Below are 72,089 nucleotides of genomic sequence, written 5' to 3'. Positions count from 1 at the left end.
TTCCAAAATGCTTATTATTAACTGAACTTCTTTATTTAATACTAGGTATGAAAAGAATAATGTATAGATGGATTAAGCTCCTATATTTTGACAATGAAAGTTCATTACTCCACACTACCCCGAGGAATCCTGACATGGGAGATTCCTTTCTGAACTGGTAATAAACAGCTCTGGTGAAGCCCATGCAAATATCCCAGGCATAGATACCTATTATTCTTACAAACAGGTAAAATTTATGCTAGCTACCAGTGGCAATATTCCAGTCACAGTGCAGGATCCTCTGTGCCGCTGCAGGGTGTAGCACAAAAAATAAAATAAAATAAAATAAAAAAAAAACCCAGAGCAAAAAGGTTCTTGCCATTAGCTCTTACATCATAAAGTGTAGTCTGTAGTGTAACCGCTTCTCAGCTGGGCTTGGAGTCATCCCTCAGCTAGGTCAACTGTGAGCCAGGTCAACCGTGAGGCTGTTTGTCACTGTAATCCCTACTTCATCCCATTCATTCCTTGATGCTGGGATTGATGAGGCCATCCACAACTGGAATACCATCAGAGAAAGAAACAGGACACTACAGGTACAGGGGCTTCTTAGTAGAGCCTACACACTTGGTCTCAAGCCTCACAGGACCATCCCCACAGGGTCACTCCTGTTAAGTTTTCCAGACCAATGGTCTTTCCGTGACTCCTCCAGATCTGTCTTCTGATCTCCCACTGGTAAGGACTGAGGGGTGGATGTCCCAGAGCATGAATATCCACTGCTTCCTTCCATCTTCTTAGCAAATTTGATATTAAAAACGTGATTGTTCTTCCCATCTGGTCTGAGCCAGTGTTCTTGAAGCTGCCTACTGTTGTGAGACTGCATGCCCTAGGAGAGGAGATGTAGCTGTGGAAAAGATCACAACGGCTTATTCATGAAGTCATATACTTGCATATCCTTCAGTCCACCACAGCCCCAGAGGATCAATCTAACCTTTTAGGGAAAGACACAGAATTTGGAAACATTACATCACAGCTGAGAGAACTTAGTTTCATTAAACTGGTTACAAGCAAAGTTAATGCCAAATAGACCTCTGATGTACTCTAAATCAGAACTTTTTTTTTTTTTTTTACTTTGTCATTTTTCCCCAAGTAATAATAGGGATTAAAGCTTCAGTTGATGGTAGAAACTCTTCAGAAACAGTGAGATGCACCCAGGACCCCCAGTAAATAAACTGTAGAGATTAAATGCATCTGCTGATTGAATGAAAAATAAAGGCTCTTATGTTCAGGTCAGCAGAATCACAGAATGACCCGGATTGGAAGGGACCTCCAGGATCATGAATCTCCAACTCCCCTGGCATAGGCAGGGCCACCAACCTCCCCATATAATACTAGACCAGGCTGCCCAGGGCTCCATCCAATCTGGCCTTGAACACCTCTAGGGACGGGGCATCCACAACCTCTTCGGGCAGACCATTCCAGCACCTCAACACTCTCAGCAGTGTACATCCAAGCTATGTAACAGCTTCTGCTGAGAACAGGAGTGCTGTGGCAATTGTAAATTAGAGGAAATTTAAGTAGAAAAAGAAAAGTAATTATTTGTGCTGGAATGTAAGTAAGTGGGAGACCAAGGTTAACATCAGTAATTTCCTCAGGGTGGAAAAAATACCAGAAAGTGCCCCATGTATTTACATGAAGGCCCTCAATGACAGACGAAATAAAAAGATATACTAGTCACCTCCTTGCTCTGTTATCCAGTGCACTAAATTAACACTAAAGTCAATGTCAATTTACATGCAAATGGGTACATAATAAACTGTCTGGTCATGTATGAATAACTATAACAAAACAGCTCTGTCAAGGAAGATGTTATGCAGGCTCGGTCAAGCTGTGAAGAAGAAACTATATTTTCTGAAAAGATAATAAAATAAATAAACTGATACTGGCAAAATTCCTCGTGTTCATTTCAACACAATGAATGAATTTATATTTTATCAAACTACATCAACAGAGGCTCCAGCTCTCCTGCTATGAGCTCTTCTGCAGATGTGCTGAAGCAATTAACAATATGCTAAGGTATTCAAGCTCATTCTGCACAGCATTTTGTTCCATATTTTATTTTAACTTAAGTATGTTGGGAAATTTGCTTAAAAATAACTTTAAAATAACTTCTATTTGAAGCACTTTTCTCCTAGCATCAGGTTAACATGTTTTGACACAATCCCTTTTCATCTTTAGTATTTCAATGATATATTCAATTGATATCTTATCAATACTTCTCTGAAAATCATTCCCCTGAAAATAATTTTGCCATAATAAACCCTGGGAGACATATATAAATAATGAATAAAGAACTCTTCTTTATCAAGCTTCTATGTTAATTACCATTTAAGCAAATCTAATATTCATAAATAACAACTCAATTATAACCCACTTATAAGTGAGATTTTAGACAAAATGATGATAAATTGAGGTTTATGTGAGATTTATTTGATTGTTATGTAATTATTAATAATGGAATTTTTAAACATTGATGAATGACTCCACTGTTATTACTCCATCACGCTCTCTTAAGCATCTTATGACGTTAATTTGACTGGAAATGGGCAGCAGATTGCATGCATGCATTTAAATCATCTCTAACATGTATGTACAATTATTTGAGCAAAAAATGCTTTCAGTGGCATCTTCGTATAGACGTTTGTCCTATCCCTAAATTTTTCCTTTCACATTTCTGTTTCTGTAGCAGTTTCTTCTAAGACAATTTCCTGACATAAGTTATGATGAGAATCTGTTATTTTCTGGGTTACTGGTTCAGAAATGAAAGTGTTGTGTATGGGCTTCTCAGTCATGACTACAAAAAATGATAGACAGAAGAATGTGTTTTTAAAAGGAGCTAAAAACTGTGAGGGATTCTTACCATTAAGGTTTTATGGTTTTGTATTTTTTGTTTGTTTTTCTCCTATGTTATATATTTTAGTTTTATTTGTTAGTATATAATCCTCTAAAAATAACACATCTCCCAGTATGTTTTAGTTCATGTGGGAAAACTTAAATCCTTAAGTACTGCAAGATTGTTGTGAAAGGAGACAAAACTGAATGTAACAAATTCTTTTTCAAGCTGTAATTAGAATAAATGTATAAAATAAATATATATAAAATATATAAAATAAATGCGTATATATATGTATATATATATAAAATACACTGTAAGTACAAGAGGCCTATCAGGAAAAAAAATAATATAAAATATTTTCTAAGTAGCTGTAAAAAAAGTAAGTTACAGCATCATGTATATGATGATGGGACATGAGAGTACAGAAATTTCTCTCATTTATATCCAGCTAAAGAAGGTATGAAGTCGCTCTGTCCTCTTTCATTTAGGGTTCAGTGTATTTCTCCATTGGTTTAGAGCACCTCCTGAGGACAGATAGCTGAGAAACTCATTGCCAAACTGAACCAAATTCTCAAAACTACCGAGTTGTAATTTTTATGTAGTATTAATATTTTAATAAAACTCTACTGACAATTAAGGCTCCAATCTTATTTTGATAGCACTAAGACTACATAACCATTGCACGGTCAGTTAAGCAGGATACTAAGAATACTGTCCATGGGTTTTCCAGTTGTATTCTTCATTTTAGCATTAAATATATCTCAAAATGTTTTGCTGTATAGTTACAAAATGGTCTACTTCTCAAGAAGGCTCAAGCCATATTTCAGTCAAACAAATACTTGGGGCACTGGAATTAAAGAGAATATTACAGTTGATTTAAATATAAATATAATCATTCTATTAGTTCTACTGTACTTAATCTTAGTTTTACCCTAATCTCTTAGTTTTAATAAAAGAACAAAATTTACCTTTTTATACCACCAGAATGTAAAACCCGAATACCTTATTATCTCCAAAACCTAACTCATGAATTTAGCAGGGAATTGTCAATACCTTCTTAAAAGTTTCACAAGAATTAATAAATAAAATAAAATAAAATAAAATAAAATAAAATAAAATAAAATAAAATAAAATAAAATAAAATAAATAAAATGGACAAGAAGAAGAAAAGAAAAAAAGAGAAAGAACAGTGTCTAAAACTGGACACCAAGAGGTAAAACCCACAGTGAGTGATCTTGTAAATGGCATTACCTCCCTGAAATATCAGTAAAAATAGCAGATAGATTTGTGTTGTTTTGGATTCAATATGTTGGATTAGGCATAAATACTATTTTCATCATGATTCTCATATTAAATGTTAATTTCTTGATGTCTCCTATTATTCTGCTTTAATTGCCACATTTCTTCATCTTTGTTACTGAGTTATTCATCATTTGCCTTTCAGAAGTAGGCATGAAAATTAACAGAAAAACCACTCACTATCTATTCCTTGTAAAGTCTGGAAATTAGGGCTGTCATTTTATTATATGTTTAGACCCGTCCTTTAAGATTTTCTGCACCTTCTTTAACTATTTGAATGAAAACTAACTTCCTCTAGTTTCTCAGTGGAACTCAGCTATTCAGGGGACTCGCATAACCTCATTAGACAGAGAGTCCCTCAACATGAAAAGCAAACACACTTGTCTGTCTAGAATAGGTTCTGGTGTTTTATTGTGCTACTCTCCTGAAAATCTATCCTGACAACCTCTAAGCCTAATGGGTATTTATTAAGATGATTTTGTTCTGTTTTCTATGCTGAAGATATTTTAACATTTTTTTTTCTGGAACAAAAACATTTTTCTGAGGTACTTCCTATAAGGCAAGCATTAAGATCTAGCTCTTCAATCATGGATGGATAGTAAAGGCATGTGATTACTGGGGATAAAAAGCAAATGACTATAAAGATGTGCACTTCCTTTGAGGCACCTTTCACTTCATAAAATTCATGTTTTCAAGAAGCATGCATATCTGGTCATGCAACAAAAGGCTTTCGGCACATTCATGTTAATGCAATGAAGCTAGCTATTGTTCAATTCTAGTTTCTTTTTTTTTGTCTAGAAATAATAATATTTAGGAAGTGGATTGGTAGCACTTGTGAGTAATTAATTACACCTTCTACATAATCAGAATTTATTACATAGACTTTTCTTTCTGTGTAGTAAGAGATAGAAGGAATAATTGATGCTTCCCTTAATGATACATTTCAGTAGTGGTGCAAGTATTCAAATGAGAAGCATCTCTTCACTTTTCTTAACGGTCCTTGGCTTTTTCCCACAACAGTAGTGAGAAGAATGTGAGATGGTTTAAAATAGTATGAAGGCCCAATTTACTGTCTATCTCTACAATGAAAATGATTACAGATAATTACGATCTGTCATTTATAAAATACTTCAATAGTACCCTTAAAAATTATAAAAAAAAAAGAAATGTTTTCTGTTATTCAGATTTTCATTCATTCTGAAGAATAATACTTTTCCCAATACAGTTCTCATCTACTTGCTCCTGAATTCCTGTAAGAACACAGTGGAATTCTGTAGGGAGATAGTATGACTACTGCTCATGCCAGCATGTGCATGGGAAACATATTAAAAAAACATTCATGTCTAATCACGCTATGTGTGGCTTTTTGTTATCCTCCTGAAAGTATATGATGAAAAGATGGTACTTTTTTTTTTTTTTTTTTTGGCCTTTCTGCTGGTATTTAGTAAGCAGAAACAAGCCCTTCTGCAAACAAGGAAACATGCTACCTGTGGTAACAACATCCTGCCTACTTATCTTGAAGCAGCTCAAACAGATGAGCTATGTATTTTGATTCATGGTTGCAGATCAGGAAACCTTCAATTCAGAGCAGACCAAGTGTTTGCTGTAATCAGTTCAGTAATCTGAGAAAAGAACACATTTCCTATATTTTTGCTCATTGTGCAAAAATATTTCAGTAATATATTATTTATTGAGGGCTTCAGCTATAGTGGACACAAAGGCTTACACATTATTTTATGTCTTCCTTTCATTATAGTACTGCAGTTTAAAGATTCCAGCACAAAAGAGTTGCTCAGACACAGGCCAAAGCTCATAAACTACACTGATAACTAAGAAATTGAAAATAAAAAACAACTTCTGGGAGCCTTTTTTCTTCACTGTCCCACACATTAAAAGAGTTCCAATTCATATGCATTTGACTTTCTTTATTCAGTATATTGTTCAGAGTTTCTTTATCTACATGAGCATAATAAATAACAGTTCTCTTTTTAGATGAGAATTTCAGTGATTTTTATTAGTTACCAATATTACATATTCCAGTATAACCAAGTATTCATAACAACACTTCTGTTCAGACAAATACTTCAAATAAAGGCATAATAAAATGTCATTATACCAGTGGAAAACATTTAATGAAGTCTGATTTCTTAGATCACTTCATGGCAGGTTAAAACCTGCTGATCTCAAACACTATATTCATACTTCAACTGCAAACAACAAGTATTCCAGCACAATCTTTATATATGAAATGCCATAAATACTCTTGATGCTTCACAGAAAGAAAAATACAACTTCCTGTTTACAGACACTACCGACATATGATTTTCAAATTTTTTTTATCATGCACACATTTTTATCATACTTGGAAAGCTGAGTGTTAAATCCTGTTCGTCTATTCTTTTTTTAAAATGTTAGATCATAAGAAAGCATAAAATGATGCAGTTAAATCAGCACTATTAAGTATTGATGACCACTTGCCAATCATTTGTTAGTATACGTTTCTATCTTCATTCTCACTGCCTTCAGAATCTGTTTAAGGTAAAGGTCAAGACAGTAAGTAATTTATCACCTAGTATTTCAAGCTATATAATTATTGTTATCATAAATAGTAACATATGCCAAAATCCTTTTATTTGATTCCAACATTTACTTAGTCCTGTGTTTTTTGTTTTTATGTTGCTATTAACAAATATATACACAATAACTCTGCTGAACAGGTCCTGATTTTATTCAGTGTTGCGCAGATGCAAACTGAAAAGATCCTATCTGCCATGGAGATCTTCTAGCAGAGTAGAGACAAATATATATATTCATCTGTTATACAGATGAATACTGGGAGTTGCACTGGTCAGCTAGAGATGCAGCAGCCCAGGCACTTCTAAGATTTTTCCTATTGACACAGAAAGGAATTTCACATTGTTGTTCTAGAGTATGAATTAGCTTGTGAATGAAGTAGCTTTACTGATACTTAACAATGAGATCCATTTAGTGCTACAGTATAAGGCATCACAACAAAAATACTAGTTTAGTGTTAAACATCTTAGCAGCTAGATGATGGATGCTGGCACCAGGATCTAGGAGATAAGCTACTAGTACAGCATGGGATCAGGAAAGGACATCACTTCTCATCACCACTTTCTGTGGGAGAGAAAAGGTGGCTTCTGCTTGAAGAAAGGGAGTTGGAAGTACTAACAGTGTCACAAGTTAAACAGCCTGTGTGGCACCATTTCTCTTTAATAATAACTTCACTGTCTCAGTTCAAAAGGAAGACACAGAATCATAGGACTGTAGAGGTTGGAAGGGACCTCTGGAGATCATTGAGTCCTATCCTTCTGCTAAAGTAGTTTCTCTACAGTAGGTTACAAAGGAAAGTGTCCAGGTGGGTTCTGAATATCTCCACAGAAGGAGACTCTCCAATCTCTCTACACAACCTGTTCTAGTGCTCTGGCACCCGCAAGGTAAAGAAGTTCTTCCTCATTTTCAGAGAGAACTTTTAGTGTTCCAGTTTGTGTTCTCTTTGTCACTGGGCATCACCAAAAACAGCCTGGCTATATCCTCATGACAACTGCCCTTTAGATATTTATGTGTTGAGAAGACAAGGACATTAGTTCAAGAAAGCTCTATATGTACATAAGTCCTCCATACAGGGAGATTATAAGTTCATAAGTTCATAAGGTTGGAAAGGACCTATAAGATCATCTAGTCCAACCATCCTCCTAACACTATCTCAACCCAACTACTAAATTAAATCCTTTAGCACCTCATCTAAACGCTTCTTGAACAGCGCCAGGGATGGTGCCTCAACCACCTCCCTAGGCAGGCCATTCCAGTGCCTGACCACTCTTTCAGAAAAGAAATGCTTCCTCAGGTCTAATCTAAATCTTCCCTGGCGCAACTTGTGGCCATTCCCTCTCGTCCTGTCGTTATTTATCAGGGAGAAGAGGCCCACCCCCTCCTCACCACAACCCCCCTTCAGGAAGTGGTAGAGTGCAATAAGGTCTCCTCTGAGCCTCCTCTTCTCCAGACTAAACAATCCCAGCTCCCTCAGCCGCTCCTCATAAGACTTGTGCTCCAGACCCCTCACCAGTTTTGTTGCCCTTCTCTGAACAAGTGACGTTTAAGTGACGTTAAGTGACGTTTCCAGAGACACACAGATCACAAGAGCAGAAGTTGTTGATTGCACTCCCAAGTTCAGTGGTGTCATGACTTTTAACAGCACACTATTGCTAAACATTTTTCCCTTTTAGAAGTTATTGAGCTGTTTAAAAATATTGCATTTTTTATGCTTGCATGTTCAAATATAACATTAAAGTTGGTGAAACAGAAGCTTCATTATTCACTCACCTGAGCAAAAGTAGATGTTACCAAAAACGACTTTGTGTTTTGTGGTTCAAAAACCTGTGGTGGTTTAGGACACTCAATACCTGCAAGAAATGCTGCCTCTTGTTCATGCCAACCACATATGTCACTCAAATCTGAATACTGTAAGTTTGTTTCAAATTCCTGTGCAAGTGAAGATCCAGTGAAAAATGTGTTGAGGTCAATGAAGTCTCTCGAGCATTGGATGTTGGATCAGGGCTCTAGTCCATATGGCAGTACCCCAGGATACAGTATTTACTTTAGATTACAAGTGTGTCAGTTATTGTGATTGCCTGGCCACCTGAGCCGATTGGTAAATATATAAACAAGGACGAGAAGTAGCAAATGATGCAAATGCAACAAGAAAGAATGATCTGGGCAAATACGGGTGCAGGTTTCTATGTACACAACATGATGTACTTCACCTAGGCATATGCAGTATACCACCAAGAATTACTTAAACAGGCATTTGCATCAGTAAACATACTGTATTTTTTCTATTTTATTCAGCAAAAGGATTGATCATATTTAGCAGAAATGACTTTCCATTTTAGCACAAATAAAATATATTTATGTTCCCTGTTTTCAAAAAGAACATGGAATGAAGAGGAACGAGTACAGCTGGGACACAGTAAAACATGCAAAATTGCTTTGAGTGTGTATGTTATGGAAGTATCTACACTGTTAACTGCATTTTCTGCTGGAAAACATAGGGATGATTCAGGTTTTTATGACTGAACTTTGCTTACCAGCTCATATAATCTAATTATAAGTTATAGGCTTGTGATTTGATATTAAGACACTATTCAGGTGTCGCCCACATACAATTTAAAGATCTTAGATCGTGCATTTTTAGAGACTGAAACCAGCTGTTAGCCAGAGATCTAGACATATTTTGCAGTCCCATGATTATTGGTTATGGACTAACATTTATTATCACCATGGAACCCTTGATATCCTATGGAGACTGAATTCATACTGATAACACTGAAAAAAATTGAGTATGAACAAATAATAGACAGTAGATTTCCTCCAAGTCTTAATTAGAAGTAAGGGATAATAGCTTTAGAGGAATATTTTAGTTTAATATTAAGTGGAAAGTAAGCTATTAAGTTGAAAGGAAGCTATGTAAGGTAACTGATTCACAGTATTATTTACACTAATTCTAGGCAAAAACAATGAAGTTTGTTCTCCCTATAGAGGTTCAGATTTTATTACAGCTCTTCACCACTCATCCTTCAATCACATTCACAATCCTAACTCATATATTCACATTTATTGCCCTAAAGCACAAGACAGTTCAGTGACCCAAATTCTAACCAAATTCTAGTAAAGGTGAGCCTGGATCTTTGAGAAAACATGATGTAAATGACTGCCTTCTCCTTCAGCACATTCAATTTACAGATCTGTTCACCATTTAACCCACCCACTGCCTTGTTTATGGCAGCAAATGAATGACTTCATTCGGCAAGCTGAGAGATGCAGATTGGAAGGGAAATGAGAATAATGCTGCTAACATTCCAGTTTTCAAATGAAAGTGTTCCATGCCTTTAAGTGAATTAAAAGGGAGGATCTCACTTGTGAGGTTAATTACCGATTCTTGCTATAATCTCAGAAGCAACCACCATCATAATTAATGCATTAACATGTTTGTTTTACTGGGATGAGCAATATCTGTGTTGACTTTTAAAGCCCAGAATATTGGTTTTGACAGTGGTTGACTCCAGAGATTTGCAGATGACTGAGATCTGAAGAGCCTGCAGCCTTATTCTATTCTTCCTTTTCCACTGCAGATCAGGAGTAAATCCCTTAAATCAGTGGTCTTCAGATCATATCAAACTGCTGTAAGTAGGAAAAGGAATAGGCAAGAATTGAAACAATCCAGATAAGAAGCAAAGCCGTACAAGTCAAATGTCTCCCAGTCACTGGGACGGGCAGATCTTGCTGTACCATCATCCACAGCAAGCTCCCACAAAACATGATACCCACATTCTAAAATCACAACTGTCTTATTTTCATACATACAACCTATGAGTAGTATAAATAAATCAAGACTTTGTGGCTCAGTGGAAACATGGGTTTCATGCATGTACCACACAAGTGTCTAACCCATCTCTGCCTGGCACAGATATGCTCCCCACCTCATAGCACTGCTGATACCTAACCCCCAGCCCATTGCTCTGTCCTCACAACCACGCTGCCTCTGAACTCTTTATTTTTACTTTTTCTGGAGAGGGGCTGTTTGAGAGCGTAAATTATTGTAACACTTCCAAAGGACTGGAGGAGCATCTTAGCATAAGATCAGAGAAGATGTGGTGATGCTGGGGTTTGAAAAAAGAGATCTGACAGAAACAAAGAGAGAGAAAGAACTGTGCAAATCTCTCTCCTTGCAGTCTTTCACAGTGATATTTCCCATAAATTGCAGTGAAAAATATGCATGAATATATGTAGAGTTGCTGACTCTGAAAGGGACCTGATGTGTACAAGCATCTTTTCCCTCACTCTCAGGGGTGTGCAGTGAGGCCAGAGAATCTGAGCACACCTGTCTGCAGGCTGCCCCTTCCCTTGCTGGCAACAAACACAACATGTGCTCTGCGATGGACAAGCCGAAGTACAGGTCTGGTAATAGCTGAGCAAACAGGCAGAAACCTGACACTTGTAAGCTGCTCTTTCCTCTCAGAATCAAAAGATGCCGAAGCTGGAAATGCGATGCTTCCAACTTCTGACGAATGTTTGTCTGCTCTTTGCTAGTCCTGAGCTGGATGTCTCCCTGCTGGGGCTGGGTGACAGCTGGGGCTGTATGTGATGCAGCCATCAGGCAGGGGTGCAGTCATCATACCGTGGGCTCTAACCCACCACTCTCTGCACCTTAAGTGTGAGATCCCTCCCAATACGCGGTGGGCAGGAGCTCCCAGGTCGCTGCCCATTTCAAGCATGAGCTAAAGTTAGATTTGCAGACGCTGAGTTCAACATCTTTCAGTCTAAAAGGAGAATCATTAGATAGAATAACGGTATGAAAAGCAGTGGCAACTCTAAGGTCCAGGCAATTTTTGAAATTCAAATAAAACTAACCCGATTCAAAACAGGTGCAGATTTTTGTTCGCACGAGATATGCCCGACGTACACACTGGGTAAAATCCCGTGAAAGTAGGGGTCTTCCCCTCGCCAAGCCCAGCCTCTGACTGTACCTCACATGGCCATAAGATGCGAGCAGCCGGTAGCCACACCGTCCCGGGCTGGACACCAGGGGTGGACGGACAACCACAAAACCCCAAAATAAGAAGGAAAAAAAAAAAAAAAGAGGGGAATAAAAAGCGAAGAGCTGAATCATAAAACCGTTCTCGCCTCTGAGCTCTGAGGCAAAACCCACCTCGCTGAAACACCCAGCTCCGACCCCGCTCCCACCCGATCACGGCGAACCTCCCGGCCCCAACTTCCGAGCCCCCGCCCCGCGGCTCCTCCCTCGTGGCCGCGGCCCCGCAGCTCGCCGGGGCGGAACCGGACGCCCTACAAAGCCCGCTCCCGGCGGGGCGGATGGCAGAGCGGCGCTGGGAGGAGGGGACGCGGTGCTTTGGGGGGTGGTGGCATCCCTTTTTGAGGGCAGAAGGGAAAGTTCTGCTCCAGTCCCGTTCGTCGTCCCACCGCGTGCTGCCTGCCCCGTTCTTTCCTTCCTCGTCCCGTAAGAAGAGGCGGGAGATGGAGGGGCCGTCCCCGAGGAGTCGGACCCGCAGCCGGCGGCTCTCGGAGTGAAACTTTGCGGCGGGAACCAGCGCGGGGCGGCTGAGCGCATCTCACCGCGGGGCCGGCAAAGTTTCTCGTGGCCGCCGCCCTCCCACGCCCCCTGCCCCCGGCCTCGCTGCTATGGCACCCGCCCGTCGCCGCGGGGCGAGCAGCGGGCGGCCGCCTCCAGCTGTCCGCGCGGCGGCGGCGGCTGGGGGGAGCGCAGCCCCCGGTCGGCGGGCGTCCTTCCCCGGGCGGCAGTGACCGCCCCGCCGCCCGCCTGCCCCCGCCCGAGCCTCGCCGCGGATGGGGACGGGCGAGGGGAGCCGCCGCCTGAGCCCGATCCAGCCGCCGCCTCGCCGGAGCGGCCCCATGTCCTCCTCCCCGCGCCGCGCAGCCCCGCAGCGCTCCCCGCCGTGAGAGCGGCGGACGCCCCGCTCCTCCCCGCAGGTAAGCGCTGGGGGGTGTGAGGGGTGCCCCGCTTCCCCCGGACTTGCAGCGCCTCCACGGGGAGCGGGCGCCCGGCCGAGCTCCGGCGCTGGGGGGGCTGGAGACGGAGCTCTGGGCGGCGGGGGTGGGCAGGCGGACGGGGGAGGAGAGGCACACAGGGGAAAGGCACACGGGGGGGCTTTATTTTTTTTTCCCACCCCCGAAATAGACTTTGATCCTCCCGCGCGGAGCCGGCGGCACGCCGGGGTTGCCGCTCCCGTGCAGCTGCTACACCCTCTTTTGTCTGCTTCGGCTCCGGAATACTTTGCGCACTGCCGCCGCCCGCAGCGCCCCGGCCCCGGCAGCTGTGTCCGGGTTTCGCCCCGCTGCCTTCCCCGCTCGGGGAAGTTCCCCGTTCGCCTTTATTGCCACCCAACTTCGGGTTTTCTTCAGCTTTATTTGAGGAAAAATGGTGGTGCGCTGAGTGCTGGAAGGGCGAAGCGCGAGGGCAGCAAGGGGGGGTTGCACGCTTCCCTCGGTGCGAGCGCACCTCGCTGCTCGAATAAATCGCTCCCCGGGCAGCCAGAAGCAGCTCTGGGGCAGGGTTTGAAGCAGAAGTAGCAGGAACAGTTCGGGGCTGCGGAGCGGGGTCTCCTGATATCCCGTTGCCACAACCATTGTTGTGTAGGCTCTGAATTCAGCGAGTACGGGGCTGCGGTTGTGGGAGCGATGCCCACTGACGCTTGGGACTGGCTGTCATTAACCTCTGCTGTCCGCTTCGTGCAGCGGTTATAAAAAAAATAAAAATTGCATTTCCTCTTTAAAGACGAGAGCATTCAGGCAAGAGTATTCTTCTAGTGTGACGCTTTGTGCTTATGGGACTGAGGGCTGTATTGCTCATGGTAATCCTGCCACCAAAGGTGGTGTATCCTCTGGCTCGCTCTGTTTCAGGATCAGTACACTGGCAACTGCTGTTATTCTTCTTTAACTAGATGGTACTTCCCATCTGTGAGGGGAACCAAGTGGGTGCTCAGGTAGAAGCAGACAATTCATTTCTTCCTTTAATTGTTTTTGTACTCCTTCATAGAAGATAGGGAAGAAAACTGGAAAAATTATTTCTATTGAAAGTAATTTGAATTATTTAGTCATGAAACCAAAGGGTATTTTGAGTTTGGAACATTTTAATGTTTTTCCAGCAAAATACTTGCTGGAAGATAACTTAAAGGCAGTTCTAGTAATTTGAGACATGAGTTACAATTAGATTTTTGCCCTGAGCATGGATAAAAACACCCTCGTGGGAAGAGATATATGGTAGGTAAGTACCAATTTGGAAAATAAAATCATATATAATTTTTATTTTGTTAGTGTAGACTCATGTTTGTTGCTCCTATACTGGGTTGCAACAATGATCTAAGGGAAAGCTGGAAAAGGAATAATGATTCCAGGAGTTGAGCACGCTAGAATTGTTTTATTCCATGTATAGAAACAGTTCTGCCCAATACCGTCTCACTGGAATTGCAACAGAATTCATTTTTATGGAAGCTCTGTAATCAGATTATAAGTGGTGGGCTGTCTGAATTTAATCCTGTAAAGTATGGACTGAGTGAGCTCTGCTCATACGAAGCACTGCAATGTATGCTGACCCTCAAACAGGTGAGTAGTACCAAGCTCCATCTCTAGTGATTACCTGTGGTGTGAGTTCATTGCATAGAGAAACAGGCCAATAACTTTAATGAAACTGTTCAATGGCTGGACCTTTCCTGCCCCAAACTATGTGTAATGTGTTATGCTTCCATTTTTTTGAGTGCTAGGCATATGACACAGAATACCTGTGCCATACGCAAGGATTCACATCAACCATGTCTTGTAGGTTGTATGATCTTAATTGACTCATGCCTCTCTGGGAACCAAAGGGGGAAATAGAAAGTGAAAATTAGTTACGGGCTAGAATGTGTGTATGAAACAGCAGGAGGAGACTGCTGCTTCTCATAGCTTGTTCAGTATATTTCAAGAGCCAAAATCTGAAATGCTGAAGATCAATGAAGACTCCCAGTAGAATAATTGAAACCAGATGAAGGTATGGTATTAAAAAGTATGAAACCTTTGAGCTGCTGTCATGAATAGCTTCCAATTTTTTTTAACAGAACACTGTCAGTCCTGTCTATGATAGTAGTAGAAATGTAGTGGAAATAAGAGCTTGATATCATAGGTAGTGATGATGTCTACACTTGACTAGGTGCCATTATGCGTTATAAACAGATAAAGTTACTTTTGTCTGCAGGTGTTTGATTTCTTGATTCTGGAGCAAATTGCAAATCACTTTCCAGTGGGCAAGATCAGGCACTGAAACTAGGATTCATTTGTGAAAGCATGGGCATCTTGACCCAGTTTAGATACTGGGAGATGTTTCTGATGCTGGTGTGAGGCTGGCAAACAGAGTCTAAGGAGAACCTGACCACTTGTAGAAGGGCAGTTAAAAACCAGATAGAAAATCCCATTAGGTAATGTTTATGCTGTGATTCTACACAGAAGCTTTTAAAAGGGCTTGAATCTGTTCTGCAGAAACCTTGTGGTTAAAATTTGTGATGCTGCAATCTGATGGATGTGGGAAGACATCCCAAATATGCTATTGCTTTAAGGATTTACGGAGGTTCTTCCTGGGATGTGTTTACCAGCAGAATGTTTATACTGCTTCCTGTACTGTGACTGCCTTATGTTGCTCAAATAGTAATGAATAGTAATCAATAATGTAATAATTGGAAATATTAGAAGATTCATCTGCATCTCTTTATTTTAAAATGTGTGCACTTTCCTAGTCCTCTAGAAGTTGAAGACTGAGTTAGTGCTTCTGTTTTAAAACAGTAATAAATTAAGGAAGAAATTCTACTTTTTTTTTGTTCCCCTTACTGACTAACACATCACCCACACATCTATGGGTAATTAAATTCTTAATAAGTGGATTGTACATTGCACGGTGAGGTGAAATGCTGACAGCGCTAGTGAATGAAACTGCTGAACAGATGTTTGGCACAGCTGTTACCCTACCCACTGGTTTTAGAAGTCTTCATCTTGTGGCGTTGGTGAGAATAAGTGTTGTTCTCAATTTCCTTGTTGGAGCTACAGTCTGACTGTACAGCAAGAGTTTGTTCTTTTATTACACCCCCAACCATTTCCATATGACACACAGTTCAGTGCCTGCACAATCATTTATGTCAGTAGTCCCTTCTCATCTCAGTATATCGAGTCAGGAGCAGATCAGGTAGACCTGATGGTTGTACTGAATTACTCAGGCTATACTGGTCTCCTAGTATAGATGTAATTACTTTATCCTATCAGACCTTTATTGCAGGATCAGTGATTTTAAACTTTTTGTTTTTGCTTGGCTACTTTTCCTTAAAAATTGAATGTGTTTTTTCTTCTTTTACTTTTCTTTTTTTTTTCACAGTGAGCCAAATGAGATGGGTATCTCATAACAAAGAGCTGCTTGTAACCTTTTATCTACAGTACTGACAGAGCGTGTTTGTATCACTCAGTATTCTTATTTTGATCTCTTGGTGATAGAAATATTACAAAGAACATTTGGTTCTTTTTGAAAATAATTCAATAAGCAGAAGACATGAAAAGGAAGGATGATTTTTCCTTTAAGTCATCTCTATTTTTCTCTGTTTCATGCTGGGTAGGTTTGTTGTAACTAAAAAAGTGCACCAGAGAAGTGTGGAACCACCTAAACAAAACTGGACATCTGAGGATCGTGTCATCTTCAATGAGATGCAATACTCCAGCAGAGATTTCAGGAAAGGTAATGCCAAAACAGACTTGTGGGAAATGAAGCCATAAACTGCCTTTTTGTGCACAGCCGCTGAGAATTGTTAGGAGGAATGTTAGACAGTTGTCGCCTCACTCTGTGGTGTTCATTTTGATAAACATCTCATTATTTGTATCCCACTGGAGTTGTACTCAATTATTCTTTTTATTTTCCACCAATTAATTTAAGTAGAAACAAAGGGCATATTATTTTCTACATTTGTTTTATTTGGGGGTTGGATTTGATGATCTCTAGAGGTCTCTTTGCAACCCCTATAGTTCTGTAATTCTGTCCCACTGAGCTTCACGATGATACTCTTACTGATTCTGAGGAAGGAGGATTTGTTTCAACTTCAGATGTGATATCTAACCAAGCAGATCTTAAAAATCACAAGAGATGGACAACGTAGTGTAAGTTATTATCATTGCCACTAGCTTAAAGGAGATACAATCTATCTTTCTCTCTTGCTCAGATGTGAAATTCAACATATGTTGATGCTGCAGAGAAATTTAGGTTTCTGAAGAGGGAAGAGTGTAGCCCCGTTTGTTGGGGCAGCATTCTACTACAAGGAAGCTTTCCTAAGGTAGTGTTTTTGGAACAGGCAAGGTGTACACAACTTGGCTGCTATATCTTTTTTTGCATCATCTTGTGCCACGCACACATAGTTTATAAGGTATCGGGCTACTCTCTGGTCTTGGAATAAAATATGCACCAAGGAACCATGCTGTCCTGGAGACATGGATGTGGTGGTAGGATTGTTTGAGGTCAAGTGAGTAAACCTGTGTGAGATTTGGCAGATGTGTACTTTGTGCTGTAAATTATAGAATTATTTAGTTTGGAAAAGACCTGTATGACAGTGTATTTAACAGTTGACTTGTTTCACCTGAGGTATGACTCTAACTCTGTAGGAATAAGGAAGAAAGCGAGGGGTGAGGTAAGGAGGAAAGAAGAGAAGAGACAGAAGAGAAAAAGTGAATGTCAAAAGAGAAATTGAAGGGAAAATGAAGGCAGAAAAATGAGAAAATAAGTAGCATATCTAAAGGTAAATGTTGCTAGATTCTGTCATGTAGATGGAAATAGGCTCAAATAAGAAATATTACAAACAAAATATATGATGGTTATTTTTTAATGTGTTCTTGTCTTTTGACTCTGAAATATGAACTGAAAATGAAGAGATTTTATCTTGAAGATGCATTTAAAATAGTTAATATTTTCTTCACTGTGTATCATAATATATTGATCAACAAAAATGACATTAAACAGTGCTTGCAGAAGATATGCTGTAAGTTAATCTGTTCAGACTATGAAGATGGTGAAGGATCTAGAGGGCAAGATATGTTAGGAGTGGCTGAGGTCCCTTTGTTCGGCCCAAAGTAGAGGAGGCTGAGGGGCCTCATGGTAGATGCAGCTCCTCATGAGGGGAGTGGAGGGGCAGCATTGAGCTCTGCTCTTTGTTGATAGTGACAGACTTGAGGGAATGGCATGGGGCTGTGTTAGGGGAAGGTCAGGGTGGGAAGTAGGGAAAGGTTCTTCACCAGAGGGTGGATGGGTGCTGGAACAGGCTGCCTCAAGGGCCGGAGCCCAAGGAGCATTTGGAAAATGCTTTCAGATGTAAGGTTTAAATTTTGGATGGTTCTGTGTGGAGCCAGGAGCTGAACTCTACATTCCTTGTAGATACCTTCCAACAGATATTCCATAATTAAAAGAAAGGTAGCCAGGGAGTACAGTATGTTTACCAAGATAGAAATGACCAAGTCAGGGCATTTTAATTCTGTTTTTGCAAGTTACATGAGCTGTTGTTTCCTTTTGCAGTCAAACAAATGCCTTGAACTCAAAAGTTGCCACCGTGCAAATCTATGTAGCCTGTTTCTGTCTCACAGAAGACTGAGCACAAAAGAACAATGGGGACTTTCTTCAAGATGATGGAGAATTAAATGATGTTTAATCAAGGGAGTGCTTATCTACTGTACTTGTGCAGCTTTTTATTTCCAGTATGCTTCCTCCAGGTCTGCATTAGAAAAATACTGAGGTGTAGGGCCATTATCTGTCCTTGAGACCAATCAGAGTGATCTACTGATTTGCATTATGTATGGACTTCAAAAATGCTTAGAATTGGTGGAACATCTTGGGGCACCACATTCCCAAATGGGTTATGAGAAATCTGCTAAGCAAACTCAAACTTCCACACGAAATATACTCCTATACTGACAGTTCCTTTATGTTACCATAGTTTGCACTGTAATAGTACCCTAGTAAAATATGACCAACAAACATTAATAATAATGACATTCAGAGGCTAAGCGGACACTTTAGAACAGTAGAATCACTTAAGCTCCAAATTATCATTGTTTTTCCCAGATCCTTCTTAGAACCCCTGCAAAGTGTTTGCTTGTTCTTTGTCAGGAAGAAAAGAATTTATTTCCAAATTATTTTGTAGACTCCTATTCTGAATTTATTTCCATTCTTCTTGTAATTCAGTTTTAGTCTCCTAGGATGCGACCTCATTAGCTAATACCTGTGGAGGAATAACTACCAGGTCCTTCATATGCTGCTGGAACATAGTTCAGTAGGCTATATAATATTAGAAAAACATATGTCACTGTTTTCCAAACCAAGTTTGCAAACAATACAACTACCAATGAAGTTACTGAGAAGCATTTATTTGTTTAGAATGAACAATGTTGTGTTTTGCAGAACTCTAGTTTGTAATGTTTCATCGTCCTCTGTCTGTAGAGTTAAAATATGGTAATGGTGAGTGGGTTATAGCTAAGACTGAGATTTCTTCTCATCTTAGTTCCTAATACAGTGACATTTTTTATTCAGAATTCTTTTTTCTTGTGGAACCTGGAGATTCTGATGAGGTACCATTGTATACATTATGTAATTCTTGTAAAACAAGTCAGGATCACATTATGGGAGGCTGTGCTCAGATAGGGTAGATTTCCATTAATGTTTTTACCAGAGTGTTCTTATGCTGCCCTTAAAGCATGCAAATGTTTTATTATTGTGCTTTGTGACATGACTTTGTGACTTGTGAAGTTCATTACTTTTTTTTGTCTTCTCAAAGAATTTTGAGAATTCTCAATCTTTGATTTTAAGGCCATTTTTGTCAGTATACGTGGTCTTAGGTGTTTATCCTTTCATAGGGAAGGAAGAGACCAAGAGTAGCACCAGGAGCAGTTGATCTGCAGGTCTACAGTCCTTCCTTATAAGAGTTAGACCCAGTACCAGATGATTCTAATTGTTATTGTAACAAGTTTTGGATAATGGTTGTTTTGCGTGGTTTTCAGATTTGAGCCAAGGAGGGTATTTTCAGCTCAGAATACTTAGTGGTTTGAAAATAGCCTACCTAATCCAGTAATTCTTTTACTGTTGATGAAGCATCTACTGGAGAAAATGTGGAAGGTAAAGAAAAAAGAAGGAGAGCTCCAGTAGAGCAAGTTTTGAAATCAGATGGGGAGAGAGATTGATAAAGCCAGAGCTGGGAGGTAGGGGCACTGATATTGTGGAAAGTTTGGTTCAGAGAATTCTTCTGATGAGTCATTTGTTCTGGAATTAGCTGAGGATGTAGCCCTTTAACTGTGACTGTTTGGGAATACCCATATTCCCAAGAGCATGCAGCTGAAATCCTTCTAGTACTTTGTGGCTTTATTTACTTATGTATTTATTTTAGTTTAGGCATGGTTCTTGGAGGTCTTAGTAGTGTTTGTTGTACAGATTCATCCATTGTTTTATATTAATATATTGTTGCCGAGTTGCGCCTAACTACATGGATTAGATCCAGTTGCCCACGTTCAGTAGCTCTGTGCTGTACAGAAAGTCGCAGAAGTTGACACAATCTATTACACTTTGCCTTACTTAAAAAACTTATGTAGTCAGACAGTTCATTTTTTGACTACTTCAGGACTGAATACAATGATGCTATGAGGACAGAATTATAGATGTAGAGTAAGCTAGGTCAGTACTATAGCAGAAGCCACAGACATGAATTATTTTCTAGGGGTAAGCTCACATATTTGCAAATGATGTTGTAGACAAGTAGCAGGGAGAATTCTTGACTTCTTTCTTATTTGTGTAACTGGAATTATGAGAAGTGGGTCTTACCATGTCATGTGTCTAGAAATGTGTGGCATTAATATACAACTGCTTCAGTCCCTTGATGAGACCGAGTGTTGTCACTTGCAATGGTTAGCAGTTCAGAAGAGAAAGATGTGGTGGGGTGACACTCAGGTCATCAGCAGTGACGGCAAAGACTCTGACATATAGCAGTAAAAAAAAAAAGCCCCAGGAAAGAGATCTGGTCTGGTTTTGTGACTATTAGTCATTGTGATCAAAGTGTAAAAACAAAAAATATGAACTGCAGCAGAAATCTGAGAAACAGACAAAGCAACCATCCTGGATTTCGTCTAACCCCCAGATAGCATGACTTCAGATTGTAGCTTTGGGAGAATGATAAAAGTGAAGCTGATAAATGGCTTGTGTTAATCATTCTGTATTTGGCTTTCGTTTTAGTTTTCAGAATACTTTATTATCAGACTTTTTAAATTGCTCCTCACTTTGGGTTTTGTTTGTTTTGGGTAAGGCTAGGTGACATAGTTACAGTGTAGCAAATGTCTATGCTGTCTGAACAGTTCATGAATAGGGAGCGTGAAAGAAAACATGGCTATGCAGCTGAGCTAGCATTGCTTAATTTGAACGTGTCTGAATTTACTATGGCTGTTCTGGCTCATCTGATGGTATTTTGTTTTTCTCAAGAAAAAAGTGGCTTTTCCATGTATATGCTGTCTTGCGAGGAGAAGGGGGTAGGGGTTTAGGGAACTGCTTCTCCTTTTTTTGTGAGAAACAAAAATAAATTAGGTAGTGAACCCAAACCACCCCCTCCCCCACATTCTGTACATGCAGACAAGACATCACTGTATATCACAACATGTAAGAGTCTTGTGAGCGTGATGTTGCATGGAATACTTGATAATAGCTGACTTTGTTCTTCTCCTTTGTTCTTCTCTGAAGTAATTCCTTAAACACTTGAGATTTTCTGTGTCCCTACAATGCACTGTCCTCTGTGTATATAAGAGTCTATCCCTTCCTTGTTAGCAAAAGAGCAAAAATGAAGAAGTGAAGCTAAGAGAAGATAATGCATAGGGAAATGAATGCTGGCCTCCTGTATGTCTCTTGCAAAGTTAATGTGTAAAGCTGCATAACTTATAGGCAGCAAAGACATAAGAAAATGGGTTTTCTGCTATCGTTGCTCACGTTTCCATCAGTCTGAATCTTTAATTTTAATGGAGTGTTAGTGTATCAAATAACAAAGATGTTGGAAGGTTGGATAACACACTGAGAATGAATGATGCGAGTTAATAATTCTTTTCCCATTGCAATCTCTAGAATGCCATAGAAGGACTGGATTCTTGTTTGGTTGCTGTTATTGCGATGGGATGGTGAGATCCTAACAATGTGAAATGACAGGCAGAATTCCCATTTATTTTGACAAGGTTAGGATTTAATTCAGTATGTTAGGTACTCATGGTCCTAGTAAATGCAGTGTACTGGTTCTTATGTGGCCCCAAAATGTCAAAGATGCTTTCTGTGAGTCATGCCTTCATGACACAAGTAAGGCAAAACAGCTTTCTAGAGCTAAAAGGGTTTTAGTTCAAAGCCATGAGAATCAGTTTCCACTAATCATTTGCCATCTTGAAACCCCTAAAGCCTCTGGAATGTATTTTCTGCAAAGACAACTTTCTTTTCTAAGCTGTGTTACAGTGGCATTTTTGTTGTTTTAATGTTCATAAACATATACTATTATTAGCTGGATTCTAAAACACTTGTCTTTTAAATGTCTAAAAGACATATCTAACATGCCTAGCTAGTAAAGATTATTTACATATACCTTCTTTGATTATATTAAGATTTTATGAACAATTAAGTAAATTAATGAAGACATGAAATAGATGTTTGATTTTCTTACTTGTGATACCTAAACCTATAATAGCAATGTAATGGAGAAGATGTCTTATACAGTCCAGGACAAATAATTTTTAGAGAACTTTTAGAAGTGCCTTAACACTGGTGTGAAGGACCGACTGTCTTAGGTCACTAAATCTCAGAATGTCAGATGTTCATTTTACAAAAAAATGCCCATTCATGTAAGCCCATATCCCCCACTTCAAAAATAGTAGAAAAATCTCAATAACTTCTAGATCTCAGTGAGCTTAAGCAATAAGCTTAAAGTTTAAATAAGCTTAGAGTTATAGGAGAGACTGTAGAAATGTGCTAATTCTTCTGGTTCTGCAGTCCCATCTATAGGGATGGAAGCACTGGAATTTTCTGCTCTCCTGCATGACATGACCTGCCACTTTGCATGCTAAAAGGCTGTGAGGGTAAGAGGTCCGTACTAACAAGGCTTCTCTCAGAATGTGCTCTGATAGCTATTAGCTGTGTTATGGAGTAAACCTATTAAGTCATTTTATCTGCTCGGTAGTGTTCAGTGATCCAGAAAAAAGCCCTTCCTCCCCAGTTTGGATGTGAAAAGAGGTGACAGAGTATGCACGTGTCCATTCCCACAGTGTCACTAGGCACTGGCTGAGGTCTTCATTGTCTCTGCCATAGGTAAGAATTTCAGCAGCTGCCAAGGTGAATGTGCTGGCTGTGAGTATTGGTGGTTGGGATTCATTAGGTTTGAAGTGTAGTCTTTTAGGAAACAGGTTTATAATAAAAAAAATTAAGCAGAATAAGAACTGTTGCACTCCTGTGCTAAACAGTTTGTGCTGTTAATGTATTTCAAGCACCAGTATTAAATTCAAAGTGCGTTTCTGAGCTGCTTCAGATATGGAGTTGTATACCTAAACCTCATACAGCAGTATATAGAAGTAGGGTGTTTGAATCATAGTGGTCTCACTGCAGAAACAGAAGTGTAAGAATCAGATGATGAGGGTCTTGTTTTTGCCTTTGGCAGTGATATAGTGTCTTTGGATGGCTTGCTGGATTCTGCCTTCTTAAAAGTGCTCAGCCACTTCATTTGTGTATTATTTTTATTCCTTTGGAAAATAAGGTCTCTAGTGTCTTTTCCCTCATTTTGCCTTTCTGCAAAATGGAGATATTTCTATATGAGGCTTATTAGTCATAATGTTTGGGTTTTTTTTTTGAGACCTTTGAATGAAAAGCGCTACACAAAATCAAATCAGTATTATGTATGCTGACAGAGAAGAGGTCTGTGAATGTTGGTGCTTGAACAGAACCTAACAGTAGCATCAAATTATATTGGAAATCAAAATATTTAGACAAAAATTAACAATTGGTTATGTTCTTAATAGTGAGAAGAGTTAATTCTAGGAGGCAGCTTAAGGAGCTGAGTTGTCTCTTTTTTTTTTTTTTTTAAATCAATACTATCTTTCTGGAAGATCCAACTCTAGGAGAAGTTACAGGCTTGATATAGAAATTAGAGTTAAATCACTTTTGTCTGTGTGCTGCATATATTACTACAGTGATCTTTTCTGGTCATGAGTGTATTTATTTTTTGGTGGAGCAGCAGTCATGTTTGTGTCTAAATAGTACTTTTCCATCAAAACCATTTTAAACTTATGATTTAAATTCATTATTTAGTCAAACATAATGGCTTAATGTTTATTTTAGGCAAAAATTTCCAACTGTATTGGTAAACAGATGTTGGAGGCACTGATACTGAAGGGAGAATGCTGCTCCCCAATATGTAGCTCCTTGGATAAGACTTAGATTGTACAAGCTTGGTGTAGTGAATGGTGCAAATGTGGCTGAGTAGTTTTGAAGTTCCCCAGACGCACCACACCATGCCTTTACCATACATAAATAATGTACTAAAAATTGGGTTGATACTGGTAAGCCTGCCTAACAAAATTCAGTTCTCCATTGTGATGCCTGAGATAATTTGGGCACCAGACATGGGATGATTTTTACAAGTGTACTCTGGGTGAGTTGGTCCAGATGTAAGGCTGGATAATTTCCACATACTCTGTCAGGTCAGAAGCAGCTGTTACACTACAGGTTTGCGTTTAGTGTGCAATACTTCATGCCAGCAATATGGTAATATTTTTGATGACTCAAAGATTTGAATCGTGTCTTGTACAGCACACAACTGGATCATTTCAGCACTCTCTAAACTGTTTCTAAGTTGAAATGGCAATCTTTCTTTTGTCTTCCTCTGCATCCTGTAGGAAAATTAATGGAAATTGGATTTCTGATTGAATGTTGGCATTAGCCCTGCACTGAACAGGATGTTGGACTAGATGACTACTGAAGGTCTCGCCCAGTCTAAATTGTTCTATAATTCAGTGATTTAAGAAGTGCATTTGCTTTCTGTGTAAGAATGAGTCTACACCCTTCAGAGTCTTGTAGTTAGATATTTATATAGTTGGAGCCTTTCTCAAAGGAATCTGTGAGCACTTTTAGAGGCTGTGGAGATCAGGTTCACTGTCTGTATCTCACTTCTGTGAAGGTTATGACTTCTGCCCTGTGAAATGCAGCCCTTGGCTGCATTCCTGGTTGTGTGCTGGCTGAGCAGTTCAGGAGTAACTGAGAAAGCTTCTCCTTAGATTCGAAGGAATGACAGCCCATTGATGTGCTTTCCTTTTGTGTCTTAAAGCTTCTTGTATGTGGAATAAGAATGTTATGCCTATTGTTGCCTATCAGGGCTACTTACTGATTTTGATAGATGGAGGATCATGTGCAGTCTTTGTATTAATACTGAACCCTGTCTTGGTTTCTTGATCTTGATTATCAGGAGGCAATAGGTAATTGTTCACTTTGTTTAGAAAATACTGTGGGTCAGAAAAGCAGTTGGTTACTAGTGCTGGAGCAATTGCTTCACTAACAGCTGGCCTTTCATGAAATAAGTCTGCAGTGAAATATCAATATCATATCTTATCACATTGTCAGGTGCTAGACATTATGGATGACAAGGTTCTGTACTTTTATGAAATTCTGGGGACAAGTATAACTGGGAGACAGACAGGCACCCTTCCTGTGGTGGGGCTAGGTGGAAAGTCTGCCCTGAAGAGGAGGATGGCATGAGCAGGTCAGTTGGTGAGGAGACTCTTTCTTTCCCTTAGGGAAAATGGCCCTCTGAGCTGACTGCAGTACAAGCTGGGAGCAGACTAGTGCCCTTGATTGCTTGGTTCCCAGAAGGGCAAGCAAAGGGAAGAAGTGTCACTGTAAGAGAGTACTTCCCCCTGCCTGTGCTTCTTATACTTCTTATAGGTAGGCTGTTGCCTGTCCTGGTAATCCCTTCTTATCTAGGTAGGTTTATTAACAATGGGAATTTGTGAATTAGTCTGCAAAATCTATGTTATGTGAAGAAACACTTTATGAACTATTTTTTACTTTAAATGGTATTTTACAATTTTGCACAGAACAGATGACTTACAATATTTTTCAACGTGTGTATCCTGTTGTTTTAAATTATCACAGAGTCTAAACAAAATTCTTCATTGAAGAACTGGTATCCCAGCTATATTAGAGCAAGTGTGCATAGAATTTGTGTGTATAAAGAAGTTGCAGATTTGCAAATATCTGGTTTAAAGTATTTGTTGTGTATTTCTCCTGATCTCATTCAGAAGACAGCCAACCAGACTTTTGGTCAAGTTTTCACAGATGCAGGACTACGCTGTTCAATACGAGACTAAGTTATTCAATTCTGGCTAAAATTACAAACAAATTTACAAATAAATTAACCAAGTTATAGGACCTAGCAGCATTTTAGGTGGATTTTGGAAAAGGAATTTACTTCCTTGATGGTGACTGTGGCATGGGTCCCTGTCTTGAGTAGTTGCTGTTTGTTTCAGGTCAAGTCAAGTTGTGACTGTTTCAAGTTGTTCATGGTCAAGTCACATTTCAGGCTGTCCTTGTTTGGGTGCCAGCTGTGGCAGGAAGACCACACAGACACCAGGGTTCAGTCAAGGAGTCCAAGAGAAAGAAGTCTTTTTCTTATTGTGAACATGATCTTTCCTTCTACCTTTGTTCCTACAGACAGTACTTTTCCACTAACAGTTCATTGGTTAACTCTCCTGCTAAACATCAGCAAGTTCTTATGTGAGTTCTTATCAATATACGCATAAGGCAATTCCCCATCATGAAGTGCCTAATAATCAATCACCACAACCCTTGTTTCTTTCATGATTATTTCCCCCAGGGTTTCATGATCAGGAGTCCGATGTTTTCACCAGCCTTTGAACTTGCTGAGTCCCTAGGTAATGTGCCCACAGATGATACTATCACAAATCTCAAGATGATCATTTCAGTCTTCCTTGTGCTCCATGGGAGAATCAGCTCCAAAAATGGCTGAATCAGATACTGTCAAAGCCATTGTAGTTTGTTCTTATACCTAGCCCATAGCTAAAAGATCTGCTTAGTTTTAAGCACTGTGAATTGCAGGTTTGAATATCTTTCGAAGTAAAACATTTGCAATCATTTAGGTCTTCTTAAGTTAGATTGCATCTTTCTTGTGAACTAAAGGCATCAGTGAAGGGTGAAGGTAGAAGAAAAATACTGAAGGATAACATATTTAGTAGATATTCTTGAGAAGTATCTGCAGGGAGAAGATGAGTTGCCAAAGCATGACATAATTTTTCTAACTGTTTTTTCATTATAATATTCAGGGAAAGGAAATCAAGTCTTATTTTTTTCCCCCAGTGATCTATGGGAGATTTCATTATGCTCAGTTTGACTTTAACTGCAAAAACTGTTCATCTGGAGTATGTGTAACTGTAATGATTGTTAACAATGGGTCCATTTTAAATTGGAGTGCTGAGTGCAAAGAAAGTAGGAAGCTTTACAGAGAGAACATCAAGCAGTCTTGATGTGGAAACTAAATTTTTTTCATAATGATTTAAAAATGAACATTCTAAGTTAAGGTAGTTTTCCTGAAAATCTAAGAATTTGTTTAATGCATGTAGTTTAAATATTTTGATAACTGTGTACTCTGATCTTTCACTTATCTGTTAGTGATTTGCTAGGCTTTGCTGACTGGAACTTAATATGCTTGCCTCAAATCTAAGTTAATGTCAAATAATTGGGAAATAGATTCATAGATACATTAGGTTGGAAAGGACCTACAAGATCATGAAGCCCACCCCCTCCTCACCACAACCTCCCTTCAGGAAGTGGTAGAGTGCAATAAGGTCTCCTCTGAGCCTCCTCTTCTCCAGACTAAACAATCCCAGCTCCCTCAGCCGCTCCTCATAAGACTTGTGCTCCAGGCCCCTCACCAGTTTTGTTGCCCTTCTCTGAACACGCTCCAGGGCCTCAATGTCCTTCTTGTAGTGAGGGGCCCAAAACTGAATGCAGTACTTGAGGTGCAGCCATAGCAAGTGGGCAGCAGTGGAGCACAAAGATCTTCCCTGAGAACTGTTCACTTCACGTCCAGCTTAATTGCATGGGTTTATAAGGATTTTGTCAATCACACTGAGCCATGTTGAAAGATAATTCCCACTGGCTGAATGTGGATAAGCACTGGGTTTCAAAATATGAGGACTGACATGAGGAGTGATTTATCTTGCACTTCCTTTAGAGTGCAGCTTCCTCAGACAAATAGCTGGGCTTGATACCAGCATGTGAAAGCTAAGGCTATTAGTTTGTGTAAGAGCCTCTCATCTATTAGCTGGCTGTGCAAAATTTGGTTGGTTCTGTCCACACATTGTGGTGTCAGATATTTTATTTACCTGCTTAACTTGCATCTTGCCATCTGGAGAAAATACCACCTCTGCAAAAAATATATGATGTTTTATCCAAGGTGGTAAGACACTACCTGCTTTGTTGTTGTTGTTTTTGTTAGCTGTAGCTCAGAGTTCAGATTACAGCTCCTCATTGCATGCTGTAATTGTGCCCAGAGGCTGCAATTCCTGTTTGTAGTGAAAGAGGAAAAGACTTATTAAGGCCTACTCAAAAGATGTTGGTTCTCTATTCAAAGGCCTGACAACAAGGACTATCTAATTATTGTTGTAAAGTGTATGCTAATTATGTTATAAACCAAGTGTTTGTTAATAAATGCTAGCTTTATCTGTAAAGCTTCTGGTTTTATCTGAATGTTAGGATTTAGACATTAATTTTTATTTATGGAAATCTCCACATTCACTGATTATTAATATAAAGTACATTTTTATTTATTTCCACTTCTGTATAAACTATACTACCATTCACCTATAGCGGGCATTAGCTCAGTACTGCACTTTTAGAGTTTATATATACTATTTTTTATCAGCCAACCAATTTGTTCAGTATTATGTTGCGTGAAACCTTTAAGGTCTCAGGACAAAAAAACCTGAGTCATGGCAAGTATAAGCAGGGGAAGATAAGGAGAAGAGTGAGAAGCCATACTGAGTTAGTAATATTGTCTTAGTTCTCCCTGTAATAAAAATATGAACAAGTAAAACAAGATTTTAACACATTTTCCTTTATACTGCATACATTTAGTTGACTTTAGTGTTTGCTTTGTCTTAAAGTTGGCTTTGATGAGGACCTTATTATTGCTCTTAAGCAGAGAATTTCTCTGAGGATATTGAGCAATGTGAGGCTTTCACCACGTACCTCAGAATATCATTCTAACAAGTAGCATGTTAGAGCAACTTTGATAAAAACTGGCACAGGAGTTTTCCAGGATCTTCTATGGAAGTGAGGAACTTAATGGCCCTGTTTCCAAGAATCTGAATATGCATGCTAACACGGAAAAATAACCTTCTAAAGAAGAGCTCAGGCTTTGTTTCAAAGGAAGCCTGGAAGCAAGCCAAAGTGTAAGGCTTTTAGATTACAGAAGTGTATGACAAGACTAGGTTAAAAGGATATTCAAAGAAAATATTTTTCTTTGTCATCACACTGTGCTTAACTGCAGTCAGCTTGCTGAGCATGAAAATATATTACTGGTCCCTTCCAACCCAAGCCGTTCTATGATATATCTTTTAACTAATATTAATATGAGGATTAGCTTCTCAGGATAGCTACTGCACTGTAGGAGTAAGTGAAAATGTAGGGAGAGTTCAGGGGAACTACAGATAATATTCCGTTTTTGTGGGGAATGTACACAGGTGCATCTTGAGGAGGAAAAGGGGTTGTTCTCTGCAATCACTGGAGCTTGGTGAACTAAAGGCAAGGTAGAGATCTTTATTTTTTAAAAATTAAACATTTGAGAAAAATCAAAAGTATAAAGTGGTGAGAAAAAAATGATGTACTTAAGCTTTAAGAAACAAATACTTCTCTTTGAGATATGGACTGCTTTTTTTTATTTTTTGTAGCACATTGCTGATGGATGATTAAGCTTGTGTGCCTATTGTGCCTATGGATTACCTGCTGCTAATAACCTAATGGCTGAACCATTTTCATAAGTTAAAAATGGTAGAAACTTTACACAGGACTTCTTATATTTATTCAACTTTTTGTTCAAGTGTCTCCTTTTGACTCACTCTGTCTTGTCAAAGCTATCATTCTTTTAAATAAAATACCAGCTTAGAAAAATCATATAGCTCATATGTTTTGTTGATAAGCAAATCCATATGAAATCTCACATATGATTAGATCTGCTAGTTTTCATGGAATGACAGAATTTTTTCCCACATTTCAAACAGTAGAATAGAAAACTGTAGTATTCTGGGCTCACTTCTGGAAATTCTTGCCAGTTTTAGCAGCCTTTAGTCACATAAAAATATCACTCTTTTTAAAGGAGACAATTCCAGGAATTTAGGTTCACTAAAGGCATTCTTCTTCTGTCAGAATGAACAAATTTCAAAATCCAAATTGTAAGACTGTAACTTTATTTTACATACAGCATACAGTAACTCTGAAGAATTTACTTAATAGTTCTATGACCTTAAAATGAAGAAGGCTACTGCAGGTAAGTAGACATTTACAAATTAGGCTCTCCATAGAAGTTTATGCTAAATTTGTAAACATAAAGCATTTTTTTTGTCACTGTAGAAATAATAATTTAAGTTCCATAATTCCTTTGGGTACATTAAAATGAGTCTTTTACTTTTCAGGGTTATGAAAAGATCAGCATTTCTAAGTTCCACGGCAATTATCATTGTATTCTTTAATAAGCCAATTTAATGCTGAAGCATGAATGTTTAAAAATGAGTAACAAGAATGGATCTCTTAGGGTTTGAAATGGACAGCCTCCAAAGTCTCCTAAGCTTATAAATAATAAACCCTAGTAGCAGTTATTTTGAAAAGGCAGCAAGGCACACATCAGGCATTACTGACAAGAAAAAAAAATGGATTCAATCACTTATGGCATTCTGATCCCATTTGAACTAATGGCAGCTTCCTATTGCTTGAACTTAAGATTTAACCTTTTGTCTTATGTGCTTTCAAAGCACAGATGTGGACATTCAGGTATCTAATTGTTATGACAGATGATTGAAAGTTATGCAGAGCTTGCAAAATGTAGTTGAACAGATAGAAAATCTGGAGAAGAATGTTAACTCTAGCACTTGCTAGCTACCGTACCTCTTCCCAACTAAATTTTTCTTCCAACTTAGGTCAATACATATAGCAATTCAATAACTAGATGATGAAACAAAGTGTGAGCTTCTTAACAGCATACCTTGACTTACCTTTGTGTTTTGTCTGGGATAAATAAGATGGGTTGCTTTAATATTTTTTTCCAAAATCCTCAGCAGTGTTACTAGGAGCAGTGAGCTCCTCTCAGTATGGATTAGGTAATGTTACTTAAGCAGTGTTGATATGACTACAGATTGAAGGCATCTATACATCAGCTTTAAGCAAACTTAAGGAGTGTTAGGAATGACTGTTGCCCCCAGCAGCTCCTGAGCCTGGTGATTTCTTCTACCCAACTGCTTGTGCCCAGCTTGGGCTGTCCTTACACCCACAGGTCTCCATCCCAGACCAATGGGCACAGCTGCTGCTTCCTCTTTTGCAGGTTCCAACAGTAGCAAGTCTGAATGTGTACCCCTGGGACATACACTCAGTTGCATCCAGTCATACAGACTGCTGTAGGCATGGTGCTGCCTTCAGCAGTACTCACATACTGTGCTTCCAGGTGTGACCTAGCAGCCAAGTCCCTTCCTCCTTTTGGCTCGTAGCAACTGACTTACTTGCCCAAATCTGCTCACTAATCCCCCCAGTTGCTGATCGAGTGTGAAGTTGACCCAGTTGCAGATTGAGTGTGAAGCACAGATCAGAAGTGTGGGAAACATTATAGTGGTTACAATGCTGATTGATGCCAACTCCTAGCATTTTTGGCATAACAGATCTCTATCTCAGATCTTACATTTCTTCCAGTAAAATTGATATCTGCAATGGTTCATCTCCTAAATAGGAAAAAAATGAATGTTTCATAGATGCATTAGGTTGGAAAGGACCTACAAGATCATCTAGTCCAACCATCCTCCTATCACCATCCCTACCCACTGAACTACTAAATCAAATCCCTTAGCACCTCATCTAAACGCTTCTTGAACAGTGCTAGGGATGGTGCCTCAACCACCTCCCTAGGCAGGCCATTCCAGTGCCTGACCACTCTTTCAGAGAAAAATTTTTTCCTCAAATCTAATCTAAATCTTCCCTGGTGCAACTTCTGGCCATTCCCTCTCGTCCTGTCATTACTTATCAGGGAGAAGAGACCCACCCCCTCCTCACCACAATCCCCCTTCAGGAAGTGGTAGAATGTTGAATAAAATAAACAGAAAAAGCACAAAGCGCGGATACAATGGAGAGGATTAGAGGTGCACAGACCTAAGTACAGAGAGTTATGGGGAAAGGGAAAGAGTGTAGAGATCAAATTCTCTCCTAAAGGAAGAACAAAGAAACAACAGTATGATTTCAGGGATCCTTGGCAAGAGGCAGTCAGACCCTTCCTGAAGAAGGTGGGAGATATTAGCAGATGTTAATGAGAACATGACACCTAGGGAAGTTGCGGGCTGGGAGTGGTGTAAGGGGACCTTCTTCTACAGAAGCATCAAAAGATGTTCAGAAGAAACATCTGAAATGTATATTTTATTTTTGAGCCTCCTCGAAGATTTTTTAATCTGTATTAATTGGCATTATGTATACTATATGCTGCAAGATGTTTTTTTCTTAAGTTTAAAAGGCATCCATACTAACAGGAAGCACTCAATTAAGTGGCACCACTCAACTTTACTTAACCATTCGTAATAGAAATAGTAAGGGCTCCAGAGTGATTTCCTATGAGCTACTGTAATATTCCAGCATTGAATGGAATGTAAATTACAGCAGAATTTCTTTTGTGATAATAGTTATATCCCGTAGTGGTCACAGCAATAGAATCTAGTCCCAACCCAGAAAGCACTGATTCTGTTAGACAGTGTCTGCAACTGTAGGTGAAACATCTGTACTCCTTGTTCAAGAATATAACAAAATTTCAGCCATGTCTTTGTTAATATCTTTGTTACAGGGGAATTTTGTTCAAGATCTCTCTTCGTTGGGTTGGATTTTTTCCTCATCTCAGTAGATAAGAGAGAACATGTATGGCTTGAAATACAGCTGTGGATCTTAACGATAGCAGGATGTGAATGTTCTGTATTTGAATTCATTTTCAAATGTAACCATTTTGATAAGCAGTATTCAGAGGCTTTACATTGACGCTGAAGTTTGTTTTTCCACAAATGTGGAATGAAAACTTGAATTCCAAGACATTGTGGAAAATAATAAATAAGATATGATGGTCTATCCAGACATACATGAGTTGAATAATAAGCAACCAATGTGAACATTTGTGGCTGCTCTGTATTTATATAAAAATCCTGTAAACAACAGTAAAAGCAGTCTTTTTAGAGAGATATTACGGAGATGATGTCCTTTATTTTTCCACTAGTTTTCAGGGTTAGTCTAAGGTATGGCTGCTTTATTCTAGCAAGTAAAGGCTTCATACTAGGCTTTTCATTACCTCTGATTTCATCTAATTTCTTCTTTTCATTTCTTCTGATTAGGTATGCTCTGATATTGTAGAGATCTTAATTTGTCATGGTACTTGCCACATTTTCATGCACATGAAACATCATCTTGGCTGAAGGAAATTGTCTGTCTCAGACACTGCCAAGGGTTTCCTAGCAGGGAGTGTAGGGAGCACATGATTCAGTCATACGCAGCACGGAGGACTTGGACTCATCTGTGCTTCTTAGCACAAGTGGGACTGTTTAAGACATCTGGCTGTTGGAATAACAGATTGCTAGGAAGATTTAAAGAGTTACTTGGTGGAGACATGGAGAGAGATTTGACTAGCTTGAGCCGTGACTTTCAGTAGCAGTCCATCAAAGCCCTAAAAGTTTTGAAGGTCTGATCAGATTATGAGATGAGAACAGTGGGATTTGCCCTTGAGAACTTAATCTGTCCTCTAAAATTGTAATTAGTTTTATTTTTAAAAGTCAGTCCATTTTGTCTCCTGAATTTATAACTGTGGCCTTCAGCATGTGATCATTGGACTGCAAGGGGAGTAGAAAGGAACGGAGGCTATGAACAAGTTCTAAGGCATCCGTGAATGACAAACAGAAGAACAAATTCTACTGGATGTTACACTGGAAAAAATTTAAGTATCTAAAAATATTAGAAGTTCAAAAATCACTGATCTAGAATATGAACTTCTGCTAGCTGAATTACAAGTACTCAGGCTTTCCTCCTTTGCCATTAGTCTTTCCTAAACAGTTTGGCTTTTGAAAATTAGTTGTGTTATTTGCCTTTTGTCTGGCAGTTTAATAGACTAATACTACAGTGTGCAGTTATCCCGAAGTCTTTTCCTGGAATACTTACTGGTTTTTTTCATTGTCAGTTTTATAGCACAAATGATTATGGTGTACTTCTAATATGTATTATCCGTGTATTCACAAATATATAGAGGAGAAAAAAAAATAACTAGAAATCGGTGTCTAATGTTATGTTTCAAATGTTGGAACTTGAATGTTCCTGAAAACATTAACAACTTTTATTTTGCATTTTCTATATTACTATGTAAAAAAAGTCTTAAAAATTGTAATCCGAACTGATCACATAGGAAACAGGAACTTATTGTACAAAAAGATGGCAAATACACAGAAGCCATGAAATTAAGAAAAAAATAAAATGTGACCATTTCCAAGTTCTTGTCGGTTGTTAATTTAACAAATAATACGAGTAGCAGAAAATATTGTTCTTTTCTTTTTCTTTTTTTTTTTAATTAGCTATGGTTAAGTTTTAAGAGGCTTCATCAAGACTTTGTCCTTGCCCTGATCCCTGTGTGGTTTAAGAACACAGTGTAACCACCTTCTTCTCCCTGTTATGTGCTGCAGGCTAAAAATTAATTTCAGATCACCTAGAGCCAGAGTGCACAACACCTTTCAGTGTTGATCCCTGGCAGTTTATAGGCCAATCCTGTACCAATTATAGTAGTTTGCTACTGCTTTCAGGAAGTCATCTAGGATTGTTATCATTTGATACTGACCTTGGTTCTTAGTGATATTTTTCTGTGTTAATATTTATCCCACGTCAAGTATTTGCAGTTATACATGTGGTATTTTATGCAAGTTGAGTAGAAGTAACTTTCATAATCAGAAAGCTGGATATTGTTAGCCAGTACCAAAGGTGGGAAATGGAAGTGCACAACAGTTATCAGTTCCGATTAGGCTAGGTACAGGGGACATCTGCCAGTGCCAGGGATACAGGGATATTTGTGACGATATATGGTCATCAGGAGAAAGTTAGCAGTTGTGGGATCAAGAATTTAACCATAGCCTTTCACCTGTGTCTGGAGATGGCATCTGTTTCCTCCATCTGTTCTATTCCTCTGCTTATCATCCCACATATGATGCCAGGCTTGAAAGCTCAAAACAAGGAATAAAAAGGACTTTAATGGAATTTTGATTAATACTGCTCTGAAGTCCCCATGCAGCAGAAGGAGCTTCAGTGGGTACATATGGCCTTCTCTGAAGGGGAGGAAGATACAGCAGGCTTCCATAAACTTTTATATCATATGAGAAAGCTTTCCTGAACAAGCTTCTGTCTGTGGTGGTATGTATATTGTGTGACATAAAATTGTAGTGAAAATAAAGTTTCAAAAGTCAGATCTCTTAGAGAATATCCATTTGATGGAGCTTCCTAGTTTGAAGTAGCATTGCAGTTTCTGCTTAAAATTCCATACTTCATAAAACCCAGCAAACAGGAATGTGCAAAAATTTTGGTATCCAGGAGTAGCTTGCAGTGAGAGAACAATGGGATATGTTAAGGGAAAATAACTGGTCGCTGCCATAAATATCTTCAGCACTTCTTATAAATCTACTGCATTTGGGCAGCGACTTTCCAGTTGGCAAGCTTGTAGGGTGTTCCATAGTAAAGACAAGTATTCAGAAAACCTCAGGGGACAATCTTGGCCGCAGTCTGTGACAGGTGGTAATATAAGCATCTGAAAATGGTTTACGTATTGTAAAATCGTTTCTGAAGAGCAGCATGATCCGGGGAGAGCAAAATCAAATTTCATAAAAGCAGTTAATTTTTCTTAACCAGGCAAATGTCAGTCTTGTGCTACATTTTTCTTTCTTTTGACAGAAACTGTGTGATTTATAACGAGTCATTCTGTACATGCAATATTTTGGTTAAAAAAGTCACTTTTAAGTGCAAAACATTTCATTCAGACTTAGTGTTGACAGTAACATGAAGGAAGAGCTGCTATAGTGTTTCTTTTCATCACTTTTTAATTTAACCATTGTAAAAAGTGTGTAATGAGGTAAAACTTAAATAGAGTATACTGCATGTAATTAATGCTATTTGCAAAATATGCAGTTTATATTTTTTTTAAAAAAAGCAGTTGTATGAGCATCCATATTGAATTCAGCAAATGGTTTTGGCTTAAATTCATTATAACTCAAAAACAAAATTTGAAGCAGCCAAAATATTTTTGGCGTTTTGAAAAGGAAACCTTTTATTTCCTCTCAAAAGGATGACATCCTAATTCTGCCTAAAAATATGTGGGTCACTCTGAGGAAAATACCTCTTATTTATTTCCATGGAAACTACAACAGATACAAAGAGCACAATAACACTGTTTGCCAGAGCAAATTCTCAGCTACAAAACGCTATTTTTCAACATAGTCTCTATGATTAGCTATGAATTTTCACAAGTGATGAACAATGGCCTGTGTGCTGTGCTTGTAAGGATCTGCATGGCTGCCTACAACATGGCTTGTCTTTCACATTGCTGTCATCACTGCTGAAATGCCTCACCCGGCACCTCACTGTGCTCGCATCTTTTCTTTGGTCTCTTAGGAAAGTGTTCATCAATTTAGTGGGTGCCATTGTTTATATATGAAGGAATTCCAGTTACACACCTTTGCTTCATATGGACTTCTGTATCAGATGCCATTTTGTCAGACAGCCCCTCTACTGCCATCTGTCACAAAAGGTAATGGAATATTGGTGGGAAGGTTCACCCACTTCTGCCATACCTCCAACATTCACCGCTGAAGTCTTGGGCCAACATAATAACAACAAAGGCATTATTTTTAGAGCAGTTCTCATATTTTTAAACTGGTGATAAGACAAAAAGATCTTTTGTTTGACAAAGAAATAGTTTAGGTTGATTATGATTTTGGTGAGAAAGCTGGAAGTTATTTATGTATGTCTGAACACTTTCCCATATCATTAACTTTTCAGGATCAGTGCAGAGCTGCTGTGCCTAAAATTTTCCAGCATAAGGGCAACTAAACATTCAGAATGCTGAGATGTGTTGCTGAATGTCCTCTATAAATAACTATATTTTGTTTTTGAAAAAATGTACCACTGTTAAAATTTTTAATTCCTGCATGCCTTATTATTTCATTGCCTGTGTTGTGTTGTCCACATTTTTGTAGTTTCCAAATTATGACAATTTGTGTGAAAGGAATGATTCAGAATATCCACAAAATAAAATTCCAACCCACAAGTGAAGCTAAGTAGCTTTGTTAAGGTCAGTACAAATTTTGCAGCAGATGTTAATCGTTAGAATTCTAACCAGTAGTGTCACAGCCACCTTAGTTCTTGCAGCTAAGTCATCATATCTAATTTACTGTTTTCAACAGTACTTCACAATTCAAGATTCTATTCCACAACTATAGAATGGAAAAACACTTAGGTGACAATCTGAAGTCTCTGAATGACATTTAAAACAATTAGAAACTGAACTAGAACACCTTTGTTCCCTATTGAAAGAGTACATTTGTAAATATATTTCCTCAGTATTCAGGAGACCTCATCATCAGTGTCTTTTGACCACAAGGCAGTTATTTGATATTCATAACACTATTTCATAGTAGATGAAAAACTTGATATCTGATAATATCATTTTATATTTCTTCATTTTTTCATGATTTAAATAAATGTTAATCGTAATTTTCTATGCACTTAGAAAAGTAGGATTGAGCTTCTAATTGTAGAGTATTTCTCTTTCTAATTTAGTTTAAATAAATTACAGTAAGCACAATCTTATCAGACATTTTCAGATCAAATTTTACTTGCCTTACCTAATGCAGAATTCCTGTTGAAAACTGCATTAAGAGTAGCATTTGCTTAACCATAGATCTTTGAAAAATGTTCAAATTCACAGTAGGTGATTTCAGAGATAAGAAAAAGAGAGATAAAAATTGTACCTATTACTTTGCCTCCTATTTGGCAATAATTAAGTTCAAAGGTTCTGAAACAACATCAGCTATGTTGGAGGGTGCCCTCCACACCAGAAAATGAAATTAATCAGTCATTGCCATATTAAGTTAAAATGAATTAGATGCAGACAAACCCTGTACTTCCATTAGTCACGTCAAGATGCAAATAAGAAGATATATATCTTCACATAAATGTGCACAGATAAGCAAAATAATTAAATTCACTGCTGTTAGGCAACAGATTTTCACTTAAGTACCTGTTATTTGATTTATGAGAGCACACAGTAGATTCTTTATCTGTATTTTGGCTGTGTTTATAAGATAATTTAATTTTTGTTAGTCTGAGGTGTCTGGACTCAGGCAATGACTCAAGAAAACTTATGTGTTTATGCTTAATGCAGAGTCCATCTGAATCTCTCTGGCTGCAGATCTATCTTAGTTTTAATAATGTTCCCCTGAGAATGTAGTATACGATCTGATCTCAGAACTTTGCAAATATCTGTCAGAATGGTTCCAGTTATGCTAGTTCTGTCCAATTATTAGAAACTGAGCATAATTTTTGTTTTGAATCAGTTCAAGTTTAACTAATTAATGTCAAAGCAAAGTTCATTCTGAGCTTCTGCTTTATTTTTTTTGCGATATATCTATCAACAGAAAACATAAAATTATTTAATTATAACTGTTTCAAAATTTAACTGATTTATTATTCTACTGTCAACTTGAGGGAATGCAAAATGGGAAGGAGTGTGTTGCTATGTTGTAGTGGTAGTGATGTACATAATCAGCTGTGAAGTCTGCACTGTTTCGTGAACAACAAAGAATCGTGTTCAGGTCATCTGCCCCATAGGGTCTAGTGTAGATATCTTCAGCTACTCTTGTGCTGATGAATGGCAACTTTAAGTGGAAGAGGCAGAAGACTGTGAGGAACAGGATTTAGAATTGCAGTGGGAACATTTTCATAAGAACTGCTCTCATAGAGGACAAAATTATTGGAAGGTGCAATGGACATGTAAGAGAAGATGAACATATACAAATCATAGAGTCAAAGGAGGGAAAGATATGGAGTTTAATTATGGGACTGTCAAGTTAGGCAGGAAAATGTTCTGCCCTGAGGGCATGAGTGGGCACTGGCAAAAGCTCCGAAGGGCAGTGGTCATGACCCCAATCTCTTGGAGTTCAAGTAGCGTTTTGACAGTGCTCTCAGACATAGGGTTTGAGTGTTGTGTGGTCCTATGTGGAGCCAGTATTCCTTGTGAGTCCCTTCCAACTTGAGATATCCTCTTAGAATATCTAGCCTTGGGAGTGTTTCCCCTTCATCCGCATGAGAATCAGACTATGTAAACAAATGATAACAAGTCAGAGGAAACTATACTTCACATTTAATGTTTGAAATGAAAAATTTTGTAAGCTTCAAAAGGTCAGATAATTACTGAGAGTATTTCTAGCACTTTTAAAGTGAAAATTAAAACAAAACCATTTTATGTTATAAGAAAGATAACTAGGGAGAAAATTGTTTTCTGTGGTTCATTTGCATTGCAACTCCCAACACTGGGCTTCTTGCAAGATTTACCTGGTAGGCAGAAGATACGAGTTTTAGTGTGCTGCTGCCATAATTCGCCAGTGTAGTTTCCAAAAATAAAATTTAAGGAAATGACCAAGATTCTGTTTGCATTATAATAAAGTTGCCATTGATTTATCTGTTACAACTGGACAATTACCCTGAACATGGATTGTATACGTTTTTATACAGCAGATATATATGCTTTCATTATGTTATTATCAGCTTGTAGTCTGCAATATAAGATATTGTGTATTCTTTGTTATGAAGGAATCAGCTCCGTATGGTTAGAGAAGACTTCAAGCCCTTTAGTGTTTATTGAAGATGGCTGTGTATTCTCTCTCTAGCTTATGTTAGCTGAGTAAAAATGTATTTAGGATTTGGAAAGACTAGTCTTGTTTTTGTTTCTGTGTAATCATAGTTAATCATAGTTCTTAAACGTGGCTTCAGAAAATAACTGAAGTGACAGTGAGGAAAATACAAGGTAGCTCAGGGGAAAATAAAAATCCCAAACAACCCAGAAATGAACAAAAGGGAACAAGCATGAAAAATGTAGCTCTGTTTCAACTGTATGTGACAGGATCAAGAGTTTTCCACAAATGTCCTCATAGGAATTTAAATCATCCATTAGTAAAAAAGTAAATTTTAGAACCTGTAGAAATGTTTGTGCCTTCAGTCCATTTGAAGAACCACTCATTCAATAGGACTTGCTCCTTAGCATCTCTGAATAGATCTTTTATATAAAAAACATCATCAGGATTTCTCAGGGAAAGCAATGGGAAATTTCTAGGATCCAACCTTAGTCGATCCGATCCAGTTGTGATTTCCTGCTGCATTGGCATCAGTCTGCAATGCAAGGAGCATTTTAGCTTGTAATGCTGGCAAGGTCAACTTCAGTATTCAGACTCTTGAAGTTCAGCATGCATTTAAGTATATACTGATGGACTGATCAATCAAGTGCTCAGAAAATTCAGAAAATGATGATTCTGTCCTGCTTAGTACCATGAGGAATTCAGAAAGTACCACAATAAATTATTTAATTAGAGAGAGAAACACAACAGTGAGCTATTTCAACATCAGATGCAATTTGTCTCAAAAATATAGTTGGGTTTAACTGTCAAAAAATGTGGCACAAAAACAAATGAGGACAAACTGTCCAGTAATAAAATAGAGCTGGAAGCAAGGAGAATATCCCAGTGGGAGGATGGGAAAAAATACTTTACTTTTAAAATGGAAGCAGTAGAATAATGAGAAGATACTATAAAATGATTTTGATTGTAATGTCATTAACTTGAGATCTTTTCTGGTCTTTAACATTTTAAAACAACATCTGGTGCTATCTTTATACTCTGTAAAGGAACTGAACTACTTGTTTTTTCTCTAGATTTTAGTTGGACTGTAGGAGCGGCATTGAAGAGAAATTTTAAAAGAGTCAATGAAACATTTTCACTTAATTGTAAAGAGTTTGTATTGTAGAAGTGTTCTACTTGATGTGGTACAAAACATGAGTTTCATTTTAATTTTGTGTGAAAAAAGAACACAATTAATGGTTACTGAGCAGCTCAGTATTAAATGTGGAGTGATCGTTATGAAGAAGACAGTGTCTAGGGGCCAGCTTGAATATTTCAGCAAAGCAGCCTCAATAAGAAGAAATAAACAAAGCCTTATTTGTTTATTTTCCTTTTGTTTAAACAGATAAAAACTAAATGTAATATGCTGTGCTGTATCTATTATGTAGTTATTTGTATGACAATAGAAAGATTCTTAATTTTGAAATTTCATATATTTCAACATTCCTGTTACTAAACATGTTAATAATATTGATGCCAACTAACCAAGATGAATATTCAGCTAACAGATAGCTTGTGAAGAAACTAGTGCTGCTGCTCGCACTTCACAGTAATGTTTTGAAATATTGTTTTCCAAGTACATTTATGATTTATTAGTCTTTTTTCCTTCCCTTATAATTTTCTAGATAATTCTTCAGAATTTCACAGGTGGTGTATGGATTGCAAGGAATGTCATTGCAAATTGTAAGACCTTACAATTAGACAGGGCCTTTAGGAAATGGTGATAAATCTTTGACAGTCACTTTCTGAATCCTTTCTGAATTTATGAAGTGTCCTTACATACACAAACATGCAGCCTGTATTTTGTTGTTACATAAAGCCTACTCCAATTTAAAGGAGGAATTTTTAAATTTAGGCATAATTCAGCATATTTTGAATCTGCTTTTAGTGTGCAGTTCACCACTCTGGACTGCTGAAATAAAATAGTGAAAGCTAGAAGAAAATTGTCCAAAATAATGACAGCATCACCTTAAAAGCATATTATTAAAGCAAACAATACAGTTCGCATATTGTTCTTTAAAATGTTTTTCCTCATTTTTCTATTAACAGAGACTGATAGAGGGTGAAGCCCTACAGCCCAGATCTATAGATGGCAAGATGTGCATTCATCAATTGAAGGCTTACCTGAAGTTTTATGAACCAGTTCTTTATAAAGTTGATATGTGTGAATGAAGAAGGAATAGCTGTGTAGTGGAATGGTTAGAACTTAATTACTTCATGATTAATAAATAAGAATTTGAGGATGGTGTTGTAGGGTCAGAGGAGCTATGGCCCAGTTGATAGATGGGAACTAGGTACTTTAATGCTCAAATGCTTAAAGCTAAAACTTGCCTTATTTGCAGGTTCAGAGTCTAAAAGTGTCAAAAACTTCTAAGGAATTTGGAGACTCAAATTCCTTTTTGAATGAAGGCTCACAGGTAACTTCGGAAAAGGGTTCTGGATTGTTCTTTAGAATTTTGCCCTAAGCTTTTTGTTGCTTTTTTTGTTGTTGTTGCGTCTTCGAAGGGGAAACATATATTAAATGTTTTATAAATACTATTGGTGATAATCTTCTGATGACATTTTCGTAGCTCTGTTCCAGACATCTTGGAACATGATATTGACTAAGAGTAGGTTCCAGTATGCTGAGGTCTGTTTATAATCTTATGGTTAAGAAACATGAATCAGGACTTGTTAGCCTGAAACAGTATCTATAACTTATCCTTTCCATGAGCCAGAGGAGTAAACAAATTATTTGTCATCATTCCATGGGGCTAAAATCAGCCCTCAAGAGTTGGCACTGGTTGAGTGTAACCTGGTTACATTATCAGTGAAATTAAGATTCATAAAAACGGAGCTACAGTAGAATCACATTACTTTCAAGAAAAAAATAAATGAAAATAAGAAGGTAGATGAATAAAGATATTCTGAATAGTACATACCTGTTGCAGCCTATGCAAATCTAGATCTGTAAATCCCTCTCCAAAACATATGCTGAGTTTCTACCTGCCCTTCAATCCTCTTGTTCTTAATGCCCTTGCTTTTCTAAAAAAATGTTTCTGTACTGACTAATTTGATGAAGCACAAAAAGCTGATGCAGGACATATGGTTAAGCAGTTCTGCATCACAGATGCAAATGGGAGTTGGTGTTCAGTATAAAGGAATGGTGAAGGATAAATGTAGCCTGCACTGCAGAAAATCAGAACAGGATTGAATTAATCAGCATAGTGTGTATTAGGAGAAGGCCAGGGCAAGCCCAATTCAATTGAATTTCAGCATGTCACAGTTCTCCAAGCCAGAGTGTCTGTAATTAAATTCAAAAATCAATGTTAATGCTCAGCTGGGTCACAGAGCTCAGATCAGAAGATAATCAGGAAATGCTGGAAAATTGAAGGTTTCATAGAAATATTCTACTGGCCGTACTTCACTTCTTCAGTGTTCCTCAGTAATGCTTTTTAAGAGCAAGTACTACACTGTGAGGTAATGCAGTTTGGACTGTGACACTCACCAAGAACAGGTGTCACTACATTTATTCAGGAGTATAACAATAGCAGAATAAAATAGGGCAACATAAGCTAGAATACATTCACATCTCGACTTCTAGCCACCTCTCAGAGCTCTTAGTATTTGACACTTTTGGAATGGCATGAATCTACCAGCATTTCTGAAAGTTGTCAGAGTGACAGTATGGTCCTGCTTTATGTGTTGTGTGATCTATTTGTTTCTCGGATGGAAAGAAAGTTGGAATTGTCTTGGATAGACTGGTTGTCTGTGAGAAGGTTCATATGGGAAATTTATGGCACCAGCAGATGATGTTATTATTAACACTAGCACTTTTTAGTGATGTTTCTTTAATGATCTTAGTATGAGCGAGAATATTTGGTCAAGAAATGTTCTTCATATAGACTACATGTGAGCGAGTCTTGTTTGGTATGACCTATGAGCTAGAGGAGAGATACTTGCTTCCTGGCTAATTTAGGGATTATTTAGGAATCTGTCCCACTGGTCACAAAGCAGGATGACTCATCTAGGATTTTCTCATTTCAGAATTCACTAAGATACTGCCCTAGTTCCGTATAGTATATGCACATAATTCCTGTAAACTTGATCAGTTTTTTGCTTGTCAGATGTGGGATTTTCTGGCTGAATTTCTGGATCTACATATGGATTGTGATCTGACAAGTTAAGAAGAGAGAGCACAGCTGTGTTTCTGTTTGCTGATTTAAGTCAGCTTAAATAAAGCAGACAAATACCAACCACTAAGATTCTAATTCTGTGTCCCTGCTTTCAGCATGCTTGGCAGTGATGAGCTGACTTTTGTACTTCTGTCATGGCAAAGGCATTTAGTGCCAGCCCTTGAGGAACCATCAGGTTTAGTATTGATGCTGACTGTTCCTAGATGTATGAGGGGCTTCTGTGCAGAGAAAGGCTATCACATGTTATCACTATGCAGTAGTAGAGATCTGCTATACAGACATCTCTCCATTGCTTGGAAAATGAGACTTGGAACTGGATGGAGTGAAACTGTCCAAGTGAAAAATCTAAACTAAAGCTTTCAGCCAATCTTCATGGCTAGGGATATTCATGTTTGCAATTTGCAACTGACAAGAAGTTCTTTTACTGTCCTCAGTAAAACACTGTAACTAATGGAAATTTGCCAATAAGAATGCCAACAAAAATTCCCGCATGATTTAACCTATTTCCTGACAGTACAGAAGAATAAACCTTTCTGATAATCTGGTAAGTATCTTATCTTTGGATTTTTCTCCTCCAAATTTAGCTTTTGATGGCAACATGAGAGATGTTCTGAGTGTCCTCTCTTCTGACCCCTTATTTCACCCACTCAACAACTCAGCTGTGAAAAATTTCAGAAGACCTGTGTTAAACATTTTCTCAAATTCACAGCTATTTCAAAGGCAGAAGCACCAGTGTTGGCTGGAATTTGGAACACTCTCTGTTTGGATGTGCCTTGATTATAGCCACACCCTGGGATGTCAAGACAATGTGAGAAACCACACACATGTACCAGGGTGATGCAGGCACATTCCCAAGAGAGCCAGCTTACATAACTAATAGGTGGTTAGGAACTGTCCAGAAGACTATTCTATCAATATATATACCAATATTCTATCAATATATATACCAATGCTGGCTATACTGGTTGACTATGTTGAATCAGCACAGAGCAGTCCATGACTTTTCTGAAGACTGTATTTCTTGTTTTTACGTGCTGGTATCTTAGTTGTGCATTAGGATAACAAAAACTGAAGAATAAATGAGAAGCCTGAAAGAAGTGCCCATTAGGTACTTTTTTCCGCCTCTGGGCAGGTGGTGGTTGATCCTTTCAGCAGAGGAATAAACAACAATGTGATGTGAAGGGAAAAGAGATTTTTGCTGTGCAAAATCTTACCCTCCAGCTGAACTAGGAGGATGTGATCAACTTCCAAATCTGCCAGCAGCTGCATCTGACTAGTTAACTCCCACAGACCTTGCACATTTCCTACAAATCAAACAAATGAAACTCATGACCAGATGCTGCTTTGCCTTTCCTTTTTGGTTTCAACCTCATATGTTGTCTTCTTTCATCATTTGTGTAGGTCATTTTGTTTATTTGATTTTTCCTTGCCTCCTATTGTGTTCTCATTTGATATCTTCATTTTTGTTCATTTGTGTTGGTCAGATTACATTCTATCTCTGACATCTCAGGCTGTTTTCACATAGTTGCATGATCTGGCTCATCTCTCTGCATGCTCATCTGCCTCTTTATTCACTCTGGGTGGTCCTTACTGCTTGCAGCTCTATTAACCATTATTTCAAATATCAAGTTCAGTTCAAGTTGTACAGATTTTTTTCCCTCTGATATTTGCTCTGCAAATTCTTAGTCACGTTTTTAGAAAAGAGTAATATTTGTACTTTAGTTTTCTCATGTATCTGGCTTACTGTGGATTCGCTATTGATTTTGCTGCAGTACTTTCTTTGCTTTAACCAAGCACTGATCACTTCCTTCACATTTTAGTTCTATAATGAACTTAAACTTGTGTATTTATGTACTAATCCAACTGCTTAAACCATTTACTTCACCCAGGGTTTTCTACACAGAAAACCTTTTCTGCAGAATCAAAACCCTCAAGGCTTCTGTAAGGAAAGGGAAGAGATTCCTTAGTATCTCTTTAGAATTGACCTGTGTTAGGGAAGTAACTTGCAAAACTAGACAGCTGTTATACTCCTAGCATGCTCTGCTTGTCATGCTTATCTGCTTGCACTAATATTGATAGTCTTAAATGTTCTGTAATGTCTGCTGTATTTATCTGTTGCCTTTTACTCTATCATTACACTGGTGCTGGTAATGTCTTTCTGCTGAGTGGGACAGGCATTGAATGGTGACCTTTAAACTCAGCTGTGAGACAATTGAAATCATGAATGAATATTTTTTAATAGTACTCTGTGTAGCTTTTATAAATTCTAGTGGATGCCCTCCGTTATGCTTGGATAATTTTCATTTTGTTTTTGCTTGTTGCTTTAGCTGTCTAAATAGTTCTATTTCAGGTGATTTAGTAACACTTTGTGTTGAAAAAATAATCAACTGGTGACATTGTTTTTCACCCTTTCCCCTATACTCTGAACTGCAAACCTTATGGTAGACTACTGGCAGCTTCCTGCTGCTTAACCTGTAATTGCATTTTCAGTTTATCTCCCTCTCTTTATTTTTTTATTCTGCTTTTCTTGCACATAGCTGATAATTTTGCAGTACTTTCTTAACAGAAAAAGGAAGTAATCCACACTATAAGTGTTGGTACTTAATAGCTTGCTAAGAGAGTTTTACTGACCTTTTTCTTCTCCTCAGAAATACACCCAGAAACTGCGCTTTAAAGCTTTAGACATACCAGACTGATAGCTACAAATGTTGTGTGATGGACTGAGAAGACCCTAAAGCAATAAGACGCAAATATAAATTTTACAGTAGCTGGAAAAAAATTGACTTTTTATTTTCTCTCTCCTTGACTCTTAACTCCTTATTGAAATTCTCTCTCGGTTATTTATACTATCTATATTTGCATCGCAAATCAACCAACAGCTTTTAACAAGGTGCTTCAATTAACTTCAGTCATGCATTCAGTTGAGTTTAAACATGCCTTGCTTATATTTCAAGTGCCTTATTCTGAGCGTTATTCTGGCTTTGTGTAACTCAGGAGGATTTCCATTAAAAGAAACTGACATTATCTTTGTAATTAACTGTGACCAGACACAGGCTAAGGAAAAGCAAGCAAAATTGTAATAGCACTGAGGCGATGTAAAAATAGCAATGTAAGCGAGTACCTCAAGGAGCAAAAAAACATAATACACAAGTCATTAGTGAATAAATCGCAGTTTGTAATACATACAAATAATACTTGAGTATCTCTTTCTAAAATTAAAATGTTACCTAACATTGGTCATCGTTGACATCTGACCTGATTGTATGGGTTAATTGAGATCTTGCTTTATATTACACAGGATAGCTCAAATGTCTTAAAACACAGATGTATAGACCTCATGAATGGAGTGCATTGAAACTGAGCAACATGGTAGCATGCTATCAGTGCAACATATCCGTTAATAGGGCATTAATAGGGTACCATGTTTTGTCTAGGTACCATTTAATCATTTCTCATGTATTAGGAATATTCTCATTTTTCTCAGGCCAGGTGTCCTACTACTACGCAAACTCTCTGTTAAGGACACAATCTGCAAAGGGCGTAATTGGAACAAATAGATGGAGCTTAACAGCAGGATAGACATATGCTGATTCATAGATGCAAAATGAAGTCACAGAAACTATTTCAGTGGCTTCGGAGCCATGGAAAAGCTCTGTGTTTGAAATTTAGGCCAACAGGGTGGAGTGGATATAGACCACTTAAGGGTCACAGAAAAAAAGTTTTTTGAAAGCTGTGAAGTTTCCTGTCTGAATGCATGGGCATTCTAGGAGCAAACAGAAGTGAGGAGGTAGCACAGAAAGACATTTTTTTGCTCTTTTAACTGTCTTTGTGCACTGCCCAGTCCTTTGTTTTTAAGAGGGAAGGAAATTGAACAGGAGCACAGAATGCCTAGCAGATCTCCTTTGCTTTCAGAGGTTCCAGGGTACATATTTCTGTTGCTGCTGATACTTAACAATTTAAGCAGAAAGGTCATCAGTGTTGAGGGATAGACTTTACTGTCCTAGAAACCACTTAAGCCAAAAGATTTTTCCTGGTCCTCCTTCTCCACAATGATACAGCATCAGTTGGGATGTTCAGAGTTAAAAAAAATAGTAATTGCTAAGCACATCATGTATCTATATGTAGATAAGTATTTGTCTGTTAAAGATTCATGTATAATTCCATAAATATGACCTACAGAATTTTAGCATGTCTTTCTCTTAGCATCTCATTACTGATAAATCATTGGCTGTCTGTGTATTCTTGCTGTTTACAGTATTCTTAGTTTTGGATGTTAGAACACAAGAAGTGGTTATTACAATGCAAATGGTAATGAGAGTGATTAAAAGGAGAGATTGTGAAGGATAATTGACATACTGGGAATTAATTTGACCCTCATATTGACATTTCTATAGTTTTATAGATGTGAAAGATTAATCTACTAGTCTCTGTGTCTTGGAACTGCTGCTTTTTTTAATGTGTACTTTCTACTTTGCAGTTATGGGTCAGCAAACTGAGGAGTGGTAGAAATGCTTTCAGGTTGTAATGATGTTCCATGTGGACATCTGACTGGCATTCCAGTGTTCAGTTGAAGACATGGTGGTGTTTTGTTGTAATTTAATAATGATTTATTTCTGAGATATCTGTTTATGGGCAAACGTTGCCCAAAGTATTTTTGAACTATGCTTTCTTTTTTGTGTGAACTATTGCTTTATTTTTAAATCTAGCACTTGAAACTATTACTGCTAATGTTTTTCTTGGCAGGGTAAGTTGACTTCCACAAAGGTCTTCAGTGGAAAATATTCTAACACTGACCCATTATTTTGTAAAGTGTTCCTTGGAATATAGTTGTCAAAGGAGATTTCCAAAGACCAGAGGAGTATAGCTGTAGCAAAGGGTCATGGCTGTGCTGAAGCAGCTGATCCTGTTGGACACATAAACACTCATCATGTGGCTGGGGTGCTCAGGGAGCCCAGATCCCAGTTCTTGTTCTAAAGAGGTCCCTGAATGTTCTCTTCTACTGACATGGACTAAAATGTCATGACACAACTAAAATGCATCCTGTTGGTGGAGGGGCCAGGACGCAGTGTTCCACTTCACAGGCTGTTGTCTTGGGCACTATTTTCAAATTATGCTGTCAGTGCTGATTGACAAGTAGCCGCGTAAAGTTTGTGCCTTTCAGAACCTGAGTCACTTAAGTTCTGTGAAGTCAGGTGCTGGATCTTTTCTGTACCTCTGACATGCACTGAAACTTTCAAACATGACTACATGACAGATATTTCAGATACTTATAGATACTTAAGAACTTTTCAGAGTTAGGTTCTGGCATTATTTGAATATCTTTGAAAAACTGGTCCTAGGTCTCTAAGGGTAAACAGAGAATGATAATTTCTGCAGTTTTCAGCCTGCATGTTTTACAGCACAAAAGAACATGATGTGTTTTCTAGGTCAGAAGTTAAGCTCTGCTGAAACACCTCAGGAACAAATTTTAACTCGTATCTAATACATATATTATTTAAACCTTCTTTTAAACGACTACTTTTGTATACACAGTGTGAAATTACAGTTGTTAGAACATGCTAATTAACATGATTAAGTGAGCATGGAGAGCATAAGAACATTTGTTTGGTCTCCTGACAGCTGGTTGCTGCCCACATTGAGTATATGTCTCGCCTGAAGATTTTACTCTGACTAAATCAAGTAACAAATTGGTGGTTAAGTTAGATGATGTGTCACCAAAGGACTACAATATTATTTGTTCTTACATACCTTTGCAGCAGGTGCCTGCCACTGGTTTATTCAGAAGTTTTTTAAAATTTTGTGTGCAAGGACTGAAGAATCAGCAAGTCCTAGTGCTTGTAAATGAAGATATTTGTTAGCACCTTTGATCTTGTTTCACTTTTGGTTTATAGGGAAACTGAGCTTAATAATCTTCTGGCACTCTGAGCTCTAAAGTGCTAACTTTTCCTTTGGAATAGGTGACAGATAGCTTTTACTCTACTTTTACAAATTCAGTCTTTCAGAAACAACCCTTTATATTATTTATTTCATGACTTCATGGTTAATGTCTGGTCAGTACTTTAATCTGCCTTCTGTGAGCTTGATTCCAAATTCCCATTAATTCTGTGCATTTGGGATTTTAGTTCTAGTATTGCTGGACTCTGCTGTTATCTCACAATGTTCACATTCTTCAAAAGAAACTCCATATTCTTTGAAATATCTGAAAGATAAAGTGAAAAAAAGTCGAAGTGAAATAAATACGTACAGACCCACATGCTTCTTACACACATTTTAAATTAGATTGTTCTCCTAAAATTATTATTTTTCAGTAAAAAAGCTTTTATTTCTACTTATACTGAAAGCGGATAGATGAAGAGCATAAAAGATTTAATAAATGAATTATTTAGCCTATAAGCCTAACTTTCCTAGAATCTTTTCCATTCCATGAATATGAACACCAACAATGTGAATGAACAAATGTTTCAAAAATAATTCTGAATATTTGGCTAAATAACCAAGTCTACTTCCAATTTTGCTGCTTGTTTTCACTAGGAAATGGATTTTATTGAAATTGAAGTTCTAAAATATATAGATCACTCCAAAAGTAATGTCTCCTAATTATTTCTATGCAAACTACAACAGATACAGAGCACAGTAACAGTATTTGATAGAGCAAATTCTCAACCACAAAACAGTGATTTTTAACATAGTCATCACCATTAGCTATGCGTTTTCACCAGAGATGAACGAGAGCCTGCATGCCACACGTGTAAAAATCTGCACCAGTGAAGCTGTTTTACGTCAGCTATGACAACGTTGCTGCTAGGACAATATTGCCCATGCAAACCAACTTTCATTGTGCTCACTTCTACCCTCTTCTCTCCATAAACATTCTGAAAACGTCAGTGAATGTCAATGGGTGCAGTCTTTCTGCATGGAGGAATTCAATTGACACAGCTGTGCTTCATACACACTTGTCCAATGCCCTTTTGTCAGGATGCCCCTCTGCTGCCATCTGTCACATAGCAACAAAGTGTGGCAGGATATTGCTGGGAAGGTTCAGCCTCTACTCCCATACCACCAACATCCCCTTCTGCCACTGTGGGCCAACAAAACAGGAGGCATTACATTTGAAGCACCATCATAGCTTAGAAGCACATTTTATCACTTCAGTCATTAAGGACAGCTATCACCTTACTCAATTTAGGCTCAAAAAAATCCAAAGCTAGTTTTTTTTTTTTAGTAGGAAAAAAAATACAAGCAACAACACAAAGCTGGAGAATGCAAGCAAATATAAGCAAAAGTAAAGCAACCATATCCAGGTTTATTTTGTTGTGTGCATATTCGGTTCTTTTTTCTTCTGCAAGGAAAATAATGCAAGAACGCTATTAGTCTGTCTGCTTTTAAGTGCTTTTTTATCTTAAGAAGAAAGAATCTTAAAAAGATTCTTCCTATTTTTGTTCCTGCAGTCTTTTTTTTTTTTCTTTTCTTTTTTTATCTCTCTCTTGCTTTCTGTTATAGTTCTGTAATATATTTTGGAACAGGACATCATATACCTGTGCATAATAAGTGAAAAATTATGTGCATAAATGGGGAAGTTATCAGTGCACACTTCTGAAAACAAGTTATAGATAATTTAATGCGGTGAATACAGACATTACAGTAGGCATGCCACAAACAAATGTGTCTAGTATCTGCGCACTTGTATTTCTCTAATCCATTGTTTTAACAATTGTGCTAAGCTGGTACAGCTATGCCAAGCAGAATGGCTGGATGTTGTTGACATCATACGTAACAATGATAATTATTCAGGCTGATAATACTTGAGATAGGTGTTCTGTGGCCATGAAGAGAACATGTAGTTCATTGTGTGATGACTCAGAATCTGTTTTAGACATTTGATACCTGATGCCAACCTCGTGTGTTACATTGATAAAATTTCTGAAATTCTGTAAACTCACCAGATTTCCACAATATGTCTGGAGATAAAACCGAGGAAAGAACAAATGTAAAAGTGAGTGCAACTGAGCCAGGCAAAAGCCTGTAGAACGAATATAGGCCAAGTCATAAAGCAGTGTTTTGAAAGCAAAATGTAGAACTCAGGTTCCTTCTTTCTTTGATGTGTGCTCTGTGCTTTTGTGAGTGGCTAATGAGCTCTGTGTAATGCTGCCAATATTGGATACTGCTGATTTTGCACAGAATTATAATATCTGACCTACTGTAAGGATCAGGCTGGAGAAAAGATGACAGCAAAGTGGACAAGCAGTTGGGGCATTCAACTTCGTGCAGCATTGCTGGATGTTCATTTGCCTTCGACCTTGGTATGCTAATTGAAATAATTCATGTACATTGCAGATACTGTAGGTAATGAAGGCATTGTAAAGGGATTTTTCTTTTGTGTAATTTAAAGAATGAAGTCAAGACATTCCAAAACCTTAAGTCACAGGCATTCTTACTTTGTCCACGGTTATATTTATCAATATTTCTGAGTTTGTAGATCGTAGTTCAAATTCCATGTTTAGTTACTGGTTGATAATTTCAAATCAAGTTTACAGCCAAATAAAATCCCAGAGTATTTCCAAAAAAGAATTTTGTATCCATAAAATTTGAGAAAATACATTCACAGACTGGAGCAAGTTCAGCCAGGGGCCTCACTTTTTGCTAAGGGCTAAAGCCCATGCCCTGAGAGTAGTCTGGGACCATGCAAATGACTGCTGTGAGAAGGAGGTTGGCCTTGAGATCTCTTGAGCTCCACTGGAGCCCAAGTTACCAATTAACTTATAATAGTGTATCTACATTGTGTATATGAACCCAGACTCCAACCTGTTGAGGCTGCTGTCTTGAGCAAAGTGTTCCAAAATTTGTTTTGAAAAACAAAAAGGCACTGCATGCTCACTTCCATGAGCTTTCTGAAGGAAGAAATGTTTTGCATCTCTTTGAACACCAACTGAACAGCTATGAAAGTTTGGATTCCCATGAGTTGTACCTTCGTAACCAAGTTCTGTTCTTTGCCAGTTGACAGGTTCACTTAAGCAGTAATTAAGTGCAGTTTTATGATTGTTTTCTCTCTTTTTTTTTTTCCAAAGGAATGGTGAAGAATGAAAGTATTTTTGGAATTGTAGCTTTGTGAATTGGTAATTTAATAACCTATCCACAGAGTCATTATGCAGACACTTAGTATAACAGCCTGGAGAAGGTTCAGTTAGGAAGCTGACTGTTCATAGTCATACCTGAGCTTTCCCAGATGTGAGAGCTATACTTTAACTAACGCAAGAATAGTCATAAAAGTCAGAATAAGGAATGCTATGTGCCATGGAATTATTGCTAATGAAGTAGAGCAAGTCCGAGTCTAAATGGAGATATGATATTTTCAGTGTTGTTATGAAACATGAACATACTGGAACGAGTCAAAAAAATGGTGAAGGAACTGGTGCATCATCTAGACTGGCTAAGAGACTATTCAGTCTGGAGAAGAGGAGGCTCAGAGATGATGTTGTCAATGTCTATAAATATCTTAAGGGAGGGTGCAGTGAAGAGAGAGCCAGAGTCTTTTCTGTGGCGGCCAGTACCAGGGCAAGTCACACTGGGAATAGAAACACAAGAGCTTCCACCTGAATATCAGAAAGTGCTTGTGAGCTGTGTGGGTGATGGAGCACTGGCACAGGTCACCCAGAGACTGTGGAACCTCCTCATTGGAGATCTTCAAAAGCTGTTAGAACACCTTGCTCTGGTTGTTGCTAATTGAGCAGGAGTTGGACCGGGTGGACCCAGAGGTTCCATCCAGCCTCAACCATTCAGAGGTTCTATACGATTCTCTGATACAGCAAATACATGCAAATAACTGCATAATTCTATTTTTGCCACCTCAGTGTCTCTTAGAATAGTAAAACAAGGGAGGTTCAACAGCTATTTACCATTTCTGAAAATTGCATCAAAATCATTTTTATAAAAGAGAACTGTGACTGTATACAATAAAGGTTCCTATGTGTGTGTGCTCCAAAGTACTGTCACTGAGTAGCTATAGAATAACATATAAAATGAGATCTGTTGTCTCTCCTAAGAGCCTGCATTTGTTTTTGGTTTTGTATTAATTATTTTCCCTTTCTTAGCTTGTTTCAGTATTCAACTTGTAGAAAAATGGCCTCTTCTTTTCTTTCCAATATATGTTCAGTCCATCCTCTAGACCCACACTAGATCAATGGCTTTCTGTCCTTCACAATTTGTGGTCCCCTTAGATTCCTTTAACAAGAAAATATAAAGAAATGTCTATAAATAATAATCTGATGTTCTGATGTGCCATTCCTAATTATCTTCTGTTAATTCTTTAGAGGTGACTGATGAAGACTGTTGGCATTGCTTGGGTCAGCACAGTGCAGATTTGGAAACTGCTCCCAGATGTAGGTTTTTTGAATGAGTGGGTCACAGCCACATTTGATACAGATCTACCAACATATGGGGAGCCTGAGCTCTTAATCCTTGCTATGGACCTTCTGCCTACTGCTACCCCTTAGACACCCTCGATTCTTTCATTAACTGACCCACATGCAGCCCGCCTTTTCCCTTTTATGCTGTGAAATGGCTAGCATGATTTGGCTTGCTTCCATAATCTGACTGGCAACCAGGAGGTTAAAAGGACGTGATTGGTCCCTAAGCTTATCCCTTTGCAGCCTAAAAGAGGCAACATTAAAGGGAATTTGAACCCAAAGGGTTTGTTTCAGCTAGAAATTTCAAAGCTTTAATGTTTTAAATAGGCATGCAATTTTCTGTCCCTGGCTTTGCTTGCATGACTTCAAAATCCCAGCTGAGGTTATGAAGATTTTTAATACTACATTTCACAAGCTTTCATCTCACCTATTGTCAATTAAAATACACTTAAGATGCCCTATAATCACAAATACAAAAGATACTTTTCTTACTTGCTTTTTTAAACATATTTTTGAGGACTGGATATTAGAAGAGAGCTGCATCATATGGTAGTCCCACTTATGTCTTTATTAGTCAATTGGAGAGGACTGCTTGTTAAGCTACTAAATAGAAATGGAATTTGGGATGTTTTTTCTGTTTCTTCTGGAACTACTCTTTCTTTGGCTATTGCTGTATTATGTCTGCCAAAAAGATTATTCTCTTTATGCCTATAAAATTGCTTTGAAAGAATTTGTCTTTACCTGTGGAAGAGATTGTATCAAGTGACAATGTCTATGCATAGATAACAGATGGATATACCGTACATCAGGAACAAAGTTTAGATGTATTCTGTTAAATTCAACTTAATATTGATTTGTTTACTCAGTTATCAGTTCTCTTATTACTTTATCATTTGCATTCTCAATGATGAGAATTTGCACATACCTTTTTAATTGCTAGGACTTCAAATTTATCAAAACTAAAGGAAACTTTCCTTGATGTTAAATTGTATCCTCTCAGTTTGAAGTTGAGACACTTAAATGGTAACAAATTGTACTAACAGGAAATAAATTTCCTCATCAACTGAAGAAGTAGAATGTGTAATACAGTGGTGGTACAAGTTATTTTCACACCTTACTTCTTACTGTGACGAAGTATTTTTGCTGAAATACAAGACCTGACTTTTTCACAGTTTTAGATAAAATAAAACTATGGGGAATAGCATGTGTATTCTGATAATCTGAAGTAATTAAGTTTCAATAATTTTTCAATCACTTAAGTGTTCTGGTTTTATAGCGTAAGAAATACTTATGCAAAATACAAAGTTCATAAGTGCTAAGGGACATGGAAAAGTATCTGGATTAAAGCAAGTAATATTAAAGAAATATATCAGTATTCTTTATTTCACTTTCCATCTTTGCTCCTGGTATCTATTTTAAATTAAATGACAAATGGCAATATATTTATTCAGAAGACTAAGTGGTAAGTAGTGACAATACATTTTATTGTATCAAAACAGTTGAAAACAATAGATTTTTGTTTCAGGCACCTGAAATAGAAATTCCAAACTTCAAGTTAATTACCGGTCAAAAGTTAGTATAGTTTCCGAGATAATTGAATCTGTAATAGTTTGACCGTCTCTGAAAAAAAAAGTTAGCTGGTACCTGTATGGCTAAGATGATGCTTGTCATCAGGGAGGAAAAAGGGGTATTACCCTTTATAGAGTAAAGATTGATTTAGGAGTTTATGGTTTGTGGAAGCAGAAGTTAGCTTGGAGCCACTTACCACATGATGCAGACTGGACTCCTTCCATAGAATTTTTATTCTTGCATACACCTTACAGATTTTTCTGGGCTGCCTAGAGGCAGAGCCATTGTGTAAATAGCTGATAATGTCTTAGTTGTGATTAAAACAGAAATGTGCAGTCTGTAATACGTTCTTGCATTTGACACATTTTCTATGTGGGATAATCAATCAGTGAGTCAGCTGGGCTCAAATCCCACCAAATCCTATACCACACATTTTGTCATTTCCTTGGCTTCCGAAGGATAACTGAGTATTTCTTGTGTAGGTGGTTCTTAGCTTCAAAACGACTCAGAGTGACTCCTTTTATCTGTCACACCTCCCTGTGGACATGTCCAGTCTGTTCAAGTTGCTCTGTACTCTGCAGCTGTCTGGAGACACCATCTGCTTTAATGGGTCTACTGCTCACCTGCCTCTGGCTTCCCTTCCTTCCCTAGGCTGACAAATTCAGATATGGGTTACACTATCAGCAAAAACACATCATATTTCTGTTTAATTATCCACAAAAGCTTGACATGCTGAGACAAATCAAAACAGAAAATAGGGACCCTCATCCACCTGAGTCATTACATTAGTCATTACAGTCTGTCCATGGCATTTAATCCCTGCTTTACCTATGTTTTATGGAGTGAATCTACTCCCTTCATTTCTTCGTTGATTTGAGTTTGACCTTCTGACTCAATCAGCAAAATCACAGAATCATAGAATTATAGAATGTCTGGAGTTGAAAAGGACCCTCGAGAATCATCGAGTCCAGCTCCTGGCTCCACACAGCACCACCCAAAATCCAGACTCTGAAAACACTGTCCAAACACTCCTTGAACTCTGGTAGCTTGGGGTTGTGACCACTACCATGGGGAGCCTGGTCTGTGCCCAGTGCCCTCTGGTGAAGAACCTTTTCCTAACTCTCAGCCTGATGTGGCTCTGTACTGTTCCCTCAGGTCCTGTCGCTGTCACCTGAGAGCGATGCTCAGTGCTGCCCCTCTGCTCTCCACTTGAGGAGCTGTGGGACCCCAACCTGTGCTCAGTACTGAAGCTGAGGGAGGCCATACAGTGCAGAGCAGAGCAGGACATCCCTTTCCCTCACCCAGCGGTAGCGCTCGTCCTGATGCACCCCAGGGTTCAATTGGCCATTTGGGCTCCCAGGGCACACTGCTGGCTCAGATTCCACTTGTTGCTATTGTTCTTTCTTTGCTCAGCTGATACAAGTCTAATGCTTGCCCACAAAAAACTTCTAGGAAAACCATTTCTTACCTTCTTTCACAATTTTCTTTCAGTATAAGCTTCCTTGGGCATCTTAGCAATCGTGCATTTGGAAAGGTGATAAAGCAGAATCCCTCAGTCTCTCTGGCAGCCTTTATCTGGGCAGCCACTGTAACATTAGAAAGAAGCAGGTGTCTGTCCTCATCACAGACTGATACTTTTCATTACACAACTGTTCACCAACTTTTCCTGTATGAGTTATTCCTCTGGCTCAAGTATACTCTTAGATGGCTTGCATCTCCTCTCATGGCTTCTTATCATGTACATGTTTCCAAGTGTCTTCCAGGGCTTTCCTTCAGATTCCCTGTCTTTGTCCTTGCTGCATGGATCTCTAAAGGCCCTTTTGAGGCTGCCAGCACTTGGTACATGAGAAACCTATGGGGAGCAGCTGAGTCAATTTCTTCATGTTAAGGGACACACAACAACCTGTTACTCCACTTGCTGCTGGATTTCAGGGAGCATCTTGAAACCATGTCAGATGCACAAGACTGCACTTGGCCTGAAGCCTGTATTAAATGTGAAGTTCTTGCTAAGGGCCATGACCTGAAGCATCAAGAACCTGAGTCATTCTGCTCTGTACAGATTTTTGAGAGCACTGTCAGGAGCTACTTTACAGGATCTACAGCAAGAATAGGCTTTTCTTGGGTGATCTTGGAGTGGCCAGCAGTGTGCAATAACAATAACATAGCATAATGGTAACAATAGCATAGTACAAATCAATGCACAATACGAATCAATATAGGAGTAAATCTGGGCCACTGTTTCTTTTAAGACTAAAACCATAAAGTATTAGGCCTTTAGTTCTGTTGTGCCTTAATTGAGCAGGCAGTTCAAACCCACACAGCCATTTGCCCACTGCCCTTCAGTGGGGTGGGGGAGAGCACGGGAAAAAAAGGAGGAACTAGTGACTCAACGTAAGGACAGTTTATTAGAAGGAAAAATAACAACAACAAACAAACACAGAACAATATTGCAAATCCAGTTGTTCATCAGTGACTGACATGCTCAGCCAGACCCTGAGGAGTGGCTGCACCCTCGGACACATCTCCCAGTCTTTTGTTCAGCACGAACAATATGGTATGGGATGGGACATCTCTTTGCCAGTTTGAGTTAGCTGTCCTGCTTTTGTCCCCTCCCAGCTCCTTGTGCATCCCCAGTCTCCTTGCTGGCAGGTCAGCATGGGAAGTTGAAAAATCCTTGACTCAGTGTAAGCAATGCTCAGAATCAACTAAATATCAGTATGTTATTAACATTATTCTCATCCTGAATCCAACTCATGGCAACATACCAGCCACTGTGGAGAAAATTGGCTCTGTTTGAGCCAAAACCAAGTCAGGTACTGATGTTATTGCTGGAGCAAACAGAACACCAGGTTAGGGAGGCATAATCTTGGGGGAAAAAAAGCATGTTTGTTCTTAAAAAAAAAATAATAAAAAAATAAAAATTTACAGCTGTAGTGCTTTGGTATCAGCAAGATGGTTATGTTTTATAAAATGGTTTACAGACTTTGTATTTTTTCCTCTGTACTCCACATCCATTTTACTGTTATTCAATGCATCTTAGAGCAAGACTGTGTCATTCTGAGTGCTACCATAATATTCTGTCAAAGCTCCTAGTGTAATTTGACTCAGAATCTTGTAAGGTTTGCTTGTTCAGAACTTTTAATTCTGACTGTAAATTAAGAAGAGTAAATATAGCCAATGTACTAAGCTGAATAAGAAAACTAGCATTAGTCATTGATATTCTCAGGTTATGGCTATTCTGTGGCGCACCTAAACAGATCTAGAGGATAATCTTTGTGTGTCTACAAAGTCACTTTGTTCTAACATTTTCTAAAGAAAGATTTTCCATGTTAAAAGGCATATAATTGTAGTAGGCTTATGAAAAGCTTTCTGAAATAATCTCATATCAATATGTCTCCTAATGCTATAGATTTTTTATTAGATAGAGGAGAGATAAGAAATCAGCGGTTAATATTAAGTAGTATAGAAGCTTTACCCAGCACCGTGGCTTATTAAAGATCATTACTTATGCATTTGGTTGTGGTTTTTTTTCCATGGAAGAAAAGAGGTTTAATAATGTTGATATCAACTGAAGAAATAGGAACAAGACTTCTTCTGTGTATAAAATGGTTTTTCATCTTGTTTCATCAAAGTTGGTCTCCCCTACATCCAATTTCTGATGCAGGTAAAGTGAAAAGTGGAAGAGTGTTCTCCTGAAATGCTGGGAAGAAGGTGACCAAATGGCTCAAGAGCTCTCTCACTTTAAGAGACCTCTCTTTCTATCCTTCAAGTTATTGTATGCCAATTAGTAATTACATTTATGCATTTTTCCTGCAGTATTTGTAAAAGTTGCAAATGAGAATTTTTCTGTAGATTGATACCTCAAGATGTATTTTTTCTTTTTGGATGTGCATTTCAGAGTTAGAGAGGAGTTCTTCTTGAAAGTGTGGTCAAAATATCTAGCAATCAAATCCAAGCTTACTTGGTTCACCCTTAGATGCAGTCCAGGTAGCTGTAATAAACACAATGCAATACACAAAATATCAAATCCTATTAACAGGCAGAGCTTGGATTTAGCACTACCCTGTGTGTGGCTTCTTGGCAGCCCTGAGAGGGACAAGTGTGGGTTTATGTGTGCTGCAAAATGCCACATGAATATGGAAACTCTATCCCTGCAAAGATCTCGGATGTGGAAAAGAATATGGAAGCAGATTAGATAATAGCTAAATGATTTATTCATTTCAGTAAAGATAGATCATAATTCTCTTAATTTATTTAATAGAGAAAACTAATTATTTTTAATTGAGTAAGCACAATATACAATGGCTTTTTTAATGAGTAAGTTCGACTTATTTCTGCCTAGAGATTCAAACATTGTTTTACAGAAGAATAATCTTTTACTTTTGTCAGAAACCCTTATAGAGTGACATATGAGAAAGTTTGTTTTCGTTTTTTTAATACTATCAACCTGAAAAACTTTCTTTGTTTTTTTTTTTTTTTTAATTTATGACATCAAATTATGGCTTTTTATGAAGCATTCAATAAATTAATTGAAATGAAACTACTGAAGTTGCCTAGATAGCGTGAAAGTGGAAATGAATTGCAGTAAGTTAGAATTTCCAGACAATTTAGGAACGTGAAACCTGACACCACAAATTGAATTTCTGAAGTTTTTTGAATAATCCTTTCAAGTCTGCTTTCATGAATTCAGAAACTGCTGTATACGTAGTACCTCAGACCTTTTTTTTTTTAATTCTTCCCTTCATAAAGAAAGGATTTCTCACAGAAGGAGAGGAAGCATTCTGCCTTTTAATAATGATGATCTAGGGAAGGAATTGATGTTGCCACTTTTTGTCTGTCACCTGAATAGCTGCTGAGCAAATAATAATGAACAGTGCATACATTTTTTTTCTGGATTAGTGCTTCCATCAGCCACTGTCTCAAACTCCCTATTAATTTCATAGTCATCAAATAATGGCAGGCTGGAGCAACTTACATTTATAAATATGCTTACCTGATACCTGTTGGAAATTCATGATAATGTTCAAATATACAGTCTGTCTGTTTCTCACACTGAACTAGACCTCATTTTCTTTTTTTCATGGTCATCCCTGTTAGGATTTTTAAAATCCAAATATTTAAAGATACCTGATCAAAATTATTTTCTGCAAATTGCAGGTAGTCACTGGTTTGCTTTGCCTCTGCTTCTCTGCCCTTACTTTATACTCCTAGGCTAACTTCTACTTTATCTACTTGTTAAGCCATCCCCAGCATTGACATTTCACCTTTTTCTCTGCAGCACACCATCATCCTTTCATTATCTTTGAGCTTAGCAATACCATCAAAGAAAACATATTTTTTTTAAAACCCAGTACACAGCATCTTAGTTGTGTTTTATAATATGATCTAGTATTCATTCAAATTAATTAACTAACCTTAGAATCTATTTTGTAGTCTAATTATAAGGTGTTTTTTAAAGAAATAAATAATCCTGAACTGTGTCATTTTATTTGTTACTTTTACTCATAAATAAATGATCAAACATGTCTTTCATTTTGAAACCCATGCTGATCCATATTTTCCACATAGTAGATACCCAGGTATATAAAGTCTAAAATGAAAAAAAAAAAAAAAGTAACTCATAAAAACAGTGAAGGTTTGATTTAATGAGCTTGACATTTATGAAAGTTGACTTTCTGGTAAACTAAACTGAGTTTATGGTTTATGATGTAACAATAGAGAAAAAGGATACAGGTATGCAGAGAGAAGGATCAGCTTTATTCAGGAAGACGTGTGATTCTGTAGTTGAAACTAAAGTGGTCTTAATAGGATTAATAAAAGCTTCTTTGAATGATAGAATAAGAATATATTAATGTATGCTGATACGTAAGAGGCAAGATCTCTTTCAAGAAGATCTATAATTTAATCATCAATAAATATTTACATATTAACGAAGTGTACACAAACTTCCATTGCACTAATATTTCTGCTTTTTTTTTCCCTCCAGGACACAATATAGAACTATGATAGCAACTGGAGGAGTCATAACAGGACTGGCTGCCTTGAAAAGGCAAGACTCTGCCAGATCTCAGCAACATATAAATCTTGCTGCTGCACCAGCTTCTGAGGAGAAGAAACCAGTCAGACGTCGGCCCAGGGCAGATGTAGTCATTGTCAGGGGCAAAATCCGACTCTATTCTCCATCAGGATTCTTCCTTGTTTTGGGAGTGCTTATCTCATTCTTGGGAATTGCAATGGCCATCCTTGGATACTGGCCACAAAAGGAACAACTTTTGGGATCTGAAGATAATCTATCAGTAAATGAAACCCAGGTCCTAAGAAACGAAGGAAGCATTTTATTTCGTTTCTTTGAGCAGCATGTACACTCAGATAAGATGAAAATGTTGGGCCCTTTTACTATGGGCATTGGAATCTTCATTTTTATTTGCGCAAATGCCATTCTACATGAAAACCGTGACAAGGAAACAAAAATCATACACATGAGAGACATATACTCCACTGTAATAGACATACACACCTTGAGGATCAAGGAGCAAAAGCAGTTAAGTGGTGCCTTTGCTGGTTTGTTAGGAGAAGGAGAACTCAGGCACAGTGGGAGCTCATGTGCATCACGGCTGGCCGCAAACACAGTTGCACCTTTCTCTGGCTTCAAGAGTAATTTAAGAATGGATAGTTCTGCTGAAGAAGATGAAATTACTCTAAATGAATGTAGGACCACTGCTAGCCTAATACCACCTCTGCTGACTGAGCAGTCTGGTTCAGTCTTTGGACTTTACCCTCATTCCAGCAAGGCTTCAGATGACAAAAACACTAGTTCTATTAAGTGTGAAACAAAATCCATTGTATCATCTTCCATTAGTGCTTTCACACTGCCAGTAATTAAACTGAATAACTGTGTTATTGATGAGCCCAGTATAGACAACATAACTGAGGACTCTGAGATCACGAGGAGTCGGTCCAGAAATCTCTCAATGGACTCTTTGCCCGTTCCATTAACTGACACCAATGAATCTTGCAAGCCAACCATGCTACCACGACATAATTCGTTTGTAGACACTCAACATGACCAGTTCAAGTCTTCTATGACCCTTGGACCAAGCACAGGGAAGCTTTTATCCCCTGGTGCTGCCAGGAAACAGTTTGGTTCCAATACATCTTTGCATCTTCTGTCTTCTCATTCAAAGTCCCTGGATTTGGACAGGGGTCCATCTACACTCACTGTCCAAGCTGAACAAAGGAAACATCCCAGCTGGCCCAGGCTGGATCGGAGCAACAGTAAAGGATATATGAAATTAGAAAACAAAGAAGACCCAATGGATAGATTACTTGTGCCACAAGCAGTGGTCAAAAAAGACTTTACCAATAAGGAAAAGCTTCTAATGATATCAAGATCTCACAATAATTTGAGTTTTGAACACGATGAGTTTTTGAGTAACAATTTAAAGAGGGGAACTTCTGAAACAAGGTTTTAATGTTTAAGTTGGAATTTACAAGATAGCATACAGTATTTTTAAACAAACAAAAAAAACAACAAAAATATTTTGACAAGTGTTTCGTTTTCAGTGAAAATTGTACAAGCCTATTTTTAACCAAATGCTTAATAGCATATTAAAATTAGCTTGTGCAAGCAAAAATCTTCATCTTTGTAAGGACAAGTTTTTTGTCATAGTATCATACAGTTGCAATATTGTACATTGTCAGTGCTCGGAGAGTTTTGGTACGACTGTTCCAAATTTTTCCAAGTCATTATTCCTTCTGTTCTATATAAGCATGTTAGTTTCTATCCATTTGACTCCAGAAGCCTGCATTAGAATAAAAGCTCAATTTACCTATAAGTTCTGTTTATTTTAATGACTACAAGAGTCTAAAAATTGTGCTTGTGGTCTAGAATGGGAAGTGAGCAGCAGTATGTACTGGAATTGTTAAATTCAGGCCTTTATCCTAGATGTTGTCTTTCACATATGATACATCTCAGTAACTAAAATCTTGCCACTGTCATTGTGAGAAACTTGTTTACATATTGAGGTGGGTGGTTGGAGAAGAGTGCGTATAATTAAAAACATTTTTGTGAATTCATTGTAATTGATCAAGTTGGATACTAGTGTTGTGAATTATTAACTATGCTTTGTACAGTAATTTTTCTAATTACATTATAATTTAATCCAGTAATTCCAGGTTAAAGAAATCTGAAAATCCTTCTGGGGTTAGCTCACTAAAGCACTTCTATTGGCAGCAGTTCTAAAATCAAACTGTTTGGATTCAATTAAAATCATAGGAACATAATGTTAACAGGATTTTAGAAATACAATCTAGAGTAAAATTATACTGTGACATTATTCTGAAGAGAATAATAGGAAGTGAATATATTGCCTCTCAATAGAAGAAGCTAAATAACTAGATCTTTTTGGTCAAAATAGCTGATACAAAGCATACAATTCAATATGCATACTAACTCAGTATGAAAGTCCCTTGCCTGAATTTTGCTTTATATATTTCACATAATTATTGGCATGGTGGTTCACTGAAAGCTTAGCTGGGGTGATTTGCATTACAAGATTCTGTGAAAGTATATGACATTTAGAACTATGTTTTTCTCATTAGAGCAAACTTCTCAGTTGGCAGTTGTAGGTGGTTTATAAAGAGAATTTAAGTGTTCATACCAGGAAGTTTTCATGTATTTCATTAAGGTTTATAGGTCTTAATCCTGCCATGGCTGCCATGACAGAGAATGTAACTTCTGGTTGCAAGGCTCACCTAGCAGGATGTTGGTCTTAATTGGTCATTTTGGATATATTCACTTAGTCTAAATGCTCAGGAATTATTTTAAATGTCTTTTCCCAAAAAGAATAAAACCCATGAAAATGTTGTTGTACTTCAGTTGGTTATGAATGATCAAAGATAAAGTACACTTTTTTTTTTTTTTTTTTAATATTCAGCTCCAAGTTTCAACTGTGCAATGTTTATGTATCAGGAGCATTATTTGCTCAGTGAACTGAGGCATAGTGTTAACTATTAGAACCTCAAGCCTATATATTGTAATAAAGTTGGCTAAATATTTTGCTATGAAGCTTTTAATAACTATCTGGTTTGTGTTCTTAAGACATTTGCTATTTTTTTGAAACAAAAATAAAATGTGTATCTACATATCTGCTGTAAGACATTTTTTCCTCTATAATCTCATATGGTTTTCCATATCAGAGTATAATTCAGTATCATAATATTGTAAGTAATATTATGCTAAGTACATTAGCCTGCCACTAGATACTTGACTGTGACTAATTTAAGTGATACCTCTGTGTGTGTAGAGGCTGAGTTTACTGCTTTTCTATTTATTTTTTAACATAGTATGGAATATATTCAAAATGCTTTTGATATAAGGAAATTTTGAATTAAAAGAACATTGTGTTCTTTTTAGTTTGGCAGTAAGGAAGCTTAGAAAAATGGAAACTACTATTTAAACAGACACAAATGATGTCAACTTTTATTTCCTGAATAGCTAACTTAACTCTCAGCTCAATAGACTATTTTTGCTCACTGCTGTATGTGAAAATAGTTGTCCTTTTTGTAGGTAAATGAGGGCATGGGCTTTTAATTTTTGCATAGATACTTGGTACTGAAAATCTTACTGACTTCAGAAAAAAATCACCTGCTTGGGAAATGGAGGTAAAGTTACTGACTGAGGTTAGCAAGAAATTGAAATAGCAAGTACAAAGAAGTTGTGTGATTGACAAACTGACTGCAGAAGGATTCCCAAATCACTCTAACACGGAACATTTCATTCAGACAATAGCGTATACGGTAAGTTCCAGAAATACTCTCATCTATTAAATATTAAGTAACTTGATAACTCTTAAAAGTGATGATAGCCTTGTTTCCCTTGATTTTTAGATCCCAGACTTTAAAGATATGCGCCAAATCATTCGTAGAGCGTAAAGTCCAGGGTGCTACATCTGATGAGATGTACAATGTTTATAAAACATTGGCTAGGACTCTATTTCTCCCCAGATAGACTAACCACAATTTTAGGCATCAGTCTGGAAATGAAGGGCATTGCATCTTTCCATATTCCTTGTATGTTTCTGACTCAGTGTCTAGTCAGAAAAACTTCAAGATGTTCAAGAGATGTGGATACTAAGGTACAGCAGTCTGAACTCTCTGTAACCCAAGTACAGATGGCAAGAAAGGACTCTGGTGAAGAAAGGAACATGTCTTAAATCTTGTTATCTTTAGAGCATAAATGTCATATTCACTCTCTTGCTTATTCAGTTCATAGATTTTTTTGTTATGGATGTAGCTCATTTCTGTTATTGATGCTCTGTGCAGCCTTGCAGAGTACTACCTCCATAGTACAACTGCAGGGTGAAAAAGAAGCCAAAGGCAGGAAGTTTTAAACTACCTTTATCAGGGAAAAAGGAAGTGTGCATCTACACAACAAACCTTTACATGCAATAAGAAGCTATGCCTTATATCTACCACTCAGAAGATATTATGGTACAGCATTTTGCATGTAATAATCCAGAAGGAAATAATACATATGTGCAAGCAATGAGTTCAGCTCCTTCCGCAGCATATTAAAAATACACATTTTCTGTCTCATATATAAGTGTCTTAATCAGTCTGTGGCTTAGGGTGATGTTATGATCTCTCCCTCCCTCCTGTTGGAGCTTCTTCTGCTCATTTATTGGTGAAGATATATCAGTAAGTAAAGAGTATGATTCTGCAGCGATGGAGCAGAAAACCTGAGTCACATTGTCTCTTCCCTCTGCTCCTCCCATGAAGTACTCACTGGACAAAAACCTTGAAGCAGGGACTGTGTTCTATCTAGGCTGATATTTTATCAGAGCCCAGTTCACTCTCCCTAGGAGCCAGTGAACTCAACTCTTATGCACAGAGCTGCATTTCAGCAGGTGAAGCTGTTAAGTATGCCAGCTGCAAATAATATGGATTAACAAAGGGGAAGGTCTTGGCTTGAGGTTTCTGGATAGCAGCTCTGTTGCTTTGGCTGTGTAAAGGATGGAAAGGCAAGCTGACATCATCAACCTGGTCCTGAAGGGAAGTGCAACGTACTGTTATAAAAGCAGAATTTTTGAGGCTACCAGCTCTGGAGGTAGGCATCTACATCTATCCCAAAGTGTGTATTAGACAGCTACCTAATTTTGTTGCAACTATATCAAAGAGGCTTGAGCAGATGCTGGTTTTAAAATAGGGCAATGCTAGTCCTTTAGTTTCTCCTGAGTGAAATTTGGAAAACAGTTTTAAACTGTAGCATCTTCTCTCTGTTCTCTCTGAATAACTTTTAAAGTAGATTTTGGAGTTCCTGGATTGCTTTAGTCTTAAATTCCTACAGATAAGTTTGTTCTTTCTAGGAGTGTTTCTATGGTCCTTTTTGGGAAATTCTGCCTTTATCTTCCCAGTGCTACCTTTATTTGTTGTTTTTTATTTTCATGCCAAGTGTTTATTGTTATCATGAACAAGTAGAAGTATTTTAGCAAGACTGTGTGCAAACGTATATATGAAAATGCAAGTGATGTAAGTGGAGTGCTTCAATTAGTGTGACAGCTACTCATGGGCAAGTTCATACCCTTTGTTAAACCGCTTCAAATTAAACTCGGGAGCAAATTAATTGCAGTTATCACAGTTATCACATTTTAAACATTCAGTTAACATTTATTATTATTATTCTTTCATTGTGTATGAAAGAATACTTCAGGACTGAGTGTTTTGAATTAACCTTGCTGGAATACTTCATACATTCAGTAAAGCACAGTTAGATTTATCTCAGTGACAGTAGAATTGCAACCTTAAGTGTTGTGAAGAGTGGAAATCTGATAGTTACATTACTTTTTTACTTTACAATACTTTGCTGATATTAAAATATTGAAACACATTGAATAAAAAGCAGTATAACTGTTGTTAATCTAATTCTGGCAGATGATGCTTCAGTGCAGAGTATGAAGTCATTGTAAATTGTCCATAGGATGAACCATTAAACTATAACAACGTATGTTGCTGCTTATAAGTTTTTATTCCAGCTAGTGTAATTGTTCAGGATATCATGCCTAGTAATAGCTAAACCATTTCTCAATATAATAAAGTCCTTCAGGTTTTTAACTATTTTTTTTCTTTTTTTATAAACTACTGCAGCAGTTAAATTATCAGCTGCAAATAAATAGACTGTCATTTTGAAAATTTTATCAGCACTTTAATTGAAAAAAAAAACAAAAAAACCCACAACAACATATCAATACATACCAGATTATTCTAGGTATTTCTGGGGATTTCCTATTTTTAAAGAAATTCACCACACTAGTTGTTCAGACTTGTCCTGTGATTCAGTGTAGAACAGATTTAACACAGATCTTGCGGTTCTCAGAATGGGTCCCTGCTTTGTAGGAAATACATTTAAATCTCTAAATACACGTTTTTTTTCACTTTTATTATTACATTTCAGCTCATTAACACAACTCAGTTTTCCTTCTCATCACTCCCTTATTAATAATACATCCCTACCTACTCTAGACAGCCCAACGGGAGCAGACCTGCAGCTGGAGCTGGGTACCGGTTATCCACAGCATATGCATTTCAGAGGGTTTTCTTCAAACTACCTCCCACCTGGGCCTGTTACACTGTCCATTGTCCACTGAAACATGTCTCATGCTCCTGGAGCACATCTCCTTGTTGTTTTCCTCACACAGGAGCTGAATCAGTGCTGTGAGGTTGTTCTTTGATGTGATGTTTCATCCCCAGAGGCACTGAAGGCCGAGTTGGATGGGGCCCTAAGTAGCCTGAGCTGGTGGATGGCAGCACTGCCCATGGCAGGGCTTTCGAACTGCGTGGGCTTTAAAGTCCCTTCCAACCCAAGCCAGTCTGTGATTCTGTGGTAGCATGAACTGAAGTGTGGTACACTTCAACATTCACTGTTTCACATGATAAGATTAATTACATGCCAGAACCTTGAAAAACTCCACTGAATTCCTCACTTAAGCCTCCCGATACCTTCCTGTACCAACCGATGCATCTTGCCACATCTGAATTTGACAGTTAATACTCAGCTTTTTTTTTTATCCTAATTCTCTTATTTTCCCATTTAGCTAATCATTTCCAATGTATTTCCAATATGCTGTGTATCATAAGCCTTGTAGAAGTTAGAACAGATAAGATATAATACGTATTTTGCCTAGAAAATTATTATTATTTAAAAAATATTAATTTAATGTGACATGATCTATCCTTGGCATATCTCAGCATTTGATCTTATTTCCCATTCTCATTCTCGGTTTTAGTTTTAAGTTTAGTTGTTCTAAGCCCACCATCCTATCTGGATCAGGCTTACATGTGGCCAGATAGCTCCTGTCCTTTCTGCATTCCATGAAGGCAGTATAAAAGATTACTATTATTACAATTTTTAATACTCATTGGCTTCCCTCTCTCTGTCCAGTCAGCAAGGAATTTCAATAAATCTACTATGATGTGTTTCATTTGCCATTTTTCTCAGGCAACTGTGACAGAGATTATGTGCTTCCACAGAAGGGAGAGCATTCAGGGCTTGGATTTAGTTTTCTCACAGGTGAGGATTTACACATCTTGTTTTCACACTTTTTTTCTTCAATTTTTCACACTTTTCTATCTCCTGTTTCCAGTTTTTTTTCCTACTCTTCATTATACCTTTACACCATTTCCATAATCGTGGATGCAGCTGAAAAAAAAGATTGAAGTAATTGCTTAGACATAGGCTACATCTGGAATGAACTTGTTTCTTTTTATTTTATGGTTTTTTTTTCCTGTTTTTTTTCTTTTTAAATTAGGTGAAAGGGTAGCTAGGTTTTTAATTCTTTTCAGAAGATTCCTGTCACAAGGGTGCATGTTTGTTTCTGCTGGTTTGAAAAATGTCTTTTACCTCAAATCTCCAACCTTCATGTCTGCTTGATTTCAATTCTGAAGTTACCAAAATTTGTTCAGCTGAAATCAGCACCTTACTTGGAACCCTCTATAGTTTATCTTTGTTTGAAATTCATTGGATTGGCTCGGAAGTACTTGAGTGTGTAGGAGCATCTTGTCAAAGGCACACCCAGCTTAGCAAAAGCCAGTGTTTCTATGATTGTTGTTCATGGTGACATCTGTTCTCTTCTGTCTAGGTATCTCTGTCCTCGGTCGTCAGAACCACCACTTGTTCATAATATTTTTCTTTCTGGCAAACTGTTTTCTACAAGGCAAGGATAAAAATTCAAAGACAAAACACTTATCAATATACATCTGCTTTTAGTTCATTCATCACAGGGAAAAATATTCTCGTGCCTTCTTGCTATTTTCCTTGACATTCTGGAGGCTTAAATATTTGTGCTGTGTGTTCTTGAAAATAGCCAAAACTGAGTATCCAGGATATGAGACTCTAACTTTGTTACACAATGGCAAATAGTATTTTCAGTATTATTCTCCATACTTAATTGAATCACTTTTTTTTTTGTCTGACTGTCGTATTTTTCCACTGGGTTGCCATCACTGATGTGCCTTGTTTTCTGTGTAAATGCAGTTAGTTTTGAAATGATGACAGTACAGAATCACTTCACATAGCTTTCCATGGTGCATATCTTTGTATTTTTCAAAGAAGTCTAAATTTAAATATGTCCTATCCTTCCTTGAAGGAATATTGCTCCAATTGTTTTTTATAATTGTCTAGTTGAAACCTTTTTCAAAGGTCTCAGTCATTTCAAAATATGTGAAGATCAGCTACTATTACACAGAGGTTATAATATAGTTAAATACATCTTGCACCTGTACAGAATTCATTATATTTTAACAGACAAAAAGTGCTCTGATATAAATAGTAAGCACAATGTCTTATCTCCAGCTAACAAATGTTCTTCCATATCTCTTTATGAGGACCAGGAAGGGCATTAGAAATATAACTAAATTAAATGACAGTACTCTTTGAATCTTATGCAGAAGAGTCAGGGTGAATAAAATAGATTAAGAGAGCTTAGGAATTAATAAACTGAACATTAGATTCTCGTTAAGCTGTGCTTCCTAAATTTGTGTGCTTTGTAACTAGCTCTGAAAAGGAGATCTCTTGCTTATTGTTGGAGAAAACAATTCTGGTCATTCTTCTAAAGAATGAAGTATGTTTGTTTCTTGTCCACCGACTTTTCAAATAAGTATTTTTATTCCTATGTATTACATTGATACCTGTTATCTAGACCGTCAGTTTTGCAAAGCTCTTATGCCTTTCCTTAAGACTTTATTTTATTCTTCATTTTCCTTTTGTAGGTAGAACAAGTTATGGCATTTCTGGGAGTCATTAGGAATTCGCTGATGCTCATGTCCACATTAAAGTGGTGCTTGATTCTCTGGTTGCAGTGTACAGGTTAACATATTACCAAACTGAATCTTAGAGGATTCAGTCTAACATATCATCAAATTATCTGAGCTTTGAAAAATGAGGTGATCCCCTTATTATTGAAACCCAGAAGGAAAAAAAATGCATTAAATGCATTAAATCAGAAAGAGATCTTTTACTGGGAACAGACTTGGCACTTATGGACACAATTCTGCTGTTATTATGATATTAGCAAAAACAAAAGAACAAAAAACAACAAAAAAAGCCCAACAACTACAGAAGGAATGATTACCTTAATATGTGGCATAAACCATTATTAAGGTGTACAATTCTTCAGTCTCCTTGGCAGAGAAGTTCTTTCATTTGAGCTACTGGAACTGAAACTTAAGCGCTGATTCGAATCCTGTCAGTGCAATTAGACTGTGACATTTGTTTTCCCCCTCCTCAAGGCAAGTATCTTGGAAGGTCAGGGACTGAAACTCCTTGCAGAGTTAATGGATGTAAGAGAAACAGTAATTTCTATGAAACTGCACCCCCTTTCTGGTTTGTTTTCTCCCCTGTCATTGGGAAAGTGTGTAAAGGTGAAGTCTGAGTATTTTTGTATGTGCTGATACCTGTAT

General features: G+C 37.8%; 1 protein-coding gene across 2 annotated transcripts; it reads left to right on the top strand.

Annotated features, from left to right (window-relative positions):
- Nucleotides 1-12,571: 12,571 nt before the first annotated feature.
- Nucleotides 12,572-65,265, top strand: TMEM200A (transmembrane protein 200A). 2 transcript variants are annotated; one of them, XM_065734022.1, is made up of 2 exons: nucleotides 12,572-12,700; nucleotides 62,122-65,265. In XM_065734022.1, the coding sequence occupies exon 2, from the start codon at nucleotides 62,138-62,140 to the stop codon at nucleotides 63,605-63,607; it is 1,470 nt and encodes a 489-aa protein (XP_065590094.1). In that variant the 5' UTR covers nucleotides 12,572-12,700; nucleotides 62,122-62,137; the 3' UTR covers nucleotides 63,608-65,265. The 2 variants fall into 2 exon arrangements, with proteins under 2 accessions (XP_065590094.1, XP_065590084.1); XM_065734012.1 differs by lacking the exon at nucleotides 12,572-12,700 and adding an exon at nucleotides 42,352-42,405.
- Nucleotides 65,266-72,089: the final 6,824 nt, after the last annotated feature.

This window comes from Cyrtonyx montezumae, unplaced genomic scaffold (assembly GCF_038088225.1).
Source record: "Cyrtonyx montezumae isolate F1298 unplaced genomic scaffold, pur_monq_1.0 scaffold_0, whole genome shotgun sequence".
NCBI classification, from domain to species: Eukaryota; Metazoa; Chordata; class Aves; order Galliformes; family Odontophoridae; genus Cyrtonyx; species Cyrtonyx montezumae.
Note: the sequence above shows the minus strand (reverse complement) of the source record. Positions and strands in the feature narration are given on the sequence as shown.